This window comes from Corvus cornix, chromosome 4A (assembly GCF_000738735.6).
Source record: "Corvus cornix cornix isolate S_Up_H32 chromosome 4A, ASM73873v5, whole genome shotgun sequence".
In the NCBI taxonomy this organism is placed as follows: domain Eukaryota; kingdom Metazoa; phylum Chordata; class Aves; order Passeriformes; family Corvidae; genus Corvus; species Corvus cornix.
Genome location: NC_047058.1, coordinates 13113273 through 13184297, shown reverse-complemented (window position 1 = coordinate 13184297; position 71025 = coordinate 13113273). Strand labels below are relative to the sequence as shown.

The following is a 71025-nucleotide window of genomic DNA, read 5'->3' as shown; positions in this document are numbered from 1 at the left end:
CACACTTCTCGTGGCAGGGACAGGAATAGGCTGCTGTGGGGGAAGGTAAGGTGTTGGTGAACATCTAGGTGGGAAGCACTTTCGTATGTATTCTCGTCCTGCCAAACAAGAGGTTCCTGCCCAGTGGAGGTGCTCTGGTAGGGTCTCTTTTCCACTTCCCCCCCTCCAGGCAGTGCTTGGTCGGTGGGGCTGCGCCAGGGCAGGTGGCAGAGTCCTGTAGCGAGAGCCTCTCCCAGAGCAGAGCTGCAGATCCCTGTGATCTGGAGCAGGATTGCCTGCAGCCCCACAGCCCCAGGGGAGCAAGAGCCACCCTCTTGCCATGGTGCTTGGGCAGCTCACCCTGACAAGGGCATAGGGTGCCCATGGTGGGAGAGGGGATCCTGCTGGAGGAGCTGTTGGTTTGCTAGAAGCCTTCTCCTAAATATGGACATGATTATTTTTATTTTTTTATTTGCTTGCTCTGGAATCCTTTGCATTTTTCTCTTAATCCTGGAGAAGAATCAGCGGTGCCCTGTGTGCATGTGACATGGCTGCGCACAAACTCCCTTTGTGACTTCTTTCTTTCACGGGAGAGAAACACATTCAGGAAAAGCAGGGCCCTGACAACAGGAATCAAGTGTTTCTAAATATGGACATCCCTTTTTGGACTAAAAAGTCTTTTTGTACCATGCATATTTCCCCTGTTAATCATTTCCTTTTGTTCCTTGCAAACTTGGGTCCTCCAATGTTATAGAAGGAATTATAGCCGCTCTGTTTGTAAACTTTTCTTTATGATCCATGAACTGCCTTGTATGTTGGACGGATTTGCTGGCTTTTCTTTTTAACGTGGTTGGAAAGGCCAGCACTCTGGTTTACTCACCCTAGGCTTTCCCCTTTTTTTAAAAAAACAGTCATATTTGGCCTCAGCCCATCTCGAAATATTGGGGATTTTACAGGCCATTGAGCTTTGCCTGGTCCTATTCAGTGCTTTTGTGCTGCACTAATTGGCTTGATAAAGAAGGGCCTGGGCTCTGTGGAGTGCTTCTCCTCCAAGGTGAAATGTGAGATGGATGGGGAAATATTCAGATGTTCACTAGCAGTTATGCTCGCTGGATAATCTGAATGCATCAGAAATGAGCTAGAGCTCAGACAAAGTAGGGGATTAGGAGTCTGAGATGGACGAGCGGGTGGACATCTGGAAGCCTGCTGTTTAGCTCGTCTGCTGGGGTGGGTTGTGTCTTCATAATGTGGGTTATAGGCGCCGAAAACGAACAGCACGCTGGGATCACGGTGGCTCTCTGTGGATATATTCCAAAATAACAATTACTGTTGTTATTTGCGGAGGACCCCACCCTCCCCAGCAGAGCTCTGTGCATTCAAGCTCCCCCTCTGACGCTGGAGGGACACGCTCTGGTCTGATGGCACTGTTTGTGTGCCCCACCTCTGCCTGCTGCTCTGAAGTTTTGGGGGGAAACCTCACGCATCCCCATGGCTGGTGATACACAGCAGATGCTCAGGCCCCTGCTTGCACAGTGCCCCCGGTGATTCTGGTCAGGGGCAGCTCTGCAGAGCCCAACAGAAAAGCAAATGCATGGGAGAGGGGGAGAAAACCCAGCTCGGGGCTTCTGAGCCCTTCCCATATGCAGAGCCCAGTTCTCCCGAAGTTGAGCCCATTGTTACAGTGCAGGGCTGCTTCTGCCACCAGCAGCATCTGCTCTGGAGCACTGTCTGCCCAGGGCCGGCTCCACTCGCCCCACCCCTCCGTCAGCTCCCAGCCCCTCACCCTCATCCCTGCAGGCACGAGGTTCGTGGCTCGGTCCTCAGAGTGGGGTGGAGCAGGGTCCTTTCCTTTGATGATGAAATAGGAGTTGAAAAATCCTTCTGCTTTTTCGAAGACACGGTGTTGGAGAAGGAATTACAAATATGTTGTGAACAGAAGCAGCTGAATAGTGGTTTGGTTTGTTTTTTCCCAACAAGTAATTTCTTTCCCAGCCTCTCCCTATGCGCTGCCTTTCTGCTCCTCCATCTCCAGCACTCTGCTCATGCTTCCATCCTTTTCCTGGACACCCTGCCTTGGCAGCTTCAGTTTTGGCCACAGCTGTAAGGTACCCAGACGTGGCTGGCCACAGCTGGAGCCCCGCTGCTGCTGGAGCAGCGTTCCGCCCGCCGCAGGTGGGAGGCATCGCCCTGAGCCAGCCGGGAGGGTCCTGGGGAGCTGGGAGGTTCCTCGTTCGGGGGAGCAGTGTAATTCCCACCCTACTCCGTTTCTGGCAAAGCCGTCGCTGCTGGACACGGTGTCCCAGGGAATCAAAGCAGGGCTGAGGAGCGAGCCCGATGCAGCCGTGCGGCAGCGTCGCGGAAAGTGCTGACTCAGCAATATGTGGCCAGGTTGCGTGAAGGACCTGCAAAATTCGGAATTTGTGGGGGATGTTCTTGCTTTACCCGTCAGCTAGGCACACACTAATCTGACCATGGGGCTCTGGGTACAGCACCAATGGCCAGTGGCTCCTGCTGTGCTGCCTTGTTTTCTTGTCTTTTTCTGGCAAAACTGCTTTTTGTTTTGTTTCGTTTTGTTTGGGGGAGCAGAGCTGACTCCCAGTAGGCGATGGCAGCGTTTTTACTTTTTGTGTACTTCTGTGTCCTACGTGGGTTGAAACGTTGTTGTATGTTTTCTCTGGGTAGAAGCTTAGGGGGCTGCTGCTGAGGGCGATTTCTTGGCACTGAGTGGAGTGTGGGCACACAGGTAAACCAGCTCCTTTGCTAGGGCCAGTGTGCCAGGGATCCTGCCTCTTTGTCTGTGCCAGCAGCACCTTTTGGTAGGGGAAATAGAAGTCTGGAGAAGTGGAACAACACTGCTGTGGTCACCCATGGGTACCCTGGAAGCCAAACCTCTGGAAAGCTGGATTCAAAATACTTCTTTTTGTCCCAGGGTGGGAGGAGGCATGTATTTTGCCTGAAAAGCAGGGCCAGAAAGGATTTTTGTGTGCTGGAGGGGGGGAGGTGGGGGGGAGGGGGGCGAGCAGGGGCTCTAAGTTAGGAGACCTGCCTGATTTTACACAGGCTAAAAGCAGTTAAGCACCACAGTCCCGATTCTTCCTCCACTTTAATGTAACTTTTCAGATGCGCTGGCAGCACAAAGCGTTTAAACTGCTCCATACCAGGGGCAGAGCCTAAGGGGGCTGCCCAGGGGCTTTGGGAGCCCCCAGGGCAGGGACAGGACACCCTGCAGCTCCCTGATACTCTTCTGGGCTCTCAAAGCCTTTGCTGTGAGGTGGAGTCCAGGTTTGGGGGAGGCAGCCCCGAGCCCCGTGTCAGTTCCCCGGGTTCAGTGGGGGATGCTCCTGCAAACGAGTGCTGGGAGTTTGCACTCCCCTCGGCCTCAGCCCTGAAGGAAGCCTAAAGCCTCGGTCAATAATAAGCTTATAAGACAGTAAATCTTGGTAATGAGAAAAACAGAAGACGGCATCTGCTCAACACAATGGCGCTGTGTATGGTCTGGTAAACAGCTATTGAAAGGAGATGCCTGTTATCGGAGGGGTTACAGCTGAACAGCCCAATTTCCATGCAGGATTGGTGGGTTTCACTGCCCCCAGCCCTTCAGAGTGGCTGCTGGAATCCTGTTGGGGCCAGGCATGGGCAGAGGTGACCTGTTGCCCATGAGGCTGGGTGCTTGCCACAGGTGCAGCAGCCCCTGCCACAAAACCAGAGCCAAGCTACCATTGTCCTGCGTGTGTGGAACTGGAGATGGGCATGAGATGGGACTGCCACTGTGGTTGTCTTCTCCTCCCATGCCCACTCCAACTCCTCCTTGCAATGGCTGCACTGGGAGATGTATGTACTTCAGAGGGTACTCTGCTGCAAACAGGTTGGGGTAAAAATGGGAAACAGCTTCTTCTCTTGTCTTTGGAGGTGCCAAAATGAGAGGAGCTGATGGGTAACAGGTGCCTGGGGATGAATGAGTCCTGCAGGGGCAGCAGGAAAAGGAAGAGGCTGGGTCTTCACCTGACACCCACTTCACCTGATGAACCTGGTGCCCGAGGGGTGGGAGATGGCAGTGGTCCTGCTCCTGCCCCAGCTGTGTGAAGCCAGGTCTGCAAAATGGGGAGGAGGAGAAGGGGAGAGTTAAGGGGAAGGAATCTGCATATGGTGTGTAATGCGTTTATGAATTGGGTCTTTAATAATTTACATTACCAGTTTAATACTTTGAATACAAATTATCTTGCCCATATGCTGTGCTGACAAACATAAAAATGGAGTAATCAAAGCTGTAATAGCACTACAGCAAAAAGACATAAAATGCCACTAGAAGGCTTAGGATAAATTATTGCATGCACACACCAGCTCTATGGCTCCCTGGTGCCAAAGGATGCATTGCAATTTCTTCCTCAGACTTTGCATTTGGGCTGGAGGACTGATGCAGTACCAGGAGTACTGCTCAAAATTCTGCAAGATGGGCAGCATTTAACAAAGAAGAGGAAAGAAAAAAAGGCTCAGACTTGTTTGATAAACACCGCAATTTAAATTCTGCTCTGGCATTACATGGGCTGCCAAGGAAATATAGCCCTCTTATTTGTAGGGAGCCCCCTTCTTCCTCCAGCAGGGTTATTTGCATGTATTATAAACTGCAGTGCTGGCTTGCCATCTTCAGGCAGCTGCCACACACTGCACAGCATCCCTGTGCATCCTTGTCCATCCCTGTGCTGCTTGGAGGTGGTGGGTCCAGCCTGGTTCCACAAGGGCTACCCAGGGGAGGATGCACCACGTGACCCAGGCAAAGGGCAGCATCAGTCCAGGCAAAACACAAGTTTCACCTCATCTCTCTTCACACCTGAACTTGTTCCCCTCTAATGCCTGAGCCCTGAGGGGCTGGAGGAGGTGGGAGAGGATGAAACAGCCCTAGGCCCTTGGTGCTGCCTCTTGGCCACTCTTGGGCTGCAATTTAGGTATAAGGGAACAGTATGGATGGCCTTGGGAGCTTGTGGATGCTGCAAGATCACTTAGTGGTTTGTTTTTAGCAGTCTTTTGGTGCACATGTGCGTGTGTACTGGGTATCCTGAAGGGCACAGGGTTCTGCAGCAAAAGGAGCAGGTTTGCAGAGCAGAGATGCAAATTCTGCTCACAGGGAGCAGCTGCATTTGTAGGTTTCAGTAGACCTTGTGTTGTACGTTGTGGCAGAGCCCCTGCTTTTAAATACCAGCCCATTCATTGGTGCCACATCTCCAGCGCATCCCAGCTACAGGCAATCTTTCACAGAAAGAGCTGTTTAAGTCTCACATTTGCATACACTGAATTTCTCAGCTATCAGGGTTACTCCACGCTGTAATCCATTCTGTGCTTCTAATACGATCAGTGAAAAATGAGGCTTCTTCCCAAATAAATCATCACCAGTGAAGGAAATGGTGGTTTTTCTGCAAGGCCTGAGGCTCCTGCAGTAGCAATGTCTTTTTCCAAAAGGCAGAGGACTCTGGGCAGGCTTATTCTGTGCTGTATGAGCTCACTGCCAGTCTCCCCAAGATCTAAACCCTTTGCATATGAATGAGTTTTTCCTGCCTTTGCCTCTCCCAGGATCTGCTGCTCTCTGTCTCCCTGGGATGCGGTGCCAGCAGCTCGGGAACAGTGCACCCATAGGCTGGGGTTGCCCCTCTTTGTCTCATCCATTATTCCATGCATTGATGCACACACACCTCCCTCTCACATGCTAAGGGAAGAGGAGTGGATGCCAGTGTTTGGCATCCTGTGTCCTGGCAAGGTGGATGCTCAGGGCTGCAAGAAGCGAGAGAGAGAGCAAGAGAGAGAACACCCTCCTCCTGCCTAGCCTGCCTGTCCCTGTGTTCCTCCAAAGCCTGGTTTTGCCTGTGAACAGGGGGTTTTGGAGGAGCCCCACTCTGTCCCCTGGCCCTGGGGAACAACCACATGACAGAGCAGACCTGTTATTGCAGCCAAAACCCCTCAGTGCAAAGAGGCAACTGGAGCCTCTCCTGCCAGGGGCAATGGGACCTGTCTGGGTGGGGAAAGGTACCTGTGTGAGTCAGCATGGGGAGAAACAGGTGGGCATCCATCCCCACTGGAAGAACTTTTCCCATTGCCAGATCTTCTGGAGAATAAGGCCCTCACTGATCCTTTTGATCCACAAATAAATTGGATGGATCAAGATCACAATGAGAAATATCCCCATTCTCATCCAGAAGGGATTTTCAGCATAAAAAGCCTTTATGTGACTCATAAACTTTAACATTTATTTCCGCACGCGAGGTAAATATTTCCCCCTCTGAACGTCTAAGCAATGCAATTTTGTTTGAAGTCTCCATTTGTTTAAGTCTGGAGGTGACAATAATTCACCTGTTTTCCCTTCCTGTATTTCCCCAAGCAATGGCGTAAGCCAAAATAGAGCGAACTCAGCTCTGGCCGTTTGTCACTTGTCAGCTCCATCCCTCAAGTACACCCAGACGAGCTTTGTCCTGGAGTTTACATTTGGGCACCTTCTGATCTCTAGCTGCTGGTAAATGGCCCTGCGTTCTCCTGTTTAGAGGAAGAAATACAGCATACCTGTATGCAGCCACTGCCAGAACAGGCAGGAAAGAAAGACATAACTTAATCTAACTCCAGATAAATCATGATTTCACAGCGATCTGCCTGCCACAGGCAGTTGAGAGTCCCATCTCCTTGGCACTGTAACAACACTTGTCACTCAACGTCCCAAAGAGACCCGCTCACGGCCAGAGATCACAGATGACTGAGAAGATGCCTGGAGTTGTAAACACCATCAATCTGGAGAAAACAAACACTCCCGGGAGCTGATGTCAGATGGGGATGTTGGAAGTCAGTGCTTGTCTCTGCAGAGCACAGGATGTGCCCGTGGGCTGCATGGATCCCCATCCTTACACCTCCCCAGGTCTGGTATCGCCTGAAGCTCCAGCAAATCCAGGGAGGCTAAGTGCTGTCTGACCTCTTCCCCAGGAGGGCTTGGGCCCCCAGATTTTGGAGGCTGTAGCCCCCTGTGCAGCCTCCAGCACCTCACAGAAAGGTACCAAGGTAGGGGTTAGCTGCTGTGGGGCAGAGGCATTGGGGGGTGGCCTTGAGGGTGGCAATGTGGCTGTGTGCAGCTGCTGGGGGTGCAGCCCCATTCCTACTGAGTGCCCCTTGCCACCCTCCAACCCACAGGGCTCCTACCAGAGAAGGAGGCTGGTTTGGGAGAGGTGTTTGAGTTTTGTTTTAGTTCCCCACTTACAGGCAGAGACCCTCAGTGTGGGCAGAGAGCCCCTGTCCCATGCTGACACACCAGTTTTTGGAGAAGCTCCCCAACTCATCACGAGCAGTGTGCTTGCAGCACAGGTACCTCACTTTGTTTTCTATCCTTTTTGGTACCCCTTTGGTGCCTTTCCTGGCTTTGCTGGAGTCACTTCTGATTTACAGCTGGTGTCACATGAAGTCTGAAGCAGGTGCTCTCCTCCTGCCCCACTCCCACCCAGGACTCCCCTGTTACCCCTGCAGCTCCCAGTGTGGCTCCCTGGGTCCCTGCCTGTCCTCAAGGACATGTCCATGTCCAAGCCTAAATTCAAAGCTAACATGCACAGGCTGTTTCTTTATCTGTCAGCCTCTGTTTCTTCTTTCCCCTACTTTTGCGAGGAAACTGAATCCAAGGCTGCCATGTAATGATGATGACATTATTGTTAGTAGTTATTTCTATTTCCATAGTTCCAAGAGGTAGAGAACAGAGTCCCACTGGGTTAAATGCAGCACATGCTATAACAAAAAGACAGTCTGAGTGCCAAACAACTTGCAGTCTTCTTTTTAATGTAAGGAATGTAAAATTAAGATTACTATAGCAACATCTTGCCCACGTTGAACACAGATAGGATTTGCTGGTCTTTATAAATACATATGCGTGTGTGTATGTGTATATATATGTAGTGTACATATACAAATCCTAAATATCTCTGGCAACTTTTTCTGTAGTTGAATTTATATTTAATTTCAAGCTCTCTGTATCACAGATCTTATTTGCATCCAGCTTTCCTTCAGCAGCCTTACCTTTTCCTTCAGGCTCTTTTGTGCACACTGCATGCCAGGCTCAAGTGCCCTCTGCCTGGGGACAGCGCTTAGTCCCTGGTTGGGAGCAGGGACAAACCCTGACTGGGAGAGGTAATCCCATCTACTGGGGGTTTCATTTTAAGTGTATACAACCTGTTAAATCTTATAACTGATTAAACATCTCCAAATTTGCTTCCTTATATTAGATTTTAGGAAAGTGGGGTGAACTTGAGACATGCAAATCCTTCATTTTTCTTCCCATCTCTCTTCTGTCAAGTTATTAGTTGAACTTCTAATGAAATTTCCTGTGAGGTATGAACCGCAGCTGTCATTTCTTCTCCATGACAGAATAAAACCTGGGCCCAGAAATGCCTGCGGGAAGGGCAGAGCACAACCAGGAGTGGGGAGCTGAGGGAAAGGCAGCAGGAGGATGGATGCTCCTACAGCTCAGTGTCACTTAAATTCTCTAGGAAAGCAGCAGAAATTCAAGCACTGTTTTCACCTTGTTGCACAGGTAAGTGGAGTTACTGATAAAGAAGAGTTTTAACATCACCAGATCTGAAGAGAGCTGTCTTTGCTTATGAGCCTACAATCACGGAGGAGGGGAAAACCAGGCACCAAACTGTGCTAAGGAGATCTGAAGGGTACCGCCCTCTGCCAAAGAAAGACGAACTGGAGGGATAACCTCTTATCTCGAGGAGCAGGAGGAATTAACAGCTCGTTTGTAGCAGCTTTAAGGCTGTGGAGTTGAACGTGCGCAGTTGGAGGGCTGGTGGATCCGCTGTTTTTAGACCAGACTGTAATGGAGATCTGAGAACCAAAACTGAAAACGTCTGCTGGCAGGTCTGGATGGAGAAGCTGGAAAGCAGCCTGGAGTTGCCAGCTGCAGATTTCTGGTGCCTATGACTTAGCAGAATCAAATACAACGAAATAAATCAGAGGCAGCTCTGCCTGCAGGGTCTAGAAGGAAAGCAAAGGGACCGGGATGAGGCAGGTGAGCAACCCCAGTGGGTCTGTGCGGATGGCAGGAGTGGAAAGGTGAAGAACGGCTCTTCAGGGCACAGAGAGGCCCACTTTCAAAGCCAACCCAGGCAAATGCAATAGCTTTTCTTCAGACAGAACTGGTGTATGAGCAGGAATCAATACCCTCCTGCAGAGCCTGTAAAAACGCTGACGGGTATAAGTGAGCAGAGCTGATGCCCAGAGGAGATTTCTGGATGGAGCTATTGAAGAGATGGGCAGGACAGACCAAACACAAGTGATACTTCACACATACATTGGGTGTTGGTGTGGACCTTACAGTGGCAGACTGAAGGTACAGGGGCAGCTGAAGATCAGACCAGGCGATGGGGAGTGGGTTGAAGACCAGTGGAAGTTCATGAGCAATGATGTATTCTAGGGCAGAGCAAAGTGACCTTTGTAAGACGGGCACTCAGCTCTTTGCTGCAGGCAGGCTGTTCCTTTGCTGAATTGTCCCTGACCCTGGGCCGACCCATAGGCAGAGGAGACTTTGCCACCTCTTTGCCCAAAGGAAGGAGTAAAGGAAGGCTCCCGGGGGTCCAGCAGGGCAGCAGGGCAGCAGGGCTGGGAAGCAGGCCCAGGAGTAGTCAGCAAGGTCTGTAGGGTTGAACAAGCCATCTCCAAGGCCGCTGGTTAAAATACACACACACTTTCTCATCCTCTTCTCTGGAATGGGCACCCAGCAGGACATGAGTCTGTTTATGATGGAAGTTAACCCTGGGCTTCCTCAGGTAAGAGCAGCTGCTGTGGGCAGCATGAGCACCAGTACTGTGCACTGGGTAAAGGTTTACATGGAACCTCAGCCCAGAGACCTGGTAGCTCGCCCCTTGGAAATGCTGCAGAGCTTTGCAGATGTGCTGGAGTGTCCAGTGAAATCAGAGCTTTTGGTGGGGGTACAGCAAGAGAAGGGAATAATTTCTGTTTCCCCAAAGGATATGGAGTTTCCCGTCTGTGGACTGCACATTGCTGATACGTACCAAAGTGGTAGCCTGAGGAAAGGGAATCTTTTCACTGGGGAAAAAACTTTGGAGTCAACTGACTGCAGCCCCTCTGTTAATTCCTGCCACACTGCCCCTGTGGATGGCTGCACTTCTGCAGGGGCAGGTAGGTACCACACGTCCCCCTTGGCTCCACAGCACTGCTGTACCAGCCACCATCACCATCACCTCTCTGCTTTTTATTACTCTCGACCTCCCTGTTCCCATCAGGTGTTTTAAGCAAGCCTGCCACCAAGGCTGTAATCGGTTCTCATGTCCTCCTATTTATGCTCTCACCCAGCAATTTGCGCAGGGCTGTCGAGCTCTCCACTGGTAATTGACAGGGGAAGGCAATCTGCTTCACGAGAGGAAACATCTCCACGGCTGCTGGATCCGAGCAGGCTATTTCCCATAATGAGGATGAAGTAAAACAGGATCTCGCTAACAGCCGTGGATGTGGCTGAGCCCTCATTACTGCAGGCACAGAGGTGCTGCTTGGGACATAATTAAGAGCTCAATATTTGGAGTTCAATGTGTCACACTGTCCTTCCTACGCCGCTGCCGCATAGCAAGGTGCTTAGTGCCGAGTGCTCCTGAAGTTTGCTCAAGTCAAAATAAAGGCTGCAGGAGGGGCTGCTCAGGGAAAAGGGAAAGCTCCTTGTCTTCTTTCTTAAGACAGTTGTTTCTCTCCTTGCACAGGACAACCATGGGAATTTCAGCCTTATCGTTGAAAAGCAACGGCCAGTGGCAATAGCTTGTACCAGCCCTGGCTGGAAAAGCAGCTTGGACGTGGTGTGGGCAGAATGTTTGCAGGTGGGGGTGCATCCGAATCCGAATGGGGGCTGGGGAGGCACGGAATGTGGAGAGGAGAGTCCCCAGAGCATCTCAGCAGTTTCCATCTCACACTGTGCCCCCTGCACAGTCAGAGAATAAACTTAGGTCCCTTCTCCACACAGAGGTGGTGGTGAATTGGGTAATACCTCGACATTTCCAAAAGTTTGGCCTGATTCCTCCAGCTGATCTCTATCTGGGATGAACGCCAGGCTGGAGGAGGGGAAAGTAAGGGGAGAGAAAGTGAGGTGAGAGAGGCTACAAGAGCTGCACTGGGAAAACTGAGAGCAACCCAGCCAGCATCCCTGCAGGTGCTGATGTGGGAAACTGTGACAACAGTGAGATTTTTGTGTGCACAGCATGTTGGGGCAAAAGGGATGGGCTGGAAAGGGAATGGTGAAAGGAGACCTGTAAGGAGCAGGAATGGGTTTGGTTTTGGTTTCTACTGGTAGAAGAAGGGACTGGGTGAGGAATCTCAGTGAGAAAAATATAAAGTACTCCTTTTTTCCCCCCCTCTTCCTCTCCTGCCATCCCAAGAGGTCTCTGTGGAAGGGAAAAGCCTGCCCCAGCCTCCCAGGAGCACACGCATCGTGGGGATGGTGTGAGGAGGATGAGTGGTCCTTCTTCTGCTTGAGTCAAAGGCAGATCTTGAACACAAATGGGGTGGGGGTACTGGTCTGTCATGAACCAGCTTTCCTCTCTTTGCATTGCTTTTATTTGCAGAAGTATCTTGGATACTAAACCACTTAATTCTTCAGGTTTTGTTAGCTATTAAATACATAAATTCTTCCCTGAGGGTTTTTTTCCCCACAACAAACCCCACCAGCTGGATCATTTCCATACCTTTCCTTCAGCCATGATTGTCACCTGGGCAGAGTCCCATGCTACCCCTCAATTGTCATCTGAACATCCTCTCTGAGCAGCCTGCACAGCAACCAGGCTGTCTTTACTGGGAGCAGGCCCTCTAATTTGGCTTTTGCTTTGGGTGGGATTCAGTTAAGTCACTGAAAAATCTCACATTCTGTCCTAGCACCTTGAGACCTGCAGCAAGACTGGTTCCAGCCTGGCCCACCATGGGATGCTGCCTGATGTAGCTGGTGGTGAGAGCTACCACAAAACTCAGCACATGTCCCCAGGGAGGCAGAGCTGGGTTCGAGGCACTGATGATGCTTCAGGGAAGAGCCTGAGTTTCTTCACACGTATCGGAAGGGCTGGAGTTATTTGCAAGCAGAGACTGTGCAAATCCCATGCATAATTCAGCCGCTGCCATACAAATCATCCCACCAGTAAAAGCCTTTTCAGAAAGTGTGATTTGATCGCAACAAACTTTGACCTAAATGTGCTGCAGCCGACAGCCCTGTATGACAGGTTTTAAACTTTTGCCATCACTTCCTTCTGAGAGGCAGAGTGAATCTAGGTCGGCCCCCTCCCCTTGCTTGTTTGTAATGAGGCTAATTCTGATTTCATTCATGTTGCATCCTCGAGCTTGAGATGGGGGAAAAAAATGGGAGATTTGAAAAGGCAAGTCAGCCTCAAAGTCATTCTTCTTAAATCCCATCTTGGAGCAAAGGAAGTGGTTTGATGTTGCATCCCAAGGCAGCATTGATGGTGTCATTTAATATTCAGGGTGCGAAAGGAATACAAAGTTTTCCTTCTTTCCCTTTTTATTTGGCTTGCAGCATTAAGCAGTTGGGCTGAATGAACAGGCCTGTGTCGGCGGCTTTCGCAGCGATTAACAAAAAGGCCCATTCTGGGCGAGCGGGCTGCGCGCTGCGTCAGGCTGCTGCTCCGGGGACAAAGGGGGAAGTGGCTGAACACGAGGTTAGTAGTTTGTCTGGAGCTTCTAGGCAAGCATGACGGCATAAATAGAGCCGCTTGTTTGTTGATCTCCTCTGCGATGGCAGCTCAGGGCAAGCTGCTGCATTCATCTGTTTATTGCTGAAGCAGCCAGTGCTGTTTTTCCCAGGACTGGGATTCTCTGACGCTGTGCACAGTACAGCTGTGTTGCTTCTGCATAAATAGCTGCACAGTCCAAATGGATGAGAGAAAAGTTTGGGAAAGAGTAACTACTGCTCTGTGTGTTTGGCTAGAGAACTGCAGGTGAATAATAGTGATTCCCCCTTTGGTAATGGTTTGGAAATAACTGCCTCCTGGCCACATGCTGGATTTAAGGGCAGAATTGAGATAAGGGGAGGGGAAAAGGTGTTTGCCCTTATGTTTATGCTAATAGTCATGATGCATGGCGGGACTAAATGACTTATTTTAGCAGTGTTTGTCAGCTCAGTGAGTCTTAGACTGTGCCAAGGAATGAACCTCCACTATCTGGGGTCTAGATCAGAATCTTAAACAAATAAAACAGACTGTGCTGGAAAGGCACATGCTGAAGCTCTCCACTGGCTGAGCAGTGCATCCTTGTGGCATTCAACACCTGTAGGCTGCTGGTATCAATATGGGAGGCAGCAGAGACCTCTATACCCTCACCCAGTCTGTTCAGGGATGGAGGAAACCTGCTCTGCCCATCACCAGGAGAAGCCATGCAGGGGCTAAAGAGTGTGGAAGTAGCCCATGTGGCAAAGGATTTATCAGCCTCATTTCTGCTTCTGCTTATGTGTGTCTCCCAAAGGCCATTGCTAGAGTCAAAATGCCCATGTGTTGAGAAATTTCAACTTTTATCTCCTGTTGTTCTTGCTGGAAATAAACATGAGTACTTGGCTAGGTTGGTGTGGTGGGAGAAGAGGGGTTCAGCTCCATTCAGCATCTTTGCCCTGCGTGTGTGGATCTGGGGAACAGAGCAGGTGTTTGGTGGGACATGGGCAAGGGAGAAAACTGAGTGTTACTGCTTGGGGACCTCTGTGTCAGGAATGACTATAAAATTGCCTTTGCAGCTCACTAGGAGTTATTTTCAGGGAGGAAACCACTAACCTGTCCCATGGTCCTGGTGGTCCCTGTGGTCCTGGTGCCTGCTTTTGCAAGGAGGGAGTTACAGATCAAAGATGGCTTGCCTGCACCCTGTCTGTAACTGAGACAGGCAGCATGGAAGCTGGTATTGCTCTCCTCTCTTTTCATGTCTCCTCCCTCCTTCGAAGTGGGACACCAAGACACCTTCAAATGAGCTCATGTTGGAATTCTGAAATTTCCAACATGGTATTCCTGATCCAGTGCTAACCTACCTCTTCCAGGGGGTGCCCAAGGGGCCACTAATTATTTTGGTAAGCATGAGGAGTTCCCCAGGTCTGGCTAAAGGGAATGGGCATATCACTGTCACCAAGCATGCTCAGTCAAAACAGCAAGAAAAATTGGCCTTAAATACACCAAATTCAGTATAGTAGTATTTGTAGAGAACAGCCATTATCTTTGTATATTTGACAAAAGTTAATTGTCTCTGTGACAAAATCAGTGTAGTAGTCAGCCTGTCCCTGTATAGGAGGGGAAAAAATTCTTCATTTATAAGCGATTCATTAAGTAGCATTAAAGCTGTCTCTGAAGACAAAATAATCTTTTTAAAGAGGACTCAAGGTAGCGAGAAGGAAGATTAATGCCTCAGCTATTTTTCAATTATATAAGCCTCCATTTTTTACAGTATACCTGGATTAACTCTTACTGAGCTGTGTGCCCTGGTAGGTAGGGTTGGGAAACAGGTGTTTTGTGCCACTGGACACGCTCAGCAAGGGATGAGGGATGCTCTGCACAGGGCTGCTGTGACGGGCATGGCAGGAGGGTGCCAGGTACTGCCCCTCTCAGCCTTGCTGTTAGCAAAGCTATGACATTTTTGCACAAGGAGTGTGCGTTTATGGTGCTTGAATATTTTGCACTGATTACATTCTGCTTGGTCTTCCTGTTTGCATACATGTATGTACTCTCCCTGGTGTAGTTCAGATACTGAAGTGTTCTCGTTTCTGACCCTAATTTAGGTGCCTTCTCCTGCGATCACATTCATGATCCTCACACAATCAAATGAGCCTAAATTCTTCTAACACACCGAGGATACTCTTATTTCAATGGGATTTATGTCAGCAGTTCTGGTAAAGTGTAATTAAAAAGGTCTCATTGATACCTCTACCTTCATTTTTTTCCCTTGCCACGGCTTCCTAGAGTGCTCTCCTTGTCTTAATTGAAGCAGTGAAGAGTCCATTTAGCAGGAAGGTGGGAGGAAGCAGCCTGAATATCATTCATCTAAATCACTCCACTGATGAAAACAGTTGCTCACTACATCTATCATAATTTCTTCTAAGTTTCTTACAGGAGATTAGTTGCTGCAACTATGCAGATGCACACATGCCTGGTAGAGCTCTGCAGACCTTCCCATCTAGGGCAGTCACTCCAGGCTGTGGAAAAAGACTGCTTTTTGCAGGTATAAACTATCCACAAAAAAAAGCGGCCAGATAAAAAGCCATTTTTATGTTTCTCCAGTTGCATTAGTTTCATGAAACATTACACCCCCTTTACCTCACACTGCTGTGTGAGCAAGGCTTTTTTAAGTGTGAGGCCAAAATCTTTTTTGGGCAGCTTCAGTGCTCTTGCCAAGACATTTGTACGTAAGGTTCAGTCCTTTGAAGTCACATTCCGGTTCTCCACAGCTGAAACACACCTGAGAGCATCTTAAAAATAGTGCAAAAGCTTCCAGAGAAGAGCAGAGTGAAGGTGAAAGGTGCTGAAAGGATATATCCATGAGAGCTGACCTTGCTCCTGTCTGCAGGTAGGTCCTGAACACAGAGCAGCTGGAAGTCCGTGAACAAAATTATTTGGTTTACACAGAGAAAATATTTGCAAAACTATGCAGAATTCAGTGCAGAGTGTCAAAAGGAGGCCAAAAGAAGCGACATGTTAAGCCAAAATGCTGTCTTTAACAATACAAGAATGCAGGATTTTGATAATTTTCTTTAAAACCCTCTCGTTTTTTTTTCAAAATTGAGTGCTCTCCAGTCATGGGGGAAAGGTAAAAAGACATTTAAAGCAGGTTGGCTCAGCAAGGCTCTGAATGCAGATGCAGGGCTGGCTCTTACCCTGGGCCACCAGGCCAGGGCAGACCCTGATGGCTGCTGATCTCAGCTGTGCCTTGCTGCTGCTTGTACTCCGCTGGCAGGGAATGAGCCATCAAAGCCTTTGCGTTTAGCTTTGTTATTGACTCACTTGACCAGGCAGTTGTAAAACCCCCATGAGGGATTGTGACACAACCTTAATGTTTGCTTGGGCACTTTGACCTGCACACAGAGGGGTGGCTTTGGGCAGAAGCCAGAGGAGGTGGTGCTGGATAGCCTCAGCATGCCCCTGCCCTCTGTCCTGCCCATGGCTGGTGCTGACCACCTGTGCTATGAACACAGGCTGAGAGAGCTGGAGTTGTTCGCCCTGGAGAAGAGAAAGTTCCAGGGACACCTTAAAGCACCTTCCAGTCCCTAAAGGGGCTACAAGAGAGCTGGAGAGGGACTTTAGACAAGCGCATGGAGTGATAGAACCAAGAGGGAATGGCTTTAAACTGACAGAGGGTGGGTTTAGATTAGACATAAGGAAGAAATTTTTGGCTGTTGAGGATGGTGAGGCCCTGGCACAGGTTGCCCAGAGCAGCTGTGGATGCCCCATCACTTGAAATGTTCCAGGCCAGGTTGGATGGGGCTCTGAGCAACCTGGTGTTCCTGAAGGTGTCCCTGCCCACGGCACGGGGAATTGGAACTGAGTGATCTTTACAGTCCTCTCCAACACAAACCATTCTACAGTTCTACAGTATCCCTATTTTCTCTTTTCTGATTTTGTTTTCTAAACAAAGCTGAGAGCTCATGTGGTTGTGGTATTGCAGCCACAGTCTGACCACAGTACTTTGGTCTCTTCTTGCTCGTGCTGGTGTGGAATAAAGCACAGAAGCCCCAGCCACGGGGCTGGGCTGCAGGACGTGTGTATCCCGATTGAGGGAGCTGGGTATCCCGATTGCGGGAGCTGGGTATCCTGACTGAGTGAGCTGGGTATCCCGGCTGCGGGAGCTGGGTATCCTGACTGAGTGAGCTGGGTATCCCGACTCAGTGAGCTGGGTATCCCGACTCAGTGAGCTGGGTATCCCGACTCAGTGAGCTGGGTATCCCGACTCAGTGAGCTGGGTATCCTGACTGAGTGAGCTGGGTATCCCGACTCAGTGAGCTGGGTATCCTGACTGAGTGAGCTGGGTATCCCGACTCAGTGAGCTGGGTATCCCGACTCAGTGAGCTGGGTATCCCGGCCGAGCGCTGTTTTCCTGCGGCTGAGAAGCGTGCGAGGGGGCTGCTGAAGCTTACATTACTGCTGGGGCTTCTGCAGCGCACACGTTAAAATCGGTTAAAAGTATTAAACCGAAAGTGAATGGTCTTATTCTGGCGTAATTGGTTGAAAAAGTCCCTGTGGGGATGCGTTTGCCTGAGTGGTGGCTGGCTGGGAGCGGAGCCGCGGGGCAGCGGGAAGCAACGGCACCGGGAAAGGCTTCAGCGACTCGAGGTGCGAAACTTCACCTCGAAATCGCTACCTGCCGGCACCTCTGCCCGAGGGCGGGAGCCGGGCGAGGGTCCGGCGGCAGCGGAGGCCGGAGGGGCGCAGGGGCTGCGGGGCGATGGCTCCGAGCGGGGACCCCCGCCCGCCCCCGCCCGCGCTGCCCGGCGCCGCCGCGCGGTGGCGCCATCGGCCCGGAGAGCGCCTCAGTGCCCCCGCCGCGCACCGGGCACCCCCGCCCGGCCCCCCCGCTCCGCCCCGGGCAGGGCGGCGGCACCGCCGGGGAGGGGGCGGCGGGCTCGCCCCGGACGGGCCGGGCCGGGGCCCGGGGCGCGCTCCTCCCCGCGGCGGCCCGGGGGTGAGAGCTGCCGTCGGGGCGGGAGGAGGAGGAGGGGCCCCGGCGGCGGCGGGCAGAGGCGCGCATGGAGCGGCCGGGGAGCAACGGGAGCTGCCCGGGCTGCCGGCTGGAGGGGGGCCCGGCGGCGAGAGCCGCCACCGGCCTGGCGGCCGTGCTTATCTTCACCATCGTGGTGGACGTGCTGGGCAACGCGCTGGTCATCCTCTCCGTACTGCGGAACAAGAAGCTCCGCAACGCCGGTGAGCGCGAGGCGGGCGCGGGGCGGGCGCGAGGGGCGGGCGGAGCGGCCCCGCACCGCGCCCCGGGCTCCGCCGCCCCGGCCCCGCATGGCCCCGCTCGTGGCGGGGCGGGAGCCCGCGGGGGGCGGCGGGGGCACAACCGCAGCCCCGCACCGGGGCGGTGAGGGCATCTCCGCCGGGGAGCCCCGGGTGCGATCTGCCCCGGCCAAGGGCTCCGAGCTGCCGCTGAGCAGGAGCAGTGCCCGCCCGTCGCTTCTCTCGGTGACCGGGCTGCCGCCGGGTGCCCGGCTCACTTTCTGCCCGTCCCGTCCTGTCCCGTCCCGCTGCTGCTGCTGTCCTCCGACTTTTCGAAACTTTTGTCCCCCAGAGGCAGCTGCAAACGGAGGAGCCAGCTCAGGTAAAACCCACGTCCCTTCAGCCGACCCGCGCTGGGAGGAGCGGGGCAGAGGCGCAGGTGAGGACGACTCCGAGTGCCGCGTCAGGTGCTGAGCGAGAGCGCTCGGGTTTTTAAGTCGAGTCCATTACAACGCTGTACAGTTGCTTTTGTGTTCCAGCCTTTCAGTGTTTCAGTATTTTCATCGTAAAGCTGCTATGCTGAAAGCAGAGTGAAGAATTTGCATGTTTTTTTCCCCGGGTAATTTGGAAGTCTGCTTTGTAGCCTTATGTACTGACCTCTCAAATGAATTTATCTAGGAAAATTTTTAAGCTGATATTATTAAATATTTTTAAGAAGGATGTATTATTTGAGGGTGTAAATTTCTTTCCTTCAAAGTCTTGTTATTTTAGCAAAGGAATAGTACTGGATATCAGTCTTAACAGAGAAGTAATACTGGATATAAGTTGCTCTGTAAGGAGTTTCAAGTAGTCTCTGCAGTGCTGCTTAAATTGTACCATAGAGTATGAGGACTATATCACTGTCTGCTTTTATAGAGAGACATAAAATGACCCTCAGTTTTATAGCTTGTAAAAAGGCTTTAATTAAATATCTCTAGTGTTTATGATGTGCAAGTTACAAGTATTTTGGGATGCTGATTTGTCACTGTCTCTCTCAGTCTCCTGTAAATATGCAGTAACTCAATAGAGTTCAGTAAAAGTACCTGATAGATAAGGCTGATGGGACAATTTCACTCCAGTGCCTCTAACATTTGATTGATTTATTAATGATAGAAAGCAGAGAAATGGCCATTGGCTTGGGCAGGCACTGGGTGCAGTGACCTCAAATAGTGAGTTGCTTTTTAACTGGTACATAAAATGCTGCCTGTAGCACCCACAGTACACAGACAGGCTGTACTGGGTTTATGAGAACTGCAGTATAGCTGGAAAAGGTATTTGCTGTTCTCTTCAGCTTTGCTTTAAAATGTGGGTGCTGTGAGCTTGTAATCAGTGGTTCTGGGGAAGAAAAAGAAGCGCCCTACCCTTGTCCCCAAGATAACTAGCTGTTTATCTGGCTGCAAGCAGATTTGAAGCTATTAACTGCTTTTATTACCTTTCAAGTCGTTGATCACTTGAATGCATTTCATGTTTTAAGACTGCCTCCACTGTGAGTTGAGTTAAATCTCCCGTGAAAGTGAAAAAGAACAGCTTTGTGTTGAAGTGATTATGGAGATATTTTCCAGATCTTAGTCCCTGTCAGTAGCCTGTTGTCTGCTCTCTGTACAAGTTGTTGGCATGTAAGAATAAAGTGAACACAAGTGCAAATAGTGCTAACCTTCCTGATTTGAGGGGACATGGCTCTTGTTGCACACAGAACTTGAGTGCAACTAGTGGGGAATTCAGTGTGACAGACTTTGAAGCAGTGGTAGGTCCCAAGACCCATCCTGCTTTGTTCACCTGAGCACTGTTCCTCCTTCAGTCACAGCCTAAACTGGGAATGCCTGTGCTAAATCAAGGGGTTCAGCAGCAGGAGGGTGAGGCGGTCAGGCCAGTGGTGGTGCTCTGAAGTTCAGTAAAGTAAAAGTCTAACCTGCATCTAAGTGTTGTCCTCTTGTTTTGCTGAAAAGATCATACATGCTTAGGGTGTTCAGACAATACTGCATCTCTCTGTGTTGGGAAGTAAGCAGTCTGTCAGGCTCCCTGGACGCAGGACAAAAAGTCGGGGATCTCAGCTCAGTTCATGCTCCTCCTGACATGTGCACAGCCACGTGAATGAGAGGGGCTCATGTGGAGCCCAGCAGCCAGATTAAAGTCCTTTGGACAAAGAGTTTATCTGCTCATGTGCAAATATACCCTAAGCCAGTTCAATAAATGAAAAGGGCACCTGTGATGGCTGTGTCAGCTCTTGCCAAATCCTGGAAGCACCAAGCTCTCCATTTCTGGAGCAAGCTCACGCAAGCTCATCCAGCTGGAGCTAAAACTTTATTGTCAGGTTAAGCTGGATTCAGGCTGGGATGGGTAACTGGCACTGCTTCAGTAGCTGTGGTGGGTGATCGCTCTTGTGAGGGTGTGGTTTTTGGTCCATTCCCCTGGACCTTCCTGAAGGACTTGTCACTTCAGCACTGCCCACAGCTACAATGGCACATGCCTACAAGAGTGTGACTGCTGGCCAGGATCTCACATCAGTATTTGCCTGGAGCTGAACAAGGGGAAGGAGGTGGGTGGTGCCTGTGGGCAGAGGAAACTGGGATTCACTGAAAGCCCCAGGTGTCCTTTGTGGTAGACAGTTCACATCCAGAGCTGACTGTTCAGCCAGTCACGCTGGAGAACTTCTGGTGTTAGGCTTTCCTACATCCAGCTGCCTGGACAGTTGGAGATATTTGTATGGTCAGAGAGGTTCAAACAAAGCTCCAGGCTTTGGTCTGTGTATCCACGGTGCGGGGCAGTTACATGATTGAGGGTGAAGGGTGTGAGGAGTAACCCTGCTTCTCTCACAGGAGAGATATCTGTGTATCTTTATGGGAGGGATGAAATTTTTTGGCAGCTGAAAACTTTAACAAACCTGACCATCCTGCTATTGCCCTGGGCATTTGGGGAGTTGGGAAGAACAAGAAGTTGCCTCTAAAACTTTCCAAGAGAAAAGTTTTCTACTTTTCTTACTTTACACTACTTCTCTTTCCATCTGGGAAGGTATAATGTGTGTAGATGTGTCCACTGTTGTTACTGGAAGGTGCTCAGAGTGCTGAGCACGGATCAGGACCCAAGTAAGAAACAATGATATTGAGCCGTTTATAAAGTGGCACGTGCGGGATCAGGACCAGCCAAAGGCTGCTGGCATGGCTGAGTTTACAGCTTTCCATCCTGGCTCTGGCCAGCTTTACAAGTGTGAAAATCAGCTCTAAAACCAGCCAATATTTTTCAATGAGTTAGCCTGCTCCCTAGGCAGAGGCTCTGGCAATACCCTTCTCTAGTTCTTCTGAACTCGCTGCAAACTCAGGCACACAGCCCAAACATGCATTCCCCGTGGAAACCCACGCCTCCCAGCAGTGCTGCCTGGAGCTTTGTGTGCAGAGAGCAATTTCTGCTGCCTCACAGGCCCTTTTTCTTCTTGGGAACATCATCTCTGGGGATCCAAAACCTCTGTAGGGGCAGGCAGTGCAGGTACAACTCCAATGAGGTCACTGGGCTCAACCGGCTTTTAATCCTCTGGATATACACTACACGGCTGTTTGCATAGCGTGGGGGATTTTGTTCTTGAACTGTCACCCCAGCCAAAGTTGGGCGTCACACAGAAGTCTGTATGTGTTATGTCAACACAGTTACTTTTGTCAGCCAAATGCAAACTCTCAGAAGAAATACTGGATCTGTTTGACAAGCCCTCCAGCCATAAAACTGTGTTGACTAACGGGAGTTGTGTTTCCATCCCTGAGCACTGGCCGCTCCCTGCCCTGCCGGGAGCACGGGCAGGGTGACCAGTCTGCACTTCCCGGGTCAGCCGTTTGCCCTCTGGTAATACTGGCACCGTGCTAAGTTTTTGTTTGCTTGAGCAGGGCTTTTTATTTATTATTCCAAGACCTCTGGAACTTCCTGGCTGGCCTGGGACATGCTTCTGATTTGGGGTTTTTTTTTAAGTCAACGTTAGAAATTTGGGTGAGCTCCTTCACAGGCTCTGAGTGCAGGTTTTCTTACAGATGTGAAGGATGGTTAGCAGATGGTGTTGGGGATCTTCCTAACTCACTTCTCAGAGAACTTTGCTATAGCTGAGATTTAAGTCATCCTTATTTGCAAAGATAAAAAGTAATGCTTATACTTTCTACATCCTCTATATCAGGGTACTTTCACTGTCCTTTTTTAGCATCAAGCCTAATGTATTGATAGATTGTTGCTTTTTTCCTGATATACCTATTGCCTCTAGGTTTTTAAAATATCTTTTAGCTTTATTTATAAAATGTGTTGATTTCTAGCTCTAATTTTGTAGTGGATTTTTGATTTGTTGCATACTTAATTTTTTAAAAATTTGGCTCTTAAAAAATTCCTATTTTAAACCACATAATTTTTTTAAAATATACTGTTGCTTTTCTTGGTGGGAAGGAGGGCTCTACTAAGGCATTTTTAAACATCCTCCAATAAGCATTGTCACACTTACTTATATTTAGGTGTTTTCTCTCAGTTATTTTTGTGTCTGGTTCTTTCTAGTTTTGTGAAACTGACCTTTAGGAGATGTTGTTTTGGACCATGTTCTCTTTCCTTACCTCAAATGTAGTTGAGAACTGTGATTGGTTTTCTTCCAGCTACTGCAGGATTTCCTTGTCCTAGAAAGCTATCTAGTGTATGTAGGTGTTGAGATTTTTTTTTTTTTAATTTTTTTTTAGGACCACAAACCCTCCAGCATCTGCCACAAGACTGAAATTACATCTCTTCTTGCTGTACTTTGTGGGTAGATGCTTCAGGAGCTGCTCATCTGTTCCACTGATTCACTTGTCTACAGCAAACTCCCACCAGTGCTGCTGATGTACCCAGCCCATGGCCCTCTGAAATTAGGGGGGCCCTGCTGCAGGTGGCTGGGCTTTCGGGGGGGGGGCTCTGCTGAGGGAAACAGGCTGTGTGTTGGTTTAACAGTAGGAGGTTGCTGGCACTACAGGGTCTCCCCTTCCGCACCTGCTGGGTGCTCTGATGTGGAAGGGTGGCACCCAGCATCCCCTTGCCCTTCAGCAGGGATGGGCACCTGTGACATCACAGGGGTGAGCTGCTGACAAATGTCTCTGCTCTTGAGGGGGGATAATCCATGCCAGTGGTTGCTTTTAGCTTTGTTACTGACTCACCAACTAGTTGGTGATGAGTTTGCAATATCAAGCTGACTGCCAGTGCTCCTCCCTGTGGCACCAACCATGGGAATGGTACCTGCAGCATTAGGGCTGCTCTGGAGAATCCTGGCTGGGGCTGGGGCTGGGGCTCAGCACAGTGAGGGCATGGGCTGTAGGGCTGGTGCAGAGAAGTTGTTGGAAGTGGTCTCTTGTGGGGGTGTACCTGAGTGCAGCTGGTGGGCTCTGGGAGCAGCAGAGCAGGAGTGCAGGTGGGGATGGATCTGTCCCTCTGCTGCAGCCCCCTGCTCCTGTGGCTCTGCAGGGGGGTGCTGGAGTGGGGTCGCTGGCTGTGGGAGGTGGGAGAAGCGGGAGTGACAGGGGATGAAACTTTTGAGAAAATCAATTTGGATTAAGGTGAGTGTGAACTTTAAGTGTAATAGGAGCGTAAAGTGGAGAACAGTCTTGACCTATCTTTTCCTAGAAGATGTCTTGCACTGTGAGACACAGAGACATGGCATTTGTTTGGGCTGTGTTGGAGCCACAGGCACAGCCCCATGGCCAAGCTGATTTGGAGAGGTCTCTGATGGCATCACCTTCACCTGCTCCTGCTTTGGTGAGGGTTCAGGTTGGATTCCCATCCAGGCCCTGGCATATCCCACCTTCCAGCAGTGCTGCTTTGGGCTCCTCCTGGGCTGTGTCCGGAGTGCCAAGGAGGAGGCTCAGCCACTGTCTTGCTCTGAGTGGTGTTTGTGGCCCTGTGCTGTGCTGCTCCCATGCTGTGCTCCTCCCATGCTGTGCTCCCAGAGCGCCGGAGGAAGCGGCAGCTCACTCAGGCATGAGCAGCTCCTAAGTTGGTTTGTAGCGCAGTAGCTTCAGAAATATTTCTAAATTGGTCCTTCATGCAGGTCTGTTTGGGTTCCCAAGGGGATTCCATCCCATCAACTCTGTGAGGTCAAAGCTACTGGTATTTGGGTTTGCTTTATTTCTTTTCTATTTTTTTTTTTTGGGGGGGGGGGGGGATAAACTCTTTATGTAGATGAGAGTATTTTTAGGAGTGCTGGATCTCAGGAGCCCCTTTGTGAAACTCTGTAACTCCCAGCAGAAATTTTTGCTCCTCCCACTTCCAAACCCCAGTTTGGAGTAGGACTTAAACACAGCACTGTAAGTCATGGATGTGTGGTTAGGGAATGGAGTTGAAGCACTGTTAGTCACTCAGTAAGTCAGCAGTGCTCAGCATGCACTTCAGGTGTACCAGTAGTTTGGGAGCCAGATGGTATGTGGTCAAGTGATAAATACATGATTTGAAAGGAATGAATCAGGTTTCCACTAGAAACAGTAATTTTGGCATTTCTGAACTGAAGAATATTTGTCTTTGCAGTGTTTGACAAAAGTTCTGTTACACACGTAGGTCTCTATAAAGTTACCCACAAATTAGTTGAAACAAAAATACTGTTATTAGGCAGATTTATGTCTTGTATCACGTAAAGTAACACCCTGCGTCCCCAGAGGGCCACCCTATGGACCTTGCAACAAGAGAGAAAGCCATGTTCAGCACAGTGCTGAGCTCCTGTTCTCCCTTTCTTAATCCCTCCAAGCCCTTTGCCCTTCCCTGTCTCTAGCAAAGGCTTTTCTTCTTTTCAGCCCCAAAGAACATTGCTGCCCCAGGACTTGATGTTCCTGAAAGATTTGGAGAGCCAAGTACTGGCATAGATAATGGTAAATAATTAATTACCTTGCAGATCGTCCTTCAACACAAGCTGGAATGTGTTTCAGGAAGAGGGAAGGTGGGCATACATGCTCAAAGTAACTGTTCCCTGTGATTAATTAAAAGGCTTAGAAAGACAACTGTCATGTCATGGTCTATAAATAAAATGGAAATTAATTCAGAGATGGGTTTTCTATGCTCTTCCTTTTTTTTTTTTTTTTTTTTCATTTTGTTTGCATTTTGTTGTTTGCATTTTGTTTGCTTTTCTCTCTCTGTGCAGGATGTTTAATTCCTTCCAAGTCTGTCCCACAGCAGAGAATAGGGGTGGAGGAGAACAGGACAGTTCTTTGGGTTGGTTGTCAAGGAGAAGGCTGTGCCACAGTCCCGGGACAGTCATATCCCCAGCAGCCCCAGTCTGATGGGACTGCTTTTTCTGGAAGATGTAAAAGGAAGCCTGTGGTGTAGCTTTCTCATGTTAACTCTCCTCATTCCTGAAAGCTGGAATGAGGACCAGTGAGTCCCTGTCTTCTGAGACTGTCCCCTTGATGCCTTGTGTTGAGAGACCTCAGATCTTGCTTTGTTGAACAATGTCCAGCATCACCTTCAGGTGTGATGTTTACAAATGCTGCAGTGATTGTAGGGGACTGAGGTCCAGCAGCCCAGAGTCCCAGCTGCCCTGAATCCCTGCTTGTCCTTTGACATGGATGCAATGCTTGTGGGCCTGGGGCAGGAGGATGCACAGAGGGTAAGGGAGGAGGGGGATAAGTGGGAGTGCTAATGGAGTGGTGATGGGATGTACCAAGCACAGCAAAAGCAACCAAGGGCAGGCAGTGGGATGCTCAGACTGACCGAGCTGCACCTCTTCCCCATCCTGAGGGGAAAGGTGGGGAGAGCTGGAAGCTCTGTCTGTTGCAGACATTCATGTTTTGCAGAAAGGGTAGATGGGCTCAAGAGACCCTGGTGTTTTCTGGGAGTGAACCCCAGCCCTGTAGTGCTGAGCAGGTACACAACCTGCCCCATGGGCTTTATGAGCCATAACTTAAATGGAGTTTAATATATTTCATCTTACTCTTGGTCTGTTGTCTGGCCTTCAGATCTCAACTGTGAGTTTTATTTCTGCAGATATTGCAATAGAAAATACATCAAATTGAATCTTAATGGGATGGGTGAAATCCACAGGAGAGTTACATTTGGATGCATTAGGAAATGGAGCCCTGGCCTGTGCTGCCCCAGGGAATGCTGCCTGACAGCCAGGTGGGAGGGAGCAGCCCCCACAGTGTGCCCACAGCTGCCTGCATGAGCCAGGATGGGGGTACAGGGCTCCTCTGGTGGCTTTAGCTCTGTCCTACTTGTGAGGAGATTCAGAAGGAGCGATTTAGGAAAAGGAGATGTTCTCCAGGCCGTCCAGGATTTTCCAGTGATTTGTGCAGAGTAACTAACTTTCTCTCCTGTGTGCTGCAGGGTGAGGAGACCTGTGACCAGTGAGATGGTCACTGCAGCTTAAGCTATCCCTGGACTTGCATACAAACATGGCATAGGAGGGTTTGTGCAGTGAACAGCAGGTAGAGAAAATAAGAGAGAGTAGAAGATTGGAGTCCTGGTCCCTGGAATGGATTTGGGCTCTGCTTTTAGGGTAGAACTACTGGAGACTGGGAGATGATGATCTGTGCTCAGGGCTGGCTCTTCTGCACCCACCCAATCCATCTACTTGTTGTCTGCTTGCATCTGCTGGCCAGTTTCAGTGGCAAGAGCCATCAAGATCTCACTGTCCCACTTCTTTGGCCCTCAGTCCCATCTTCAGGCTGCTGAAACGCCTCTGCCCAGCTGTTTTAGTGGTTTACATTGGCCCTCCCACTGCATTTGTCAGCACTTGGCTTTGGGGCTTCTGTGGGCTGATGGAGGGTCCCTGGCTTATAGGAGAGCAGGGTCAGGATCAGCAGGAAGGATCCAGGCTTGCCTGGTGTGCTGGTGGGGGAAGAGCTGATGGGAAATGTGTTTTTAAGGCACAGTGATGGAGGAGGGAAGGTTTGGGGATGTCAGGGGAGGTGTGTGAGGCTCCTGCTCGTGACCCTGAGGGAACAGTGAGACAGGGATGGCAGCGTGGTGGTACTTCCCTTGTGCTGCTGTCGGTTTTTCTTGGCTGGTTTCTAGGAAAATGGATTATACCACATTTAAAATATTCACTACTGGACTTAATAATATTTCAAAAATAACTTAAATGTATTTCTTTCAGAAATAGTATTCCATGGAAATCCTTTCTGTTTATCTGCTGGCGTTGCCAAGCATGTCCTCCGAAGCCAACATCCACGCAAATCATTGCTTTTTTAAACAGAATGGGAGAACAATAGCCTGTGTCATTAGCCTGGCCCCGTGCTGTCTGAGGACAAGGGCTGTGCGTTGTGTCATTCCCTACCTGCAGCTTTTCCCTGAAGTTGTCTGGGCCATATCTCTGTGTTGGCGCTGCCAGAGGCGCCTTGGGGAGCAGAGCCAGGGCTGAATGGCTGGGCAGTCTTCCTCTGCTACTGCATATTTGCCAGCTGAGTTTGTTCTTCAGCCTCTGTACCTATAGAGACAGTTCTTCAATCTCCACATGTCAAGATCCTCCCTCCTCTGGAACTTGCTGAACATTGTCTCAATTCTGGAGTACTGGGAAGGTGGTGGAGATCTCTCAACACTGGCCTGATGTCTTCTCTGCAGAGCTGACGTGAGCCAGCCCAAATAACAGTAAACCCCAGCCCCTCTGACTGATCGCCCAGGCAAGTGAAGTAGCCCAGCCTTACAGCACCCCCAGGACAGGCCTGTGGCTTCTCTGTGTGTTCAGGGAGGAGGTCAGAGCTGAAATTCAGGAAGAGTTTGGCCAACAGCACCATGAAGATGTGGGCATAATGGTGCATTAGCTTTACCTCAAGTGCAGGAAACACCCTTTCCAATTCCTGGTACAGAGATTGAAAGCAAGGCATGACAACATAGAATATTTCTGGAAGAGGCTTCCAGTAGCATTTGGAGTAGTCTGGAGTTGCCAAAGTTAGTATTTCTGCTTTTCTCTCAAGCTCCCCTCTTACCTCCACTCTTCTGACTCCTGGTGGAAGGCAGATCATGCTCACACTGGCAGTATCTGTTAACATCTGACTGAAAAGATCTGTCTTTTCTGAGTTTGGCACTATTAGCTTATTTACAAATGGTCAGTATGGTCTCAGCACCTCAATAAACAGCAGCAGCAAAGATCATAAAATCACAGAATGGTTTAGATTGGAAGGGACGTTTAAAGGTCATCTGGTCCAACCCTCCTTCACAGAGCAGGGACATCTACAACTAGATCAGGTCACTCAGAGCTCTGACTGATCTGGCCTTGAGTGTTGCAGGAATGGGGCACCTACCACCTCTGGGCAACCATGCCAGTAGCTCACCATCCTCATTGTAAAAAACTTTTTCCTAATATTTAATCTGAATCTGCTGTCTTTTAGTTTCAAACCATTACCCTTTGGTCCTAGTGCAACAGCCCTTGCTAAAAAGTCTGTCCCCATCTTTCTTACAGACCTCTTTAGTGCTGTAAGGTCTCCCTGGAACCTTCTCCAGACTGAACATGCCCAACTTTCTCAGCCTTTCCTCCATAGGAGAGGCGTCCCAAAATGAAGATGACTTGAAGAGTTAGCTGTCCTCTGCTTTCCATAACTGGTTCTGCGTCTTTTCTTTCTGGCCTTTCCAAAAATATTGGCAGCATCTCTGTAGTTTTAGTGCTTTGCTTTGCATGGAGAAATTAAGCTAGAATGAAGTGTACTGGTGCCTTTAATGTAGAAGTACATGTTGTCAGTGCAGAGATTGTAACTGGGCTTTTTCAAGGGAAGACTAAAAATGAAAAAAATACTTTCTATTGTACCTAAGATGTGAGCATTAAGTCAGTGGTGAGCTCTGCCTTTATGGCTTGTGTCTTAAACTGATTAGTCAAAATTAATTGGACTAAGTGGAAAGCTTGCTGACAAAACACTTTAAGAGTAGGTGTAGCTGATAGGCACCAAAATGGTCAGACATTACAGTATGGATTGCAAACTTTGCCTCTGCCGTGCTCATCTGTGGGAGTTTCTGTAGGGAAGACAGAAGTGTGGTGCGAGGACTTGCAGAAAAACACAGGTGTGATGGGAGAAGGAGGAGCATGTGTGATGGAAACAGGGTGGATACATCTGGTGGGAGGCTGTTGAGCAAATCCCTGCCTTGGAACAGTTCTGTCTGCTGAGAGAGCAGTCAGAGCAAGGAGGAGCAGCAGGAGTCACAGCTCTGCTGTCCTCGACAAGGTACAAGTTTACAGTTCCTTCAGATGAACCACTTGCACTCCTTGCTGAGCTATATTGGGGCCCAGAGCAGTTCGACAAACCCAGCCTGCTGGAAGGTACCCGACATCCAGTCTCTTCTCACCTAGGTTAGGAGGATTGAACATCTTGGCAACATGTACTGGTCTTTTGGTCCTTCAGGGATAGAATTAGAGAATGGTTTGTTTTGGAAGGGATTTTAAAGATCATCTCATTCCAACCCCACTGGCACTGGCGTTGTCCTCATAGGAAAACAGAGAATTTGTAAGGCAGTGCACTCTTGTTCCTGACAGATGCTGATGAGCCAGTTCCTAATGACCCAAGACTTTGCTGGGGACTCCATTGGGCCCAGTTTTCAGGAGAACAGCTGCAGTGAACACAGCATTCCCTGCCTGGTCTAGACTTGCATGGAAAGGTGAGGCAATGCTGTCTGCCACCACCTTGCTCCAAGTCCTTTCAAAAAGCAAGTCAGGACAGAGAACCTGGGAACTGACTTGAGGGAAAACCTAGGTGGGAAAACCAGGGTTTCCATGCAAGGCAGTGAGGAAGTAAAACTGACTTGCCTAATTAAGACAATAGACTAATTAGCTAATGAGAGAAGTCTTTTCAGTGTGGATGTACCATTGGAAGCCATTAATTAAGAGTCTTGCTAAATCCCAGACTAGGCAAAGCCTTTGATAATAGTGTGCAAGAGCAAGAAATAGCCAGCACTGTGGCCCTTAGCACACACACAGCCTTCTCTACCTTCTCCATGGAGTCTTTAAAATAATAAATTTGCTGTGGAATAAATTATACAGATATGGAAACAGCAGTGGGGAAGCAACAAACAGGGCTTACAAGGAGCTAGACTGTTTCAGTCTTGCTGTGGCAGCATCTGTTCTTTCTTACTGGTATTTTGACTCCAGTTCTCTCATTTGTTATTTCCTTTTTGAGACAAATTTCTCCCAGGAGAGGCTGGTTTTCTTCTGATTGATCGTTAGTGTTGCAAAACCAGTTGCTGCTGCTGGGCTGTTCCCATTGCTTTGATTGCACCAGTCTTTAACAGTTTCCTCTTACCTTTAAAAGTGATTCTTTTAATTATTTGTAACAAATGTGTAAAGATACCAATTTTTCCTCCCATATGGAATGAAGACAAATGATCAAACTCTGACACCTTTTTCCTGGAACATGATCCTGGTTTGCAATCAACTCTTCTATTTTTCTCTGCCCTGTTTTTAAATGAGTTTCAGTTCCTGGTTATCAATAAAACTGTCTATGGCCTGGTCTGCAAGAGAACTTGAGAGGAACTTTTTACAGAGGGTGTAGGGACAGGACAAGGGGGAAGGGCTTCATGCTGACAGAAGGCTGGTTTAGATGAGATACTACGAAGAAATTCTTCACTATGAGGGTGATGAGGCACTGGCACAGGCTGCCCAGAGAAGCTGTGGATGCCCCATCCCTGGAACTGTTCAAGGCCAGTTTGGACTTGGCTTGGAGCAGCCTGGTCTAGTGGAAGATGTCCTTGCCTGGGGAGTTGTTGTGTCGAGCCCTTGGCCACAAGCTTTCCTTATCTGGGCTAAAATTCTCCTAAAACTGGAATGGGAGGATACAGCATGTCAAAGAAGAGGAAGTGCTGAGCAGCCCTTTGTTGAGTTTAGATTTCTGCCCTGGAAATGTAAGACAAATTCATTCTAAAATAGAAAGCCAAATGGTTATTCTGCACCATGTCGTGCTAGAAAAGCACTTCTTTTTCTAAAGATGAAGAGACAGAGAAGCCAATTCCTGCAAAGCATTCATTTTATGTTTGTCCTTTCACACACCCTTGCTTCTCTGATTCTGCTGAGACTGATCTTTCACCAGGGAAGTGAGGAAGGTTAGGGAAAGGTGTAGTGTGTGGGGCATCTAAATGCACTTGGTTGCAGACTGCAGGACGAGGATGCCAGCACAGGCAGGCACCTGGCAGTGTGTTGCACTTCTTCAGAAACCAGTGACCCTTTTTTGTTCTGAGGGATCTGTTTTAACTCCTGGACTTCCTGAAAGCAGGGTTCTCAGTGTGTGCTGAACCCTTTTAAAATCCTTTTTAAACTGGGTTGGATTCGAATCAGCAGCCCTCTAAATACTGTCAGTAGCTGTATTTGTAGTGGCATCCTGGCTGCAGTGCCATAGCTCTGAGCTGCCACACCAACAGGGACTGCAGGGCTTGGCACCTCCCTGTTGGGAACAAAGGCATTGAACACAGCATATGTTGTGTCTGTGTGTAGGGTATTGAGTGCCTGTCCTGTTCTCCCACTGTGCTGAGTGTTCCTTGGGGGCAGGAGAGTGGCAGAAAACAGAGTGAATTCAGGAGAGAGAATGACTCCAGTCATCCTAGAGCTCAAAGTAGAATTGGAAAAGACCTCCAAGATCATTGAGTCCAACCATTAACTTAACACTGCCAGGTCCACCATTAAGCCTGTCCGTAAGTGTTACATCTACACATTTTTTTAACATTTCCACCTGTTTCACTGCCCTTCTTTGGATGCAAATCACCTGAACATTACTTGAACAAATGCTTGAATGGCTCTGCTCTAATAGGAAGATAGGTATTTTGCAATCATGCTAAAACAATACTGTATAAAAGTCTTCTAATTTTGGACCTTTTGTCCTGACTGGTGCCAGCTTTAAAGAAGGTGAGGTCTCTGCTGAAGTGGCCTTGAAGTGGCACAGGAATAGAACAGGGGAAGCTGTTGTGGAAGTTCCCTGCAGTGTTGGTAAAAGGACAGTGAAGTGTCCTTCAGTGGCAAAAGAGATGAAAGTAGCTTTGGCTTGGATACAGCCCCTTTCTTATGTCCCCGCCTGTGATCTCTGTGGCTGTGTAGGTGTCAAAAATGGTTTCCATTTTCCTGTTGTGGAGGGTGTGAGTGGTTAGAAAGCTCTTGTGCTGGCTTTCTGGGCAGCTGTGAACAAACCCCAATGCTATTGATATCCCTGCCACAAAACTGGGCCTGGTAATGTTTATTCTTGTCTTTTACCCTTGTGAAAGGAAGACGGAAGATGTGATTTCTTTAGGATGATGACGAGCTGGGGTCTTTAATAAGAGCCTCCTTCCCAGGGGACTGCTGCCATACCAATACACTTCAGACAGACTATGTGCTGCTTTCTCTGTCCTAGACAAGGAGATTTTTAGAGCTGTGCTACCTGGAAGAAGCTGTGTTTGTGTCCATCTGTCCTGGTTTCAGCTAGGATGGAGTTAATTTTCTTCCTAGTAGCTGGTACCGTGCTGAGCTTTGGATTTAGGATGAGAATAGTGTTGATAACACACTGATGTTTTAGTTGTTGCTAAGCTTGAGTTAGTGTTTACACTAACTCAAGGACTTTTCAGCTTCTCAATGCTGCCCTGCCAGCAAGGGGGGCATAAGAAGCTGGAAGGGGACACAGCCAGGACAGCTGACCCCAACTGACCAAAGGGATATTCCAAACTATATGGTATCATGCTCAGTCTATAAACTATGGGGAAAGCTGGCCAGGGACCGCTGCTCATGGACTGGCTGGGTATACGTTGTCAGGTGGTGAGCAATTGCATTGTGAATCACTTGTTTTGCATATTCTAATTCTATTATTATTATTACTTCCCTTCCATTTTTGTGGTATTAAACTGTCTTTTTCTCAACACACAAATTTTACCTTTCCCTCTGCCCTTCACTCTCCCCTTCCACTGGAGGGAGAAGGAAATTAGTGAGCTGCTGTGTGGTGTTTAGTTACTTGCTGAGGTATAAACCATGACACCATCCCATCATCTGGTTTACTTTATTTCTGTCGGAAGTGCCCAGTTTGCATTTTAAGAGCTATATCAGGGATAATGCTTCTTCCTTGTGAGTAGTGCTGGTGGTAGGATGTGAAGCCTACAGATCACCCGCCTGTGGAGCTATAGTTTCCCCTCACATCATATTAGTTTCTTTGTCTCATTCCTTCTCCCTTCATCTAAAATTATTTTAGCTTTTAAGTGCATTTCCAAGCTGTGTAAAGCTACTGGCATTCAGAAACTCTCAACCTCCACCACCAAGAGCACAATTCTTCTGCATTTTCTATCAAAAAGTTTATTATAACTCATAATTCCAGTAACACCTAAGTTTCTAAATGTTTATGGGTTGTTTAAATATACTAAAGTCTATGAATTCAGAGGGTAGATGTCTGCTAATGCATCAGACCTGTTTCTTATGCCTCTTGTACTTCCCTGCCTTCCTCACAATCCTGCTGTATTAATTTCTTCAGGGACTAACAGTGTCTGCCTGTAATTGTGTTGGGAGTATCTTGAGAAGTAAGAAGCCAGATAAAATTCAAAGCAGGACAAGGCAATCTTCATATGGATTTTGAAAGTGCTGTAAGATTATGCATTAAAGAGATCAAGCACCTCTGCTTTTACCCTTTCCCTTCTGTCTGAGTAGTAAATGACCTGCATTAAAACAGCAGAGCAACGAAACACAGGTAGTTGTAAGCAACAATAAGACAGAAATAGAGCAAGAGGAGTCCAAAATTAGTTTGTGAAGCAGCTTGGTGCCTTCTCACTTAAGATCTGTTTCTGAATCATTGTGCAGAGACATAACCCTTTGCCCATGTGAATGGATTTATATAGGGTTTAAAGCTAAAGGGTGAGATCAAGACTGGTGTTTGGGTTTGCCTGCCATGAGTCTTCATCACACTGCCCCCTCTCCTGTGACACTCCCATGGAAGTGGGCCAAGACAGTTGAGCTGGATTTCACGGCATGGAAAATATTTGCTCTCTTCTGCCAGTCTTCTCCTTCCTTAATCTCTGAATATCTCCATGCATAATCTCATCTGTAATTACAGCTGCACTGGAACCTGAGAGTGTGATACCTATTAATCAATTACTTAATATTTATTTATTCATATAACTTTCATTGTCTTTCATCTATGTTGAAAACCAGATTTTTATTTTCAGTTGTTCAAAGTCAAGTATTTACAAAACACACACGCAAAACCAACCCTGTTGGCACAGGCACTCATACACCAACATGAGTGAATTGTGTGCCTTTGTCATCTTACCAAAAGTTGCAACTTCTAAAGAAAGGTAAATTGTTTTATCAGTGATTCTGGCAGCTCAGGCAGGGATTTGTATGAACAGCTGTCTTAAAGGCAAAGGGACCAAACAGGGGTGCGTGTTTCAGTGTTGTTCTGAGACAATGCAGACACAGCCAGCCAAGTTGTTTGAGCTGAACAATGGACTTTTTGCATACTAATCGATAGCCTGATGTTTTCTTGAAATGTGCTGGTTAACAAAAATAATTATTGCATCACTAAGATACCAATACATCAGAGAATCATAGAATTGTTTAGGTTGGAAAAGACCTTCAAGATCCAACCATTAACCCAGCACTGCCGTGTTCACCACAAAACCATGACCCTAAATACCACATCTATGCGCCTTTTAAATCTCTGCCAGGATAATGAGATGAAGAGACCGACCCCTACCTGGCTACACCCTCCTTTCAGGCAGTTGTACAGAGTGATAAGGTCCCCCTTGAGCCTCTTTTTCTCCAGAATAAACACCCCCAGCTCCCTCAGCTGCTCCTCATCAGACTTGTGCTCCAGATCCTTCCTCAGCCCTGTTCCCTTCTCTGGACACACTGCAGCCCCTCAGTGTCCTTCTTGTGAGGGGCCCAAAACTGAACTCAGGATTCGAGGTGTGGCCTCACCAGTGCCCAGCACACAGGGACAATCACTGCCTCATTGTTCTAGCTTATGGCTTTAGCTAATTCAATGTTTGATTTCAATTCTAATTTTTCATACCATTCGGATAAAAAGGTTGTAAATCAGGCAATGCCTCTTAACATACATGTGGCTTCATCTCCTGCTCTGAGTAGAGGAAAGGAGTATTATAGGGAGCAGGTGTTGCTCCTGCCAGCTTTATACGTACTTGACTGTGATGCTTCTTTTAGGAATGTTTCCTTCTCCAAAGAGCCAAGTAAGAACTGTCATCCTGAAAACGATGACCACTTAAGAAACTGCAACATGGAAATTTCAGGAGAGGGAACAGCATATGACTCTCATAAAGCACTGTGGAGAACAAACAACTATATTTGGTTCCTGGCAATATCTTTAAAAATTCAAATGTGAAGTAGTCCAAGAGGAGCTGGTTGTAGAGCTCTGTACATCATCAGTGATGTACTCTGGTTTTTCTCCAACATCTTCAAGCCAGAACTTTGGAAGAATTTCAGTAGGAAAAGTACATTGTAATTTCACAGTGGTTAAAAAGGTATAATGTCTTGGCAGAAGTGTATCTGGCCAAATTGAAAGACTTTTTTCTCTTCTTCCATGGTGAGTTGATTAAGACCTGCTTTGCAACAATGCCAGTAAATCCAAAGCTTTTTTACTTCAGAACATGGAGAAAGGTACTGCAGATTTATTGGCGAGGCTAGATGTATTTTATTAACACCACCATGGGGAAGTCTGATTCTGATTTATTTGCAGAAATTCCACAATTTGGCAGTGCTGTCTGGCAGACTTCCTCTTGATTTTCAGTTGACTGAATATTAGGATTGGCCTGAGTAGAAAGCTTTGTTTGAATGGGAACTTCAGCTAGAGATTTACCTGTGGACATTTTTGAGAACTTAAGGCACACAGGTAAATGTTAAACAGTTTAGAAGAAACCAGTAGTTCCTGATCAATGCACTTAGTGTTCTAATTCAGATATCTGTTAGAAATAGAACTTTTCCAAAAGCTTCTATCTAAATTTAAATGGGCTGTTTATAGCAACCAGCCAGTAATACAATATACTGAGCAAAATGTGCTGAGCATGTGAAGCAAACAGGGTTATTAAGCCATGAATAAATCATTGGTTCAAATCAACTTGCACTAACGATGGTGCCCATTTAAAGGAAATGTACCACGTAATTCAAAGTGTTTCAAAATTTATAATAATAATTACAGTCTTAATCACCAGGAGACAATGCTTCTTTCCCTTGTCGGCAGAGGAAGCCTTAGTAATTTAGGACTTCTCTAGATGTAAGACTCTAATTTCCCCATGGCAATCATATCAGACATGTGCCATTGTATGGGATTATTCCCCTCTGCTGAATGGGGAAAGGCAAAGAAAGATTACTAATTTGGCCTTGTATATTGTTTTAGGAAGAGAATGTCTTTGACTCTTAATTTCTGTACTATGGGGAATTGCCATGTCCAGATTTGGGTTTTGGTGTTTAAAATTGGAACAAAAAGTCAAAAATCACTGCAGACTGGAGGTTGATTGCAGCTTGTCAAAACACTCTATTACTGCTGAAAAATGTAAATGTGCATATAAGGTAAAATGGAACTTTTCCATGAGGCAGCTCCTTCTGGCAGTGGTGGCATGGGGCATGGAACCCGATGACCCTCAGGTCTGCTTTGATGTGGCTGTTCTCAGGCTCAGAGTGCTCGTCAACCCTTTGGTCTCCATGAGGTATGAGAAAACACTACCTTAACAGACCTCTGTGGATTAATTCAATGTGGCAAATGCTGATCTTTTATACCTGGCTTTCTGAAAACTTTTTGCTTCTAGTGGCACTCAGAAAGTCCAAGTCATTTTTTATTGAGAGAGCTGGAAATGCAGGGTACTGAACCAAAAGGAGAACAATCAAAATGTAAGCTTTCTACAGCTCCATGTATCACAAGCCCTTGCATTAGTGCTCTATATGACTCCTGGGGAAGCCTGTTATTTATTGTATTGGATGTAACTATTTGAATTCATACACTTTAGATGTATACAAGTATGTTCCCAATCAAGAGGAAGAATTTAAAGTTACTTAACGAGTGGGTACTTTCTGCAGTTTTTATTTCTTATGGTGCTTGATGTTCTTTATCCTCCTAAAACTTGAAAACAGGACATTTAATGCTGTGGGATGGGATGAGATGGAGTTTGAAAAGTAGAAAAGCACCAGAAACAACTTCTTAACTTATAAGGTTACCTATAATCCCCTGCTAAATCCATCCTTCAAAAACATCTTTAAAGAGATGGTGCTGATGTTTTTGCCACAGAAGCAGTGTGAGTGTTCACGCTTGCTCCAGTACACCAGGATCAGCCCTGTTGGGAATGTCCCAAGCAGCAAGAAAACGGGAAGGAGGGAATTTACCCTCGAGACTTGTCAGTACTGAGAAGGGAAGTACCAAGTGGGTTAGTTTTCCTACACCATCAGGTTTCCCACTGCACTCGCTTTTCCTTGTCCTTTGCTGAAAAATAGAAGAAAGCACCAAGGGGGTGGGATAGAAATGAGAAAGAGAGGAATGGTAAGGATTCCCTTGTCTGTGGGATGTGGATTTATGAGTCTCATAAAATGCTTTTCTGCTTTTCCTAGTGAGAAATAGTCATCCAATTGTGTTATCTTTAAGAGAATGATGATTTATGCTCTCAGAATGAATGCTATTTCCAGTTTTCCACATCTTTTCAGTGCCTCAGCAACATCTTGTGGAGATTTCTTTTTGCCAAGAAAGGTTGGACCAGATGATCCTTGGAGTCCCTTTCCAGCCTGGTTTTCTGATAAATCACATTATGTGGTCCCATTTTATGATAAAACGTGTTGGGTTTTCATTATTTTTTTCCATATGTAGTTGCATGGTGTTCTCCATTAAGGCCTCAGTGATTGTGTCTCTGGGAAATGTGTGTAGATAGGTAATCATTCACATGATACTCCGTGCCAGAGTCAAAATCTGTGTAATTATCTAAATGACTGCACACCCTAAGTGCTATAGAGTTGAAGAAATTTGTAGCTTCTAACCTGGGCTTTGTCAAATACCTAGTTTTGTGTTTCATATTATGTGAGTAATTCACATTATGTCATTCAAGTTTGCAAAATACATCTCCAGAGTATTGGTTCTTGGATTATTAGTAATGAACATTAATCACAATTAAAGGCATGTCATTATTTCAACTTTGGAATTTGTGTCCTTTCAATGTTTATGTTATGTTGCAGCAGCTGCAAACGTTGTTGTAAACACATGACCACATCCATGGAAAGAAATCTGTAAATGATCAGAAGACGACTGAAAGTAGGGTTTTCCTTTCCTAGACTTCAAATGGTGTCAGCAGCACTGTTACCTTCCCAATTCCTTCCTAATTTAGGGAAGAGCCAGCTTTGCCTTCCTTTCCAAACCCCTGTACATGGATAACAATCCAAATTAATCCTGATACCATCTTTATATACCATTTACACATCGCAGGAGAATGCATAAGTGAGGGAGGGTGAATCTTTAGAGAAGAAGGTACTGTCATAGCCTGTAGCTAGTGGGTGTGTGATGTGGACACGTCATCCCGAAACATGCCATAGGATGCACCGTGGTGAGGTAAGGCACAAAGCATCTTTCTCATCATCTGCCCAAACAGACTGGACCCAACACTTCCAAGAACCAGCAAAATTTGGTTTGTTTTCAGAGGGCTTGTTCCCACGCAGTCTCCAGCACCGTGGCCTGGGTCGGGCTGTGTGTTGTGGACAGAGCATTTCAATTTCCAGCTCTGTCTGTAGGGAAATGAAGGAGCATGTGCTTTAAGACCTACTGCTTCTTCTTGCAGAGGTCACACTAGTTCAGTGAGAACTGGGTTCGGCTTCCCATCACACAGCAATCTGAGGGGAAAAATGTGAATCCTGGCTTAAATGGATAATGTGAAATGCAGATGTGTCATTCTGCCTTGCCCTGCTGTCTGCAAGGGCAGGGCTGAGCCTTGTGCTGCTGCTGACAGGGGTCTTGCATGGTTCCCTGAAAGTGTCAAAAGTTGAAGACAAGCTGTACTTTTTGGGTCTCTAGAGAGAGAGTGCAGTGCCCCCACTCCCTGAGTTCCCCAGCATTCCATCCATCCTGGTTCCCTTCCTCCCTCACAACCTGTCTCCTGGGTTTTGTCTTCCCTCAGCCCAATCCTATATGAAAACAATAGAATTGGGAGGGGCTGTCATTTTTCTTCTGCCATCACATCCATCCCAGAACGAATCTGAGGGTGGCTTCTGAGTTTAAAGTGAACCAGCAGCAGTTTTAAGCATTGTCCTGCACATTCTACTCTTACTCCTGATTTTTCTCTATTCATTGAATGCAACCTCACTTTAGAGAGGGAATTGTCCTGCTGACTCTGCAGCAAGCAGGCAGTACAGAAGGAGAAGACACTTTACTCATCAGCTCCCATTGCTTTCATTTGTGATGCAGGCCTTGTAGTTACATCTGTGAGTTTTGCAGGAGGGTGGGAATCCCAGTCAGTTGGATTGATGTAGGCACATAGTGCAACCTATGTGTTTTCCTCAGCCTTTTTCTCACTTAAAACCCTTTCGTCTTTTGGTTATTCTTGAGCATGTTTCCTCCTGCCCTACTTCATGTCCCAAGTTAAAAATCACCATTAAAGGTTTTATGGGTAACTGCTTATTTCTATTGTATCCTGCAGGCAGAGCTGAAAGGTTGAGAGGAAAGATGTGCCAAACTGGGATTCTGCCTGAGAGGATTTCCTTTGTGATGGAGCATTCTGGCTCCAGACAATTCTTTAGCCAAATTTTCTTTGTCAGCCTTCATTTCAAAATGTGACCAGTTAATACTAGAAGAAAATATGGCCTTTAATTCTTACTCTTAGGTTTTTCCCTGTTGGCTTTCAAGCCAATGAGTGTCTGAAATGTTGAGATGCAGATGCATTTATGTGTTTTCTTCCAGGGAGTGAGCAATGGCAGCGCTGCAGATCCTCAAATGAGAGCAAGATGATAATGTTTTACAGAGGAAACTTTGTTGGTGAAAATGAAGTAATCAATTTCCTAGGTTCTTTTTGCAGAAAAAAATTTTTTCTTTTGTATTGTGAGGAAGAACAAAATACTGGTTTTGACATATTCAGAAATTAAGGTTTTCATGTAAAACTTTATTGGAAAAAAACTACAACCCAACATTTCAGTGTTATAATGAAAGTAAAAGAGCTTGAAGTCACAGTGAAATATTCTGCTCCCAGATTTCTTCTTGTTTGATGCACTGGAAATTACATTTGCTGAGGTAATGAAGAACAAATTGTGTTGTAGCAGGAGCCAAACAGTCTTGTTCCAAACAAAAGGTTGTTTGTACAACCAGTGTGCTGGAGTGTGCCAGGAAGTATGTGAGGAAGGAACAGTGACACTCCAGATGCCACACTTCACCAATCCATCCATTTTCAGGTTTTTTAAATTACAAAGTTTATCTTGTGTTTTGGATGGAATAATACAGATCCAGATCAAAACAAGCAGTCTGTCTTCAGTGGCCTGATAAATTGCTCCTAATTTTCTGGAATAGGTTAATTTCATTTAGGTAAGGAAAGGCAAAAAAGCAGGCTTTTCAGAGCGCTGCCAAACAGAAGATTAAGTCAGCATCAAATCCATTAGTCAACCGATTTATCTGTTGGCTAACACCACTTCAGCCTCTTCATCTTAACTTTTTTTTTTTCCCTTGGGTGACAATTGAGGTAACCCACAATTTCACTGCTGTATTGCAGTATTACATGGTGGTTGCTCTGCTTAAAACTAAGTTTACTGCCCTCTTAAAATTTTTTAAAGCAGATTTTATTTAGTTTTATTTTTTCATGGCAACTTTTTCTTCTTCTGTGAATGTACCGTTTCTTTGAAAACTCATTTCTGGGAATACAGTCCTAATCGTTGTTGTAGGCTACTGCGGAACATGCCTGTAGTAGAAGTCATCTCTATTAATTGCACATATTTATGTGTCCATCATTATTCAGTGCCAGCTTTGAGTTTCCTTTCAGGACACCTGTTCCAGACTCCATGGTGTGCTTGCTTGGGGCTGTCTTGGCAGTCTTTGTTTTCCTCATTTTAGTTTCATATGACAGAGGATTGCAGATTCGTCATGGACAGAGGTTCTGGTGTCAGTTGAAGTCTAACCACTGATGGAGACTTTTTTTACCTTCGGGATATTTCTAACATGTCCATCTTTTGTAGATTCTTTGCTAATTCCCTGGTGTTATATTTTTCAAATTCTTCCAAGAAACATATATGGCAACATCTATCCCTGCCTTTGCCGGTGTTGCTGAAGCAGCTAGGGATTTGGGGAAAAGTATTGGTTTAGAGACTTCTGCTAATAACTTCTTGGCCATAAAGAGTTTTCATCTTCTAACCTGAGACATTGAAGGTGAGTTAGTTTCACTTGAAGTTAGCAGCAACCTCTCAGCAGCAAATGTTCCTCTGGTACCATGGAGGGGGCCTGACTCCATAGAGTTGGTGGGAAGAGCCTATGGAATTTAAAGTTGCATGTGCTACCATTCAGCATTTCTCATCTAAACTCCTCCCGATGTGGGGGATTGTGGGGAACTCCAGGACCGGTACACAGGGATGTGCATCTCCCAGTTTTATCCCACTTCTTTTGGCTGTTTTTGCATATCACAGGCTCCTGAGCCTGCTCTGCACAGGGCTGCATGGAGTGAAGTGTTCAGTGCGGGAGAACTGTCCAAGAGCCAGAAGGTGAGCACGTCGGAAATACTTAAATTTCTATTCTGCCTTCCAGTGAATGACATCCTCATACTTGTAGATATCAGTGAATCCAAGGGAGGCAGATCTTTTGCTGGCAGAGCAGGAAGCTGAAACACGCAGAGGCAGCAGTTTGCTCATGCTACATGGCAATTAACTGGAAAAATCCTTACTCTAAACAAGAATGTGTCTCTCGTTTGTCCTTACATTCAGTTCTTCAATATAAGACTAGCTCTTACTAATTAAATGCAGAATTACACAGTGCAATCACCTCCTGCCCTCTACAGAAATAGAGAACAAAACCTGTCAGCACTGCACTCCCCCGCTGTGGGATAATCTGGAACTGGCTGGCTGGTTATGTACTTAATTTGCTTGGTTTGTCAGTGTTTATTTGGGGTCTGACTGACGCAAAATCATCCTCTCCCCTCTGGAAATCAGCATCCTTCTGGCAAAATGTACAGCTTGGCTTGCAGGATACTTTTTAGCCACGAGTATTTTCCTATGGTTGCTGTGGTACCTCTACAAAATCAACTCCAGGTGTAACTTGTGTAGGCCTTGTGCAGTCCTGTTCCCCCCGGCAATCCCAGCTGCTTTCATGGTGTAGTCACCAGTCACATGTCACCAGCGCCTGGTGGCATAAAGAATTTGGCAGGGCAGATAACTTGGTGACAGGTGTGGCCTTGACCTCTCTGGGAGCAAAGAAACATGTGGTCTATTCCAGGATGGCATCGCTGTTGCTGCTAAAGGCCCATCAGCATCCTCCATGTTGAATACTTGCATATTACAAAGGAATATTCTAACACCAAGTGAACAGCAGTAAAATTCAATCTGGTAAGATTTATTACTTTAATATTGGAGGATTTAAGCTGATACCAGATTAACATATTCATAGGGTTTTAGGGACTGCTTGGGTGTTAACTTTTACCTTTTAATCTGAAAACTTCGCAAGGGTCTCGCGTCTCTTCTGCACTAACACCTCAGTCTGTCTTTGTAAGAGGTTGAATTTCTTTACACGGTGTTTTGTGACTAAATATGAAAGAGGGAAAATGGCCCTTAATTTTAACAAGTTCCCATTTGGTTTAACAGCTGCTGTGAGATCTCTCTTGTCTTTTTGGCTGTGTTTGCCACTTTGGCAGTGTGTTTCTGGTTGTCAGAGTCATACAGAGTTCTAATGAAGTGCAACACTTTTTTCCCTACAGCTGTTATTTGTCATTTGATATAAGTCTGCCTTGTGAGAGTTTTATTCCTGAACAAATGATAAAAGGACAGCTAGTATCAGAAGGCAGTGCTGGCATGAGAGTTTCTGCTTTGTTGCTAACACAGAAGAAGCCATCGCTCTCCTTTTAAAGGATGTGTTATGTGGCTGAATTTGGGAAAGCCTTTCAACTCCTGAGGGAGCCAAAGCCAGCCTCTTCCCCTGTTCTACCCTTTGCTGCTGCCCTGTCCTAATTAGCAGTTAAACTCCCTGCCCTGTGCTCGCAGTGCCAAGCCACTGGCTTCTGGCGATCACTCAGGGTTTGTTTTTCGTTGCAGTGCAGTAAGCACTGTGTGTTTCTCCACTGTGCTCCTAGATGAGGGCCGTGAGACCTGCTGAGTCAGCAGATATCGCCCATGCTCCTTGGGGTTCATCTTCCTCCCCTCCTGGAGCCGGGGAGATGTGGCAGCCAGAGCTGGGTGACGTGATAGCCCGGGCACAGTGTGACCCTGGGGAGGCTCTTGAGTGGTTCAGACTGGAGAGTTTGCTGCGAGAGCTGGGCTCTGTTAGTTTGTGTAAATCTGTTATTGAAGCTGCAAATCCTGGTTCCTGCTAGCTCTGACATTACACATAACCCCCTGATTCCTTAGCGTACATAGAGAACTCGGCTGAGCTATTTGAGTGTTAGACATTTCACAGTTGTACAAGGGAGTCCTGCCAGGTTGAAGGTGACTCCCATACTCTCAAGATGTTTCTTGAACTGCCTAAATGAATGTGCAACCAACACTGGTGTGCTCCCATGCCTGACAGAGAAATACACATCGTATCACCCCATGCTGCCAGCTCTGGTTGGGAAGCAGAGACTATTTGCCGAACTCCACTCATTAACATGCAAAGGTCTCATCCATTGCCAGCAACGTGCCAAGAAAATTTTTTGACAGAATTTCTGCAAAGATCTTTGTAAGGCACACTTAACCTTGACTTATGTCTTCCTGTCCTCTCAGTGTTTCTAAAAACTTGCTTTTGGGGTTCCCTGTGAAGGAGGAGGTGGACAACATGCTGTGAGTTTTTGTTCCCTACCTGGATACATCTGTGTTACACTTCTGCTGAGGACTATAAACCCTCATTCTTTCTAACCCTGCCAAACCAATCCCCTCTTAGAAAAGTATCTTTAATGATACATGATATTCCAGCTACCCTGAACATTTCATGATGAATGTATGGCATCGATATTTGTTACAAATACTTCTCCCTAGAAGACTCTGTATTAAGCCCATGCTTCATTTCATCCTTAAGACTTCTCTTACTCTGTAGTTAGTTGATAAACAAAATTACTTTATTGGGGACAGATAACAACATGGGGTTTCAGCAATTAAATGAAAAGTAGCAGGGAATCCTAAGGAGAGGAAATGGAGGGTCACAAATGGCTCTGAAGAGACTTGAAGGCAGGAATTAATATCTTATGCTTAATGAATGACAGCTCTTTAAAGAAAGCTGTTAGATAAAGCAATATAGGAGTGGAGAAGAGCGCTTTTCAGAAATTGCATAGAGTGAGAGAGGTTTTTCTTTTAGAAATTTAGCAGTCTTGACCACTTCTCTTGTCTTTGGAGAGGGTGGCAAGTAAAAGCATGACCTATAAAACTGATAGAAATTCCAACACTTCAGGAGCAAAAGGCAGTGTGAAAAGTATAGCTTTTCCTCTGTTTTGCCCCTGCCAGAGGAGAGATTTCACACTGAAGGTGCTATTGAGTTATTCTTTTGTTTCTGTGCTCACTCAACCAGCACATGCCTAAGCTTTTTTTTTTTCTTTTTTATGGTAGCAAGCAGGGTGGAAGGTAGCTTAGATTTGAGTCAGGGCAATGGAGTTATAGAAATCATAGAATCATAGATTCATTAAGATTGGAAAAGATGTCTAAGGTTATCAAGTCCAACCATTAGCCCAGCATTGCCATGTTCACCACTAAGCTGTATCCCCCCCGTGCCACATCCACACATTTTTGGAACACTTGAAGCAATGGTGATTCCACCATTTCCCTAGGCAGCCTGTTCCAAGTGAAGAAAGGCTCCTCCTTGTCAGCAGCTTTTAAGAGGTGTGGCTGAGGGGGCTGATCAATCGACCTCCCAGGGTCCCTTCAGCTCTGTTGTCGCTGGTGGGTTTTGTAGTCACTCCCTTGGCTATACAAACATGGAGGTGGGGAGCAGAGTCTCCTTTACCAACCACCAACTGGCTTGAAAGGTCTACTCAGGGTTAGCATTAAAGGGTTGCATGCAGCCCTCACCTCCCGCGCTCCTGATGGGAATCATGAGGCTCAAGTTAACATGTTACCACTTTGAAGTATGGAGGTGTGGGTGTTAAGTAGTTTCAGAGAGAAGAAATGTCTGTGATTTATTTCTTGCTGAGAAAAGTTCATTAGGGAGAAAAAGGGAGAGGAGGGGAAAAGTTTTAAGGGGACACTGAAAGCACCATCAATTGATGGTGGTTATACAACTCTAAAAGTAGGCCTGTACTGCAGATTAGAAAGTAGGACTCGGGGGTATTCCAGGATTAGGCAATTGTGCTAAGTACGTCAGAGTTTCTTTGGCTTATGTGGATGGCCTTTTTTTCAGCATTTTTTAGTCTTTCTGGAGCTTTTTTTTCCCCTCCTTTTTGCTGAGGGCAAAACGTAGTTTGTATAAGAGCAGAATCCAGCAATGCTGTTCTACTGGAAGCTGTTGATAGTGGAAGTGTCTGCCAGCCTCATCAAATATTATCCACAAGTGTGAGATCTACCCTTGAAAGTGTGTATGCTGCCTATAAGTCTGACTACTTACTTCATTAAGTTCCTCCAGTAATTGAGGTGTCACAGTCCCGTGGAGTCTTACTTGCCTTCAAGCCACCTGGGTATTATCCACCACTAGATTCCCATTGAGACCAGTGTTAGAGCACACCCACTTGAACCATTTGGTCACACAGGCTCACATTGGAACACATTTATTCTGGACTTTACTGCAAAAACATCTTTTCTCCTTTTATAGACCCATACATAGCACTTCAAAGATGATTAAGTTTCATAAGTCATTAGGAAAAGAACAGAAGCAGATGCCATCCAGCAATACATTTGGGACTCCCTAGTCCAAGTTTCTCATATTATCGATCGTTTCTTGTTCATCCTGTACCCAGGCTTGACATGAGTTCTGTAAACCCTGTGGAATATCTGGAGTGAAACTTTTGCTGATGTTCTGGGAAACACTGTTTTTTGGACTCCTTTCTGGGAAAATGAGGACATGAGAATTTTTTTTATTTTCCAGTATCATTATATTCTTACTGAACCAATTTTAACTGTTTGCATTGGACTTCTGCCGATGTAATTGTATCAGAGTCCCTAAAGTGTTTGCAGGTGAAAGTAACTCTCCATTTCCAATGGGATTAGTAAATAGTTATGAATGAACCAGGAGGTCCAGAACAGATTTTCTTTTACTTTCTTTTCTCGTACTTGCATGCACTATGTCTCTCACGGTTCACATAGTCTTGATGAAGCCATCACATCTTGGTGGTCTTTCTTTGCCCATCTGTTTTGTAAGGAATATTACTCCTCTTCCTAGCAGATTGTGAAGGTTGCATGAACAGTAATTCAGGTATATCAACCTTTTTCATTGCGATGGGGCTGGATGCTGGGTTTGGAGGACTGACTATGGACAGCTGCCCTCAGTTGTGCTGCTTTCCTGTCCCTCATGGCACCATTTCTCTTCCAGCCTCATCTCCACTGTGTGTACATACTGTAGCTGTACCTGCTTCATTGCTAGGTTCAGTGTGAGGCCACAAGAGAAAAAAACATGGGCTCTAAGGAATTCTATGATCTACCCCATGGGTATTTTTGTTCGAAAAAATATGTTAAGGTCTTCTGAAGAAAAGCCAATCAATTGCAGCACAGGACTCACTGTAAGGCATACCAGGACTGTGCTGCAGCCTACAACTAGGCTATCACCTTGGAAATAATTTGGATCCAAATTATGTTTCTTTTTCCTAACTCTAGTGTCAAATGCTGTGCAGAAGCACAGGTGATTATCACCCAGCTACTGCTCTAACACCCAAGCCTTCATTTAGGTAACCTCGAATTGGTTCAGAATGAGTTAAATGCTAAATGGCCTTCATCAATGGAAACATTTCTGTGTGGTGACTATTTTTTTAGTAGCTTCATCATTTCCATATGCAATTCAAAAGAATTGTAAAGAAAAAAAACACCTCCCATTCTCACCAACTAAGTAGGAAGAGCTGAGACTGGAGAGAGACTCATCCCTGGGATGTCAAGGCTGGGAGGTCAAGACAAGCTGTTAATTGTGGCAGGGTAGCATCTGCTCCTTTGCAGTGGATATCCGTGGGTGTAGTGACTGGTGCTGACACTAAGGTTTAGTCAACAAACTGTGCTGGTGAGGCACAGGGAGGAGCAGGAGCAGCTCCTGGGCTCAGCTGTGGTGGTTCAGCAGGGCTCTCCAGGGCAGTCAGACAAGATTTTTATCACTAAAATGAGCTGTGTGTTCTTATCTGACTGTATGCTCTGCCTGACAGCTGCCTAGGAATAGGTTGCTTGCACACAGCTCCTTTCCAGGAACACACTTTGACCAACACCAGTAGCAAAAGAGCATTATTAAGTTGATTAAGCCTGAGTTGACATTTTTTTTTTTTCCTACAATAGTAACAGATGGCAAATGGTGGCGGTACAGCTGCTGGGACTGGGAGAGGATGGATGTTGGTTTGTCATTTCAATGGATGCTGGAAATAATTAATATTTATGTTTATACAGGGTCTTTCCTCTTTCAGAGCGCTTTACAAACCAGGTGATAAATAATGGGCCTGGAGTTCATGCGTGCTGGTAGAGCTCATCCCTGTGCCCATGTGGCCAGTGTGGGAGGGTAAACATAAGGGCATTGGCCTGTGCTTCCTACATAGCCTGAATGTGGATAGTGCCATTCAGCAGGGATTTCAGGTAGAAAAGGCAGGTAAACAGCTGGAATTCAGGGGGCGACACTGGTATCCAGGGTGTCAGGTGCTAGTTTGGGTACCTGGACTCGCCTCTGGCTGCATAGGGTTTTGTGTAGACTCCTCCCAAAGACGTCTGTGTCCCACAAGAAGGTGCCTTAGGGAGTAGGTAGCCACCAGCCATGCTGTCCTTGTACAGTCAGATGCAGCAGCTGGGGCTCTGCAGGTCACCTGACACTAGCAGAGGTGCTGAGGCTTCCTCTCACTCTGGGCAAGTTGGAGGGTGGCCCCAAGGGCCTCCTGACTCTGACACTTGCTCTCCATCAGTCTTGCTGGGATGTGCTGTGAAGGCAGTGTTTCCAGGTCCATCTTTAGTCCAAGAATTTGGAACTGATACAGAGAGGAATCAAGACTTTGTGTGGATTGGCTCACTATCTCACAGTGTTACTGCAGGTGATGGGTTTGGTGGATATAACAGTGAAATGACAGAAATCTGGGGCACATAATGAGAAAGGACACTTTTTAGCACTTCTTTTGTATTTATTAGGAGCTGGATCAAGACCACCATTTACTCCTCCTCCATTACTGGCAGATTCAGTTGCCATAATTGCATCCAGGAAAAACACTAGCAAGAGCTAAGTTTAGAAATCCATAAGAATTACAGCACTGTGGTTTTCCCTCATGTGAAGGGTCAGAACTTCCAGGAAAACACAGGAAGAAGTCATTACAAGGCACTTTAATGAACACTGAATTGTATTTTAGAAACTTGAAAAATGTTGAAGGTAGGTAAAATGTCAGCTTTATGTAATTTCCCCTTTCTTTATACTATATTCAGATCACCTTTTCAGGAAGGAGTGCCCAAGGTGAGCAGGATGTGTTAGGATTAACGGGTAGTAACAGGGGAACTTGCCAAACACTGTTTCCCTGGGATGGTGTTAAAATGTCTTTTTTCTTTAGAAAGTATTTGAATTTCTGAAGATGGGGAAGTTGCTCTGCATTGGTACCAAAAGAGGGCTGACCACTTTTTAAGGGTTCAGAAGAAGACATAATTAAAATAATTTTTATTCATTTGAGAGTGAATGTCCAGCTACCATCTGTGTAACAGCAAGATAAAAATTTACATTGTTTCTGGTGTAATGGTAAGTGATATAAGGAAAGATACAAAATTGTGCAAACAGGGCTGTTCTCTATTTTCCAGCCCATTTCCAAGACTTCTGGGCTCAGCTAAGGCTGTGAATCTGGCTGGTCTTAGCCAAATGAAAATTATGAATCTCTGGAGTGTGAACACTGCCAACTATTGCCCTTTGCTGCATTCAGTTAGGGTGGCTGAAGGCATGGCTCAAGTATGGTTCTGGCAGCAAGACAATTAAGAGGTCATGACTTAAAAGTCTAAAATCCAGTAATCTAGTCCTTCACCTGACAATGTAAGCAATTCTTTAGCCATCAGCCAAGGTAATATATGGTGCATAACAAATGTAATTGAAGCTCTAGGGGGCTGGTCCTTTCTTCTACAGTAAATACTGTGAGGTTTTTCTCCTCCTCCCGCAAGCAACTCTTTCTCAAAGGTCCAGAGGGAAAGGCAGCTTTCCCAGCTGTAGTGATGTACTGATGAGAAGGCTCATGGAGCTGGTGATGCCAAAGCGATGCATAAGTGCCTGGCCACAGGAAGGCAGAGGAGGAGGAGGAGAGTTTGCTTTGGGGACTGCCTTGGCCTTGCTCTGTGCATCTGCAGGGCTGCCACGAGGCAGGGAGCAGCTCCAAGTGCCCACAGCTTTCCCACAGGGAATGATGCCAGCAAACCAGATAACAGTTGGTAGCCCATAGCATACTGCTGTTCTGTGGCTTCATGGTTGTACTGAGAGATAGATCTCAAAGGACTGTTTTCAGGAGTTAAATTCTTCTGGAGTATCATGCATTTTTTAGGACTTTCATAATGTCCTTAAATTGGATATTTCCACATTGTCTAATATTGTATCCTAAGGATGCTGTGGGTTGGCAATACCTCCTGCCCTTTTTGTTATTATGCTCTGTATAATTTTATGCAGCACAGTCAGGATTTGAGAGCAGCTGACAGCCCAACTGCACTGTCTGTTTAACTGCAGGAAACCACACTTTATCCCCCTCTGAATCCTAATGGAGTAATGATAACAGATAATTAATTGAATGCCTTTTCCTTTCTTTTGTTTATTCTCTCTTTGAACATACTCCCTAAATACACAAATAAAATCCTCAATTAAAATTTATGGATTAATGGATTGAACAACAAATCTTTTTCTTTCTTCTTTTTTTTTCCTTTTGCCTGGATCTCAGTGAGAATTTTGCTGATTTTCACTTGTGCTCCCCTCCCTGTCAAACATTTTCAGTTGTCAAAATGGGTAAGTATACACTGGGCTGTCGTGTGGGCACATCAGATGTATCAGTGCTTATCAGAATGGTGGAAGGAGATGAAAACAGTCTGGCATTCCTCCTGTGCCATTGTGTGTGGTGTTCACACTGCCCTGGAAGCCAGGAGCTTGTAAGGATCAGTGCAATGGGTCAACTCCCCTACAGAAGGATGGTTCTTAATGCACTTTGATGGGGTAAATATTGTCTCCCCCAGGAATGACCCTTTAGAATTTGTGACATAAAAAATGCTTGTCAGAGAGAGGGCTGCAGGCTCAGCATCCCCCAACACCACAGCATTGTCATCCACTTAATTACAGCAGTACGTGATCAATATGATTGCACACACTCAATGGTATCTTTACGTCATAAAAAGAAGAAAATTGATCTGGAAGTGTTTTCTATGAACTGCCACTTAGTTTGTAGAACCGAGCACACTTCACATCTGCAGGCTGGAGGTTAGTGACATACAAGCAATCACACAGTAAGTGGCAGGTAAAAACAAACAAGAAAAAGAGGCTATCACAGCTAATAAAGTCTTGTTGCATGCTGAATAAAGCTTTTTATGAGTTTATTTTTTTGCTTGGAGCAAACAGTACATTTTGTTTCTGTTTTGCAGTGAGCATAAGCTTTGGAAGGTTAAACAGAGAGTATTAGATTATGGTAAGTGGTCGTCGGAGGCTTGCTTTACAGTCATGGCCTGTTAAATTGTTTACTGAACCTCAATATATATATATCTCTGAGGTTGATGTGTGTCTTAATTCCTGTTTATCTGGAAGATCTGAGTCTGTTGATTTTTTTATAAAACCTGAATGAACAAACATAAAGTTTAAGATTCTCTTTATTATAAGCTGTGGTTTATAGTATAGTTATAGTAGTAAGAAGTCACAGCAAACATACCAGTTGCATAAATAAACTTTCAGCATTTTGTTATTGTGTATCAGCACATTTTTATCAGTACAGGTTTTTAGACCTGCTTTTCTACAGCTGTCAGTTAATCTGGCAGCAGCTGGACAGACACCAGGGTCTGATCTCACTCCTGGGAAGAGGTTGGAACAGCAAGGTGACTCCTCATGCAGTGAGCCAGCCCCATGGCACTCAGCCATTGTGCTCATGGGTCAGCTTCTCACTTGCTGCCTTTGAGCCTGTTGTATGTGGGTTTGTTTGCCTCAAAATGCTGTGGGCACTGTCTATTTGGGAGCAACTCGAATCCCTGCACAGAGGGTGGGAGGAAGGGGCAGCCTGGACAGCAGGCTCAATTGGAGCTGGACTGTTCCAGGTGAGCAGAAGTTGATCTGCACAACTGTGTCTCTGCTTTGGTGCAAATCCTGTCACTCAGGAGGACAATTCAGTTTCAGCACTGGGTGTACAGGTAACAGTGCTAACTTCAGGTTGCATTGAGCATCTCTTGTTCACCTGAAGGAAAGAGTTCTGTAGTTCTGTAATACTTCTGCAAGGAATGTAAAATAACTTCTTATGGATAACAAAGAAAGAAGAGGTTTGGGTGTTTGTTTTGGACATTTTGAGATGTGCAAAAAGTGACCACTTTCAGAAAAATATTTTATCTCCTTCTCCCCCCCTCACCTTTTAACCCTGGTTCTAGGTTCAGGATACATAAGCCACAGTCTGTAAAGGACAGCCCACAGCTGCTGCGTGGGAAAAGTAGGGAGAGGCTGGATCTATGCAACTGGAGCTTGGACACCAGGGGATTTCCAATAGCCTCTTGAGGCAGGCAGTGCCAATGACCCTGGTGTTTGTACAGTGATGCTCAGTTAATCTCTGTTGAACAATATCTGTTTGGATGAAAGTCAGGTGCTGTTGGGGCAGCCTGCCAGTGAAGACTTTTACGTATGTGGATTATTGATTTGCAGAATTCATTGAGGTATTTTCACATTTCCTAGAACCAGGGCTTGACAATAAGTCCTCAGATAACCTGTGTTGTTGGATAATCCGTGTTGTTGGATAATCCAGGCAGAATGAGAGGTAGGGCCAGGGAACTGCTGGAGTACAGGAGCAGACTGCTGGAGTGGGCAGAAATAGATTTATGGGAGCAGAGGGGGAACTCAAAGATAGAAGTGCTAGGGCAGGAGATGTTCTGGGATAAATTCCCTTTTGCATAATTTGCACGTGCCTATAATCTGCTCTGCAGATGGGCTTCAGATTGTTTGGAGTTAGGTTTTTCTTCCCTAAACAATTGTGGATTATACTGTGAACAGTATATTGTACCTCTATAATCTGTAGCTTTGTGTTGGACTTCTGTAATGTACAAGGATTTATAAATTCTCTGAAAATATGGACAAATTTGTATTACCAGTATCCTTGTGTCACACTTGCTTTTCTCCACCATTCCTGCCTCTTCATGTATGATTCTATAACTGGGGAATGGAGCACAGTGGCACATGAGCCAGTTTATACTAAGTAGAAGTTAAAAAAGGGACGGAAAATGTGAAAGCTAATAAGGAAATATAGTCACATGCCAACAAAGAGAAAAAGATACATCTGAAAATAGTGTTGCAGAAGCAGATAAATTTCAACTGGAGATGAAGTCCTGCTGGCATTATTTATGGGCCAGAGTCCTTTGTTTTATAGTGGGAAATGTAAAAAAACACAATAATGAAGATTGTTGGCAGGAGACTGCTCTTCACCTTCCCTAAAAGCCACATATTAGATGGCTTCCCATTCTACAGTGTCTTTGGGAAGGACGGTCCAACCTCATCCTACAAAGGGAAGGACACAAGCTGTTGGTGCAGGGCTCAGCACGTGGTGGTCTCATAGCAAACCAGGGACTGAAAGGCTAAAGCAGTGTTTAACTCAAGTTACTCCTATTTTAATAATTAGCCAATAGCCAGTTCCCACGCTTTGAAGGGCACGTTCTGCTTTGGTGGCATGCAATGAGCCCCGTCTTTACAGTACTCAGTCATTAAAAATGCACTGATTTCCAGGACTGACCTGCAAATGGCTGTTTTATGGGTCTGACCTTCCCCTTCATCTCACCAGAAGAAAAGGATGGAGTTGAGCACATTCCCACATAAACTGGAAGATGCGTTTATTTCTGTGAAATAGTACTGCATGAACCTTTCTGGCTGTATTTTCAGGCACCCAGCACCCTGCCTGGGCCATGTCTGCTGGTGGATAGGAGAGGTGAGACTGTACTGTTGAAGGCACAGAGCAGGGGAGGGCAGCTTTGCTCCCCGAGTGGAGGAGATTATTCTTTTCGTGATAAAACCGTCTCATTTTCTCCCTGCTGGAGCAACATGCAATGAATTGGTGTCAAAATAATACACAACAATACTGTGCTCTTGGACTGTATCCAAACTGCAATGTCCGTCCTGTGACTATTATTTCTATAGATTTTTTTTTCCTTATATTCTTACTTCCTCCCAACTATTCAAGTTGGTGAAGAAAGACCAGCAGAGATGGCTTATTTCTTCCAGCAGCTGGCAGTGAAGTGAGACTAGTAATTTTCCCTACGGTTTTTCTATGCTTTGGATTAAATCCACAAATGTGGTGTTTTAAGTAGGGAATATTCAGCTTTGTTCTGCTTTGCCTGGTTTGGAACTGGATGTTGAATGTGTCTCTTTCATGCCCAGCAAAGGCAGAGACTTGCTTTCTGGCTGGCTGTGTAGAAGTGTGTATCCAAGTAGGACAGGTCTGGTGAAGAGGGAGAGTTACAGTCCATTTAGTGGAGCCTGTCTCCAGCATGCTCTGGAAGTCTCCTAAATTGGATTGCTGATACCTCTCTGTCTGTGTTTTGTTCTCTTGAAAATTATTTTAGAAAAGCTTTCCAAAAGGAAGTTCTGGTGCTGGGGGCACATTTTCTTTATGTTGAAGTGCATATTTTTGATCGAGTGAATAAAAGTTTTGCTGCAGAAGAGCATTCCCTCTCTGGGGTGCCTGCAGCATCACTAAGTCTGACCACAGTTGGTTCTGTCCTTGACAATGGGCATAAATGGAGTTAATTATATGGGGACCAGGTTCAGTAGCTGCATTTTAAAGGGCTCTCAGTAAGTTATTAAATCAGCAGGAAAGCAGCACTGAGGCCCAGCAGACACAGAAGCTGTGTGCTGTGGTAAACCTGTGTATGTAAAATTTCTTTCTAAAAAGATTTCAGCACTTCACATGACCTCTGCTAATACTTATTTTTAAGTGACACTTTGTGTCAGCTGCCTCAGCTCCACACTGCCGAGGGCTATTCTCCAGTCTGGACTGCTTTCCAGTCAGCATGAAGTGGCCTGATATGAACTGTTGACTTGTCCTGATAGTTTTTGTTGGCACAAACATAGCCATGACCCAACTGCAACGGCAATGCAGCCATGCTTTCTGACAGCCCTTGGGTGTATTTTCCAAGTGCTAAAGCCTGTGACCTGGTTGAATTGAGATGTAAGAGAGTCCTTTCAGGGATACCATAGAAAAATACCTCTTTTAAGTATTTTTTAAAATATATATCTACTCTACTAGACAGCAGGATATGAGGGTTTGAAGAGAACATGCAGGTGTGATCAGTTGGATGGGATGTTGCCTGTATCACATAGGGGCACAGGTGTTGACACCTTAAATGTGTTACACATACTCTATTCTCTATATATACTCTCTCTGTGTGTATATATATCTGCTGTCTAGCAATATTTTCCTTCCCACCACTATAGATACACATGAAAGTTGCAGAGTTAGGAAAACCAACCACTTTTTCTAGTGTGCTGTCCTCGAACTGAAGTGTTGAGCTCCTGATGAAGTGACACTTTGAGGTCATCAAAATGCTGCGTATTGACAGATGTCCTTTTCAACATTATAGCTGGTCCCGTAGTTACACCAGTTCCCACAAGACCTCGAGGTCCTTTTCCTCATGCAGTCCTCTATGCTGACTGGCAAACTGAACAGAAAGGCTTTTTGCCTTCCTAAAAATACACCAGACTCGTGAAATGAGCAGTAAGTGCTGTTAGGAGGTCACTGGTCACCCAGGTCATTGGAGGCTGCTCCACACAGTGGAGCTGGAAGGTGTTGTCCCACACAGTGCAGCATTTTCCATCCAACAAGGCTTAAATTATTTTATACTTGCAGAGACTCTCAACTCTCTTTGTTGTAGAGCCTAAATGAACAACCTGCAGCACATACTCTGCAGAGATGGCTGACTGCAGCTTATTAACCACATTCTCTGCCCAGGACCAGACAGTGAAGGAGTGACTGACCTTCCACATTGCACTGGACAACTTTAAAAGAGGAGGAAAATAGACCAAATAAGATAAGCACATCAAGGCTGGTTGCACCATGCTTCCTTGAAGAACATACAATCCTTAACATGAACAGTGCAGAAATTCTGATGAATGCATACCTGCTTACATGCAAAAGAACAAAAGAGACCTTTCCTGTGCAACTGCTGTCAGTGAAATGAATAAACCACTGAGAACAAAACCTGCCTATCATAGGCCTTTGGCCCATGATGGTCAGAGACAGTCAGGCTGGCTGATTAACAAGGAGAGCAAAATCCTTCTCTCCTACATAACTTAAAGGACCACAGGTACCTGACCCCCAGCTATAGCCAAGTTAAGGGTAACACTTTCAGTTTAGAATATTCCCAAGGAGGAACATGCAGGTCAATCATGCCTAGTTACTCTCCACTGCTGTCACTAGTAGAGCACAGTCTTATTTCCTAGGGTTTCAAATTCTGAGTGGAGAGTAGAGTGAAGCCCATGAGAAGACTTAGGCCTAAAGAGGAGTTCTGAGTTGCAAGTTGTCCATCTGGACCTACACTAACCTCTCATGGTCTCTTCTTTTTTGTAGGCAACATCTTTGTCGTCAGCTTGTCTGTCGCAGACCTCGTGGTTGCGGTTTATCCGTACCCTCTGATCTTGAGTGCCATCTTCCACAATGGATGGACCATGGGAAATGTTCACTGCCAGATAAGTGGGTTCCTGATGGGCTTAAGTGTCATCGGGTCCATTTTCAACATCACGGCGATCGCAATCAACCGCTACTGCTACATCTGCCACAGCCTTCGGTACGATAAGCTCTTCAACCTGAAGAACACCTGCTGCTATCTCTGCCTGACCTGGATACTCACGGTGGTGGCAATTGTGCCAAACTTCTTTGTTGGCTCCTTGCAGTATGACCCCCGGATTTACTCCTGCACCTTTGCCCAGACGGTGAGCACATCGTACACCATCACAGTGGTGGTGGTTCACTTCATCGTCCCGCTCTCCGTCGTGACATTTTGCTACCTACGGATCTGGATTTTGGTGATTCAAGTCAAACACCGGGTGAGACAAGACTGCAAGCAGAAGCTCAGGGCAGCTGACGTCCGAAACTTCTTGACTATGTTTGTGGTTTTCGTCCTTTTTGCTGTGTGCTGGGGACCATTAAACTTTATTGGCCTAGCTGTTTCGATTAATCCTTCCAAAGTGCAGCCACACATTCCAGAATGGCTTTTTGTCCTGAGCTATTTTATGGCCTATTTTAACAGCTGCCTCAATGCTGTGATCTATGGGCTTCTTAACCAGAATTTTCGGAAGGAATACAAAAGGATATTGCTGACGCTGTGGACTCCCAGGCTGCTGTTCATTGATGTGTCCAAAGGCGGGACAGAAGGGATGAAAAGCAAGCATTCTCCAGCCATAACAACCAACAACAACCACGCTGAAATACACCTATGAGTCAGGACAGTACTATTTATTCTGGATTACAGTTGTATATATAAGAGCCTTTCTAGCTGTGTGCACTGCACAGCTGGTGTTGCTCTCATGCAAGGAAGGAGTCTGCAACCTTTCATGCTTAGCTTATTGCTGTGACATCAAGGCTTTGAGTAAGGATTTTCAGAATGGAAATGACTAATCTTTTTTTTTTTCATATGGCATCTTTCACTGTGTGCCTAATTAATTGGTTTGGTTGCTTTTGCCACAAGCATGCCAATACCCGAAAAGGGAAGCGTTTGGAGTGCATGGAGAAATGCAGTTATGCTTGAAATGCAACCTTCAAGAGACAGCAAAATTGCCATTTATTACACACAAACCTTTCTCCCCTCCTTCTGAATTCTATTTTTCTAGCATTAACTTAACCCAAACTGTATCAAACAAAGTGTAAACTGCATGGCTTTTTACATTTTAGATAGGTAACCTTATTAGCCAGCAGGCGTATGTATGGGCATGGTGTGTGTTTTCCTGTTTCTTTCCTCTTAACGTTTAGGAGCTAGCCTGGGCTAGATGTGAGGCAGGCAGAAGCCAGACCACTGTGTGTCCGACGCACTCATTTTAATTGAATATCTACAGATATTAAGTATCCTTGCATTCTCCTTCCCAGGCCATGAGTAAGAATATGGCATATGACATAATCTAATTGCAGGAAGATACTTGGAGCCTGATTCTAATTTAGGCAGTATCCTGTCATGGCCAGCAGTAATTCCAAACATCTTTCAAAAGTCACTGCTACATGAACATCACAAAAAAAGAGATGAACATAGCAGAGTCCCATCTGTGTAATGCAGATTGCAGCTTTAAGTTCCAGTAACATTGACACTGGCAGACAAAGGGAGAAGGGGAAGGCAGTGTTTGTTCCAAAAACCCCTCCTTTTGCCCATCACAGAACATGAATTTGCTGATGGGAGAAAAAGTGGAGATTTTTTTCCTATTTTATTCACGTACAGAACTGTAATTAACTCATGGAGCTGGGAGACGAAAGCTACTTAAGCCTAATTATGCATCAGTTCTGTTAAAGCCTGAACTGTGCTATCTGTATCATTGGAAACAATGTCATGAAGTGCTGGAGTATCACATTAGACACAAGCACATGGGCAAAGATAAGGCTGTTTCTTTAATGGAGTATGAAAGGGGTGTGTGTGTGTGACAGCGGCTGTCTGTAAATATGATGACTTCTTTGTTTCCTTAGCTTCATTGTGAATTCATCTCTTTATGGTTTTAAATATGTGGATTCCTGCTTTGAAACAATCCCATTAAATCAACAGGTAGGACTCCCCTGGTGCAACTCTACCTTCAGGTTAGCACACCTGCCTTGATGCCAGTGTGCTGAGTGGCACAACAGGGAGAAGGGCAGGTCTGAACCCTGGGGGTCTAACAAGGACAGTAGGCAGCCCTGCCCCTGGTGAAGGACTGCAGTCTTCTCTCTTTGGTTCTAGTCAAAGCAGAACTAGTTCCCAGTGCTGAGCCCTGAAACACCGAGACCAGACTTTGTAGGCGCCTGGAGATGGAGGTACGTAGGATTTCCCCAGAGCCTGAGCAGCCTGTGTGCCTAATCCTTAGTGAAGATAGTAGGCCGTTTGTGCACTGCTTTCTGAACCCAACTTGCTGCTGAATGTCCCTTCTGCTGATTTTTGGGGGGAAGAGGAATTGAGAGAAATTAAGGCTCTTTCTGAAGTGGGCCAAGGAACTTTGCGTGGTGCGTTGCCTCCATAAGGACTGAGTGTCTCTGCTGCTGCTGCCATGTGGTGAAGGTCACTACAGTACCAGGGGGGCCCTGCATTTATAGGGTGCCCTGGCACTTAGGAAGTTTCAAACTTGAACATCTCAGCCACTTCAGATGATTGTTGTTTTAAAATGTACTGCAGCCAGCCTCCCATAATAGGAATCAAACTGAGTTCTGTTTTGGCCTCTTAATCTGCCTCAGCATGGCCAAATAAAGGTATTTTGACCCTCAGAAATAACTGTTGTCTGTTCGCCTTCCAGAAAAACCACCCTGGATGAATTCACACCATTCCATGCAAGCAAAATCGTTTTGAGTTAAACTTGGATAAGAAAAGCACTGAGGAATCCATAACTGCAGAGAGTGTTTGTCCCATCACACCAGGGAGATGTCCCGTGTTCCATGACTAGTCTTCAAAGTCATTTGCAATTAGCTACAACAGTGTTAGTTAGAATCACATTAGCAAATAATTTGAAGCATCTAGTGCCAAGTGAAATGTACTGCTTAAAGACAATTGTGAAGAATCTTGTGGAAGTTTGCCAAATATCTCAAATACCCCAAAACTGGGGTTTCGTCTTATGGATTCTTGTGTCTTTAACTGAATGTTCAGTGAAGGTAATGTGGTATGGTTTGGGGTTTTTTTATTCTTTAAGCTTGTATTTGCACTATTTCTTATTCAGGCTCCAAAGTTATCAGCCAGCAAGTATTTGAACCAAACCAAGTCCAAAGAGGTCCCAAACAGGCAAGCTGTGAGAGTCCCTGCTACACCTGGCAGGAATTGGAGCAGCAGGAGCACGGTAGAGCATCTCCCCAGGACTCACAGAGTCACCGCTCAACCAAACTATGCAAAATGATCTGCTTGTCTTCTGCTGCAGGGTCTGAGCCCAGCTCCTGCCCAGGTCTCTGCAGGGGACAGGCAAAGTACCTGCTGTGCTAGGGTGGGTGTGAGCAGCTCCCTGCAGTGCAGACCCTGCAGGCTGGCCATGGCTCTGCGGTGGGTGCAGGGTGGCTCTGGTAGCACAGGGAGCACAGCCCTGGCATGACCTGTTCAGAAGGGCTCTGCGTGTCCCAGGGAGGTGCCCAGGGCTGGGCTGATTCAGCCACCATGGTCGGAGGCTTGAGCTCAGTCCTTCTGGAGCTGAGGTTTGCAATATGAACCATGGAAAGCAGGGAATGTGGCCTCAAACAGGAAACACTGTGCCGTTTGTTAGCACTTTGGGAGAGGCAGCACTTAGGATAGGATAGAGTTTTATACTGACTTATTTTAAAACTACCTGAGCAGCTTCTTATTTTTATGTTAAGAAATGGTTAACAGGGTACAGAGAGTTTATTTTTGTTAGCATTTGTTTACAGAAAAAGGGAAGTGTGTTTTAGCTGAGAATTCTGAGCAGTGTCACAGCTTCCCTATGGGAATCTAGCTTTAATCCAAATTTGAGATTTCAATGAGATCCCACATCTTAAATCACACTCTGCCAGTTCCACCTGTTGCATATCTGGGCTTAAGTCTCATTGAGATCTCATATAAACTAGTTTCAAATCACTTGCTCTGGGTTTGATCTGGTGTGTCGAATACCTATTCTAGTCCCAAACTCTAAAATTGTTGTCGTGGAAACTTATGGAGAGGCAGTATTGCTGTGAAGGAAGATGAATCTCTTGCCACAAAGAAATATTTTTGGATGTTGCTAATGAATGTTGTTTAATCTATTTAAAAAGAATGTAACCAATATATTTATATATAAATGTGTATTGCACATGCTGTTTTCATTTTAATGTTTGATTGAGAATCCTTCAGTATACTTTCCTATTGCCATTTTTGTTCATAAAATAGATTAATTCCCTTTACCTGTCAAAAATGTAATAAATCTGCCATTGGACTACTTACTGATTTTTTTTCTCCACTAGCAGTTACTTTTTAATAAATATTTGGAACATCAGCTTGGGTTTTGTTGGTTCCCAGAAAGCAGATTGAATTGACAAACATACTTGAGTTCAGACATATCTGAGCACCCCAGCTTAGACCTGGAGGTGAATGACCCAGGGCATCTAAGACATCTCCTTGGATCCACATGTTTTCTTTCACCTGCCTGTGAGCCAGCTGCCTGATGCACTCTGGCCTTCCTCATCAGGGAAGAAACTTTCTCCATACAGCCATTGGTCTCCTCACTGTGTGTCCCTTCAAAGCCCTTTGTCTTTCTTGTGCCTCTCCATGCCTATCCATATGTCTATCCCTCAGGTGCTATGGAAGCAGAGTTTGCCATATCCATTTCTTTGCCCTTTCCTGGGGCAGACAGCACAGCCGAGCTGTGAACAGCACGGTGTGGGATCCAGGGTGGTCGCAAGTCAGGGCACAAGGTGGTGTTGGGCTGTAGGGAAGGGATGGGACAGAGAGGGTTACCCTGGGCTGGAGGCACAGTGAGGGCTGACACACATTTGGTCTCTATCACGGAGCTTTGCAAGGATGCTGTATCCACGGTGTTCTATTCGTGTTCTTTTCCCCACCTCTGTTTTGGGGCAGGTTTTGCTGTACTCATTCAGTTCTTCAGACAATGGGTTCTGTCCACAGGTTGCCCCGTTTATATTCCTGTGCTGGCTTGACTGGAGCTGTTCTGGGGGAGTCTCTGGGCTGGTGGTGAAGCAGGGAAGATGGGAGTATGGAGGGGTCCAATTGTAACTGCAACTTAGGCTCCTGTTTCCTAACCAGATGTCACATATAGCCATGGTGTTACGGTACTAGACGCTGAGACTATCCAGTAAAACAAAGAATATCCATTAAACCAAAGAATTGCTGAAAAGCCATGGAGCAGACGTGTTGAATGAACAAGGACTATTTGTTCAATGACATCCCCAAGCAGTATTGTTACTTTTTTTTCCTAATCTTTTCCAACAGGAACTGGACTTCACCTGCTGCTTCTACAGTGAAGCCTGCAATGCTTGGTGATGTGACACACTGAAAGCATTGTTTATGATAGTGGCAAATCTCAAAATGTCTTTCTGAGCAGAGCTGCCGGAAAACCCTATCATGTAGTCATACCTGCTGTTTCTAATTCTGAATGAACTGTCAGAAGTGAGGCAGCGTTATTTATTTACTTACTTGTCACAAAGTATAGTAACTGGGAGATAAGACAGAGATATAAAAGACAAGAGGTGTGATAATTTATTACCACAGTCATCATCACTCATGGTGACTATTTAGAAATCAATATTTGTCCTAATGTATTTACCTCCAAGCTTATAATTTATGACATGAAATCAGTCAGTAAAGAGCTACTGCATATGTATTTAGAATTCTATTGGAAAAATGAAAATCACTGGACCTAATGCAATATTTCTTATCACAAAAACCCTGAGATAAGAAATGCAGAATAGGTTCTTATAAGAACTCTGTGATGGGATATGCAAATTTTTTTCATTGGTGATAAGAACCATAAAATTCATATCACTCACGAACTATACTTGTGAATGGAGGCTCCATAATATTGTCAATTGAATTTTCATTTTCTAGTGCTTGTTTATAATATCCATTATTCATGGACTATAAGTACTGTACACCAGAGATAGAATTTACAGTACAGGGTCAGTTTCCAGAGCAAACAAGGTGGGTCTGAACTATTAACTGAAATATGTTTCTATGTTTTCTTCCAAGCATGGTCTCCTGATAAGGTTTTTAACTCAAATGATTGCTTTTAAGAGGTCAGGGAAACTTTAATGTCTTTTCGATGAGGCGCAATGTCTGTACAGTCACAGCTTGCTCAGATTACCTTTTAAAGAGACTTGAGCCATCAAACCATTTTAGAAGTCTATCCAGTTGAAGCACATAATTAATTTTGTATGTAGAATATTTTGTACATAGCACATTTAATAAACTATTAAGTCCTTCCTTCATCATTGTGTTCCTCCTGCAAGCAAAATTTCTGAATTTCCCTGGAAATAGGGTGCAAAATTGTTTTCTCAACTGTAAGCAGGTTGCTTTGCCTCGAGGTAGGTTTCCACTGGTTTTGGTAAGTGTGTAGGATAGAGGTATTAATGTGGCGTCAAAATACAACCATCTCCTGGGTGACAGCTGTTTTCCAATTTAAAAAAAAGGGCATGGAAAAAGCTCCAAAACAATTTGCAGGAAATAATTGTAATAGCCATTTCTGGTTGAAATAAGAGAGGAATATTTGAAGGGATTGTATTTAAACTGGGACCTGGCCAGGACAATGAAGTTAAGAAACCCCTTAATATAAAAAATGACCCAAGGATTTTTATGGCACAGGGACATGCAGGTGGCAGGGAACGGGTGTCTGGCTGCAGAGAAATGGGCAATACAGTAAGGAAAACTAAAGAAACCTAGAGAAAACCAGAACACACTTCAGAAACTATTAAATGAACACATGTATTGGTAATTTAGTAAGCTTTTGCCTTTTGGTCTTTTTTTTCTTTCCCTCCCGAGCTATGATTTAGTTGTAAATAAAATGAAGTGATTACTGCCAAGTGCTCCCAAAGGACAATTTTCTTTAGGTTTGAGTTATTTCTGGGGAGCCCCAAGATGTAGGAATGGTAATCTGGACACAGCATGGCCAGACAGGGATAGGATGGGGCTGATGAGCTGCCCCTGGGGGGGAGGGGAGTCACACCCACCCCCAAGGGCTTAAATTCCGCTGGGGAGAGGCTATGCTTTCTCAGGCAGTGCATGGCTGGAAGAGGAGGGTGCTGTTGTGCTGTGGCTGCTGTGCCAGTCCCAGGGGTGCTCCAGGGCTCCAGCACCCAGAGGTTGTGCAAAACTGAGACCACATCCAGTTGCAGCGGGGACTGGTGAGCCTAAACCAGGAGAGACACCTCACTGAGGTAGGAGGGGGCAGTTCTGCCCCAGGAGCGGGGTGCTGAGGGAGGGAGGATTGCTTCCTTGGCACAATACTCTATGGGAAAGTCAGAACATGTTCTAGAAAGCAGATGTCTCCTGTGGAAAACAGAGCTCTCTGTCCTGGTAGCTCGTGGCTTTCCCAGCCCTGCTGGTGGTGATGGAGGAATTAGAGTGGTGACAAGGGGTGTTTTCCACACAGAGGACCTGTACCTCTTGCTGCCCTGCACTGGCTGTGCCCCTCCCAGCCCACCTGTCCCCACAGAGCTGCTGTGCTCCTGACTGAGCTGATGACACCAAGCCCCAGCACACCCAGCTCAGCCTAGGGGGTGTGAGAAATGTTAAATATTTAGGCAATGACACAGGCTAAACCCTACTTGGGTTAGTCATAACCAAGCCATGTATGAAAGTGGTAGCAGGGCCTTTGTCTGCAAACCTTGAGGGCAGTTGCTTCCACATGACTCTCCTGATGTCTCCTAAAGCAGAAATTACCCTCCTTCCCAGGGCTCATCCCTTGCCTGCAGGCCACCACTGAAAGAGAGGAATACACAGGTGACTGAAAAAGAGCTGCACTTTGACTTGAAGCTCTTTGGATTCTAGAGTAGATCTTATACTGCTTTCCTCATAGTATAGAAATGTGTGTATGTATAAATACTTACTTATTGATACAGCCTGGGTTTTCCTGAAGGAATCAAGACCAGTCGTACATTTCAAATCATTTGCTGCATTAAAGTTCTTGGTTTTTTGCTCCTGGGTACTTCAGAGCAGATGGAAAACGCAGCAGGTGCTGCTAATGTTTTTCTACCCTTGGGAAAACTTGTCACAGTTACCTGTTTATCTTGTTTATTTTGACATTTTGCTGCCTGAAACTGCTCTGTAACATAGAAGCACATGCAGGGTGGTTAGAGGTGAAGTCTTACAGGTTCGCTTATACTTGAACAACTGAAAATCAATAACCTACAAGCAACAAAGAAAAATATGGGGGTTTGTGCATGTGGAAGAAGGCTGGTATTTTTATTTTTACTGAGGAAATGCAATGGAATTATTTGGGTGGGAAGGGACAATAAAGCTCATTCAATCCCAAATCCCTGCCATGGGCAGGGACACATTCCACTGGACCAGGTTACTCAAAGCCCCATCCAGCCTTGAAGACTTCCAGGAATGGGGCAACCACAACCTACCTCTCTGAGTAACCTGTGCCAGGGCCTCAGCATCCTCAAAGGGAAGAATTTCTTCCTTATATCTGATCTGTGCCTGTCCTCTGTCAGTTTGAAGCCATTATTCCTTGTCCTGTCATTCTATGCCCTTGTAAAAATCCCTCTCCAGCTCTCTTCTGTCTCCTTTAGGTACTGGAAGGTGCTATAAGGTCTCCCTGGAGGCCCTGTATTTCCATCAGGGAATGCAGGGGTTTGTACTTTGTGTATCAGTGACTGGAAAGTGTAAAATGAGCTTTGTTTTAGTTGCCGTGCACAAGCTTTTCCTTTGCTTTTTCAGTGGGCAATAGAAGCCTCAGTTTATTTTTGCCATATTCTTAGGACTGTGCAGAAAAAGAATTAGGAGGTTGGTAATACAGACACTGAAGGGTTTCTGTGCTCAGCATGTTTCAAAAGTGAAGTTTGTAGATGAAAAGCAAGGCCAGTCCTGCTGGCTGGTTTGCATGAGTCCTGCTCTGCAGTGGGAATCGGCGCCACTCAGTGCCTTTGTAAGAGCACAAAAGTGGGGATGCTTCTCCCCTGCTGATCCCATCTGGGGGCTGGAGAGATTTGGCCAGGCTTTATTCCAAGAAGGAAATAAAGACTTTGTTTTTAACTGTGGGTCCTCGGGCTGACAGAATGTGTCATTTCAGATGCCAGACCTTTCCCTCGTTCTGTTTTCTGATGCTGAAATTTTGGAAAACAATGAATAGTCTTTACTGCTCCCACCCCAAGAGGCAGTATCTTGTGAGTGCTTGTAGCTGGTTGCTTGCCTTGGAACATGTTTGTGGGTATTGCTGTTTGAGGAATTGCTGTTACATATAAGTGACATCTTTGAAGGGGCACGGAGCTGGGCTGGAACAGCACAGCTGGTGATAATAGCTGGGATGGAAATTGCACAATCTCTCCATCTTCATGCTTTGTGGAGTATGGTAATTGGGCTTTTGGGTAAGGAACAAATTGCTACTCTCTAACTGCACTGTCCTCTGGGGCTGCAGCAGAGAGTATTTACTACAGCCTGGGATGGATGTGGGATGGCCACCTTGGATGGAGCAATTTCTGTAGGTCTTCTTAGTTCTGAATGTTGGTCTCTTGATCTGCTCGTAACTCAGACTTCTTAGTTGTGCGCTTGCATCTGAAATTTACTTTTGAGCCTTTGAAGTAAAATGAATCCTGAACAACTCTCTGAATGCAGAGCTTTCAGCTGAGAGTTATCTGTTGAACAGATAACAGTTTCTGTTTAACAGAAATTAATACTAGCCATTAAACATCTCAGCTGCTAATTAAATGGACTATTTCTATGCTATGTGTAAATCCATCCATATCTTCACTTTGCAGCCAAATAGAATTTCATTAAGGCACTTCAGTAACTGTAAAGGGACAGAAACAGCATTTTGGGGTATTTTGGGTTTAGTGAATTATGTCACTGTCTTGTAGTGATTACTAAATACCTTAATGATATGTCTGGTGGAATTTATCCTAGTTTTGGCAGGGCCATTAGGATGATAAACAGCTCAGCAAGGAAGAGTAAATTACAGCTGAGTTCAGAAGTGGTGCTTGAATCTTTAAGTCCATAGTTGCTGTAAGTTATTACAATGATGTGTAAAAAGATCTAGATAACTTTGTATACAAGTCTATTTGTCAGACATACTGCACATCAAACACTGACTTAAGCTGCAGTTCCTTTATATGATCAATGTGGAAAGGCTCCTTTTCCAGCCTCTGTTCTCATGTTTTTAGTTAGCAGCTAGCATTGACTCTGGTTTCTTGGGTTTTGTGTCAACTTGAAGAGTGGATGCTACCTAATGGTTGAAGCAGGGGACTGAGTGGAGGCGACAAGTCAGGACATCTTGCCTCTGTTCTTGCCTCTTTCTGCTTGTTTTGTGACCTTGAACTGAAGCATGTTCTACCTTTGGTTCTGAGATATAGTTAATTACACTGCAAAACAGTGAGGATGAGACAATTAAGTTATCTAAGGGAATTGCACAATGATTAAACCTTAATTTGCTTTGTGATTTCTTTGTTTCTCATTAACCCTGCTGAAGCAGGACCTTTGAAGTGAAAATCAAAGGTGAATATTGTTTTTAGAAGTGTAGAGGATTGAATAAGTCAGCTGTGACAAGGCTTTGCAGAGCCCATGGTTTTACATCAGCCTGGGGCAAAACCTGGGGCCTGGGTCCTGGGTAACAGGTTGTCACACTGCTGTAGTCCCCAGATTTTTTTTTTTTTCCCCTCTAACAGAGCAACTGTTGTGAGAACAGTCAAAAGTAGTGGGGAAAAGATCAGATCTGCAGGCCATGTTTAATTTGCTTAGATGTGCAATTATCTGTAACACATTAGAGTCCAGTCAAGCTCATTTATAATTTGCCTCGTGGTGTTTGTGGAGTTGTTTCAATGCAGACATAGGACTGATTTTATTTTGATTTGTTTGGTGTTCATACTAATGTCTACTGTCTAATTCTAGTGTCTGCAGGTGTTGTGATAACTGAAATGAGCCAGTTTTCTTGATGAAAATGATTAGTGACAATGAAACTTCAGATTTGCTGCCCTACTCTTTGGCCATACTGAGTAATTCTCCCTCCAGTGTTGGGTCATGCATATGTATTTGTGGACTAAACTCCTCCTGTAAGTGTATTAGGGAGGAAACAGTAGGACTGATTCTTCTTCTTTGTTTCCCAGCAAAGGGAACAAGACTAATTTCACTGAAAGCTGTGGTTATGCTGATGTAATACTAGTGTAGGAGGAGAACTGGGCCCAATCCAGTATGATTTGGTTTTATCAGTTAGAAATTAGGGCTGTTGGAGGTTTAAGTGGCAATAAAAAATGAAAGTGAGAAATGATTTAATGATAGAAGTATAAATAGATATTTTTTGAAAATGGGAGATTGCTCCAGCAGTTCACGTGTAGGCAGAACTAACAATATCCCTGGTGTTTGCAAGGGGGGGAAAATGTACCATGTTCAGCTGACATGGGGCTAGGGATTTAGTGGGAGCTGGCAGGCAAAAGCAGCAGCCCTTTTAAGAAAGCAATGTAGGAGTTACAGTCTGTGAGGCTGGGGGTCACTCTGCCTCACTATGCCAATGCCTTCTGGTATTAAAAAATCACTTCTGTGCTCTACAAAACTACATCGTGTCTGTATTGAATATTCATAAATACAATGGAAGAGTGTATCTGGAGAGAAATCAGCGATACTACATTAATATGTATATGTACACACACACATATGAACATGTACAGGTAGTACTGTTATTGCTAGTGTCTCTCAATTTGAGGAAAACCAGCAGTGGCTGTGTGCACTAGTGAGAGATATATTCATGTAGAAAATGTATATTTTAAGCTACTGTGAAGGCCTGTCAAAACTGAGGTATAATAGCTTGTGTTCTCATTGCTTAGATTAGAACCATTTAGCTTGGAAAAGACCTTTAAGAACACCAAGTCCAACCAAGCTCTGCCAAGTCCAGCACTAATCCATGTCCCCAGGTGCCACATCTGTGTGTCTTTTAAATCCCTTCAGGGATGGTGACTCCACTACTTCCCTGGGCAGCCTGTTCCGAAGCTCGACGGCCCTTCCAGTGAAGGAATTCCTCCTCATATCCAATCTAAACATCCCCTGGAGCAACATAGAGGCCATTTCCTCTACTGTTGCTTGTTACCTGGGAAAAGAGACCGACCCCTACCTGGCTACACCCTCCTTTCAGGCAGTTGTACAGAGTGATAAGGTCCCCCTTGAGCCTCTTTTTCTCCAGAATAAACACCCCCAGCTCCCTCAGCTGCTCCTCATCAGACTTGTGCTCCAGATCCTTTCTCAGCTCTGTTCCCTTCTCTGGACACACTGCAGCCCCTCAATGTCCTCCTTGTCATTAGGGGCCCAAAACTGAACACAGGACTTGAGGTGTGGCCTCACCAGCACAGGGAAACAGTCGCTGCCCTGGTCCTGCTGCCACACCATGGCTGATACAGCCCAGGTGCCATTGGCCCTCTTGGCCACCTGGGCAGAGCTGGCTCCTGTTCAGCTACTCTCAACCAGCACCCTCAGGTCTTTTCCCTCAGGCACCTTCCAGCCCCTCTGCCCTGACCCCCCCACTGTGTGTGCCCCTTTGCCTTGCTGAGCCTTACACAATTGGCCTTGGCCCATCAATCCATCCTGTCCAGATGCCTCTGCAGAGCCTTCCTGCCCTCCCAGCCACTTGGTGTCATATGCAAACTGACTGAGTATGCTCTTGATCCCCTCATCCAGATAATTGATAGAGATAATAAACAGGACTGGCCCAAACAGAATTTGTCACAATTAGCTCTAAAATTGCATCCACTGCTTCGGTTTGTCAGCTAGACTGAGTTTCTAGTGCTTCTAAGTCACTTGGGATGGATTTTATGTAGATGGGACGAGACGTGTGAGGGGTAGATGTTTTGCAGACAATTTCACAGCTGCTGTGAAATTAGATACTCAGTTATATTATCTGCTGGGATTCATTGTTCAGAAAGATACCTAGAGGTTTTGTAATCATCCTTTTCTAAATAATTTAACTGATTTTAGGACTGTTGTTGGCGCTGTGAAATTCCACCTAAGTGCTCATCTCTGGGCCACCTTCAGGCAAGCAGCTTGTGCAGTGACATCTTGACTCTTTGCTAGTGCCTTAGGTACCTATTTCCTGCCCTGTCACTGGGGCATGGGTGATTTCAGTGCTCAAATACAGGCCTAAATTGATATATGGAGTTAGGCAGGAATCCTGAGAAATATGAGCCTGAATTAAGAGACCATTTCAGCACTGGACTAGGCTGGGCGTGGGGATCTTTGAGCACCTGCCTGGCTCCCGCTGAACTGCCTTTGGCTCTAGGTGAGCTATCAGAATATTATTATGTCAGTAAAGAATAATTACCCTGGTGGTATTTCTTTTTGTAAAGGGAAGTGCAATCACTTCTTCATTTGACGTATTTCTAATAACAAGCTGGTTAAATCAGGTGAAATGAAGGCATTGTGTTTCAGGCCCCCTGTTCTGTTAACAGCATGGAGGGTATGAGTCAAATGGGAAAGTCTGCAAAGAGGATGGTACACAGTGATTGCTCTGAGGACTCCCTGGTCACAGGATTTATGTGCTCAGTCCGACCAGAGCTCTGCAGTCACTTGTGCTGGTAGCACTGTCACCGCTGGCTTGGCCTGTGGGGTGCCACAAAGTCCTTTGCAGTGCACAGCAGTGCTTGGGAAAGTCTGTGGAAGAGGCTTTGGTAGCCAGCCAAGCCCTGGTCAGCCCTCACTTGATGTTTATTTTTGGGTATTTTCTTGTTGGAATAAAATGTCCTTGGGAGTCTAGTGATAGGAAATGGGGACTAAGGAGTCTGAAGGAAGGACTGAAACAGCAGGATCACTGCTCCTGTCTTTCCTTGTTTCCACATCTGTCCCATTAGCTGTACCTGGCCACTTCCAGACTGAGGGGATGCTAGAGCATCCATGACCAGGTGGCTCACTGTTGTAGGACTCCAGCAAAGCTGAGTGCAGGAAAAGCTAAAGAATACCAAGCAGGTATTTGCAGTGATGAAGTGAAAAAATGCATTTATTGATTACTTTTTAAGGTGAATCAATCTTAAAAAGAAGAGCCAAAAAGAATTTTTATTATAACATTATTAAGACTTAACTTGGGCGAACTGCCATTATAGCAATTACTGTACTTTGGTGTTCTTAAGGCTGCCTATGAGACAGGGTTAAGAGGTGAAACCATTTGTTATTTCCTCTACTATCCAAATATAATTTATATGTCCTGTAACATTTGGTAAGACCAGACTTTTCAGAGAAATCAGAAGCTCAATTTTTCATGTTCTGTATTAACATCAGTATTTCATGGTTAAGAGGCATTTATGTAAGCCTGGTGAAATTTTTAAGCCTCCTTTATTTTGTGTTGTATTTAAGGAAAGACTTTAACTCTGGAAACAGACTGATGCATGGACTTAATTCATGTGAAGTTGTTCTGCTCAGCTGGAGCTTTAAAACAAGATGAGGGGGCCATGCTGTGCTTGATCCTCATCCTGGTGCAGATCCTTCTTGTGGCTATGGCATGGGACATGGAGCTCTTTAGAGATGATGGGAAGTCTTACTGTTGACTTGCAGGATGCTGGAGCAGGTCCAACCCTGGGTGATGTCAACTCAGCTCCTCAGTTTTGAGGATTTTGTGCACACAGCTACAAATTATGTAGGTGCCCAGAGGGAAGCTTCACTGAAATACAGGTCAGAGAGCCCAGCAGTGTTACTCAGGCCTGCCTTGTTCATCTTTGTGCTCTAACCTTGGAGAGTCGCAGGCTGTCACATTTGTTCCCATCTGACAAGTGAGATGGAGTTGGTTGCTCTGCCCATGTACAAAGAAGCTTGGACTCATCTTGGCTCTCCTATGTTTAAATTTATAACCCTGAACTTGAGTACCTACTGTGAGGAGAGATTTAAATACCTGGAGTAGCCTGAATTCCTCTGTGGGTGAGCACCATAATCAAATTTAGATAAAGGGAAAAGAGCATTTTGGAAAACCCAGGGGGAATAAAACCCGGTGATTTCTACAGGGGCAAGGTTTGTGTTGGTAGGCAG

General features: G+C 45.9%; 1 protein-coding gene across 5 annotated transcripts; it reads left to right on the top strand.

The window, feature by feature from the left end:
• Window positions 1-17652: 17652 nt before the first annotated feature.
• On the top strand, window positions 17653-60358 carry GPR50 (G protein-coupled receptor 50). 5 transcript variants are annotated; one of them, XM_039572094.1, is made up of 3 exons: window positions 17653-17882; window positions 18250-18336; window positions 55797-60358. In XM_039572094.1, the coding sequence occupies exons 1-3, from the start codon at window positions 17708-17710 to the stop codon at window positions 56663-56665; spliced, it is 1131 nt and encodes a 376-aa protein (XP_039428028.1). In that variant the 5' UTR covers window positions 17653-17707; the 3' UTR covers window positions 56666-60358. The 5 variants fall into 5 exon arrangements, with proteins under 5 accessions (XP_039428028.1, XP_039428029.1, XP_039428030.1 ...); XM_039572096.1 differs by lacking the exon at window positions 18250-18336 and adding an exon at window positions 49947-50011 and having other exon boundaries at window positions 17817-17882; XM_019288128.2 differs by lacking the exon at window positions 17653-17882 and adding an exon at window positions 49947-50011 and having other exon boundaries at window positions 18256-18336.
• Window positions 60359-71025: the final 10667 nt, after the last annotated feature.

Bases quoted from the DNA above. Each gene is read 5' to 3' on its own strand.
- GPR50 (XM_039572094.1), top strand. From the start codon at position 17,708: ATGGAGCGGCCGGGGAGCAACGGGAGCTGCCCGGGCTGCCGGCTGGAG. The intron at 17,883-18,249 runs GTGAGCGCGAGG...TTTGTCCCCCAG, and splicing joins CAAGAAGCTCCGCAACGCCG to AGGCAGCTGCAAACGGAGGA. The intron at 18,337-55,796 runs GTGAGGACGACT...TCTTTTTTGTAG, and splicing joins GGAGCGGGGCAGAGGCGCAG to GCAACATCTTTGTCGTCAGC.